Below are 72,089 nucleotides of genomic sequence, written 5' to 3'. Positions count from 1 at the left end.
CTCCTTGGACTTTATTTTTGCAAAATGACTAATTCCACCTCACACTTTCCAAATCTTATGCCCTTGAGGCCTCTCATCTCCTTTCTTCAAAATCTCTTTTCAAACTTAAAATCAACCAACAAAAACAAAAACCATTTTTGAGAATGAACTACGAACGGTTTTGATCCCTTAAAAGGGTACGTAGGCAATGAGTCAAAACTCATCCAAGCCGAAATAAAAATTAAATTCTACTTCTTCTCACCCCCCATTCTTAACTAATCACACTTTCTTTTTTTACAAATAAGCAATAAAACTAAAGCGTAGAAATCAACTTAGGAGAGCGGCTCTTATGGAGTACCATAATCGCTCCGGGTGCCTAACACCTTCCCGTAGCGAAAACGACCCCCGAATCTAGAACTTTTCAAGGGTTTTTCTCCTTTTACCCTTCCCAAGAAAAAAGAGAGATATCAACGGTCAAAAAGTTCAAGTCCGACTAATGGCTTGGCACCCAAAAACCATGATAACACTTATGATTAAGATTAACTCTCCTTAAAAAAAAAGATTAAGATTAACTCTTTTATTTTTAGAAAAAATCTACTCATTTATTTGACATTTAATGTTACCTATCTATATTACATTTTGATTGGTTTATATCATGAGAGGGTAATTACCCTCTAAACAAGAGAGTGTAACGTAGGCCTCACCTTAATTTAGAGGAATTCACTGCAAATATCGTGGCAAGATTTAAGAAATCAATGCATGATTGTGGACCATGTTTAGAATTGTACTATGTATGAGTGCAAATCATGGCACGATTTACCTGGATCAGAACCACTATTTAAGCACTCTTAGACCCATTTGTTGAGAGGGCTTGAGAATTTTATGGAAACCAAAGGAGAAAACTTTCAGGGTACTTTGAAACTAAAGGTTGAGGGTTCTTGAGTGAGATTCAAAGGTTCATAATGTGAATCTTGAAGAACCAAAAGAAGAGCTCTTGGAAAAGAGTTGGTGTCTTTTGGGGAGAGATTCATGGGGTTGGGAAACACATGAGAGAAGATTCTTTGTGAGCAAATTGGGTAAATCTTTGGATACCAAAAGAGACGATCTTTTGGAAATCAAAGGTAAATGGTTGGTTCATTTTGGGGTTAGAATCTAGAGTCAGAAAACAATTGAGAAACACCTTTGATTTGATGATTTGTTTTTTAAAGAAGTTGTTGATGTTTTTTCGATTCAAATTCCATTTGATTTTGTTTTTCTGGTTTGGAATTGGGTTAAAGAAGAATTGTGTTGTTGTTGTTAATGATGTGTTGCTGTTGTGTTGTTGATGTGTTATTGTTGTGTTGTTAATGATTGATCCAGAAATTGAAAATTGATGAGAAGAGAATGAATTCGAACAACCAAGAAAGAAGAGATTGTTGTGTTGTTGATGTTGTGTTGCTTGAAAAAGGATGGTAGAAGGAGATTGAAAAAAGAGTGAGGAAGAAGATGAAGATGAAAAAGAAATAAAATAAAAAATTCAATTAAGTTTTTAATTAAAAAATAAAAAAGCCAAGTCAGCGTGCCAAATATGCAATTTTATACAGTCAGCGCGACATGTCAGCTTATGTGCACAGTCAGTTTGGTTTAGAGGTGTAAACCAAAAAATCTTCCTTTTACAAAGGGAAATCTACAACTTTTTTTTTGATAGGGGGTATAGCAAAAGACCCCTAAATGGCGGGGGATAATTATCAACAAACATCAACATTATCATCATCATAATTAACATATATGCATTACTAAACATCAACTATGTTTACATATATGCATTCACCAACAATATCAACATCAATTGACATATATGCATTCACCCAATATCACCATCACTTAACATATATGCACTAATCATTATCAACTATATCATATAGTTCAACAACTCCATACAATTTCTCACAATCCAAGTAAAGGAGAAAATACATCACATTAGGATAAACATCATATTCAAAGCCTTGAAATCATTTACATATCTTTATATAATCATATCAAACTATCCACAAAAGATTTGCCAAGTATTTGGTCTTACAGATTATTTTCGACAAAGTTCGTCTCACATTATCACTTTTCCAAAATATTTCCACTTTCAAAACAAAACAAGTTAAAACTCATTAAGACCTCTTACAACTAATTTTAAAAGTCATAAAATCATGAACGTAGGACACTTGCAGAACGTCAAGTCTCAATTCAAAGTTTTACTCAAGTTGATTTGAGAAAAGTCCTAAGTTCGTCTACGCCACCATATTACCAAAATAAAGTTCCAAATACACCATGGCTTTGCACCAACCATGCATACTTCTTCCAAGTCCATGAATCAAAACAGAAAAATAATACATCATTTTAAACTCAAACATCTCGAGTTAAATCGCCAAAACATAGCTTATTTCATGTAATCACTTAAAACGACATTTTAGCTCAAAAACTCGTTTTCTCCGATTCACTTCCACCCAAAACATTTCTCAAACATTCACATTCCCAAATCCATAAATACATACTCAATTATTCACTATAAATACTTCATTTAACCCAATATTAATTTTGAGAACGTTTCACAGTTCATAGAGAAAGTTGTGCTGAAATTTCATAAAAATTCACTATGACCTACGTGTAGTAATTTGACTATTGAATTTAAATAGTGTCCACACTATTGAGCTTAATGTTGGAACAAAATGTGTTTCACAATAAACCTTAATGAGTTTTGATGATAACAAGGTATTAAAAATTTTCAATTGGTTATTGCTAATATTTGTTCAAGTGTACAGGACCATAGGCATAGTTAGGCAATTTCAATAGGTCTTGGAAGAACAATAGAGAGCAAAGGAATCTAAAACATCTGAAGAAAACTGAGTCTGGAGCTATGAAGTGCTTCTGAAGTAACAAGTGCCTCTGAAGTAATGACGTCATCAGAAGCAGAAGTGCATCATAAGCAAGATTTCATCAGAAGCTATTGTTGGAACAAAATGTGTTTCACAATAAACCTTAATGAGTTTTGATGATAACAAGGTATTAAAAATTGTCAATTGGTTATTGCTAATATTTGTTCAAGTGTACAGGACCATAGGCATAGTTAAGCAATTTCAATAGGTCTTGGAAGAACAATAGAGAGCAAAGGAATCTAAAGCATCTGAAGAAAACTGCGTCTGAAGCTATGAAGTGCTTCTAAAGTAACAAGTGCCTCTGAAGTAATGACGTCATCAGAAGCAGAAGTCCATCAGAAGCAAGATTTCATCAGAAGCTACAGTTGATCAGTAAATTTAAACTGAAGTTTCAAAGGAGCTGTTTTTCGTTTTTATCTCGTCTAAGAGAACGAAGAATTGAAAGGGAGGTATCAACGGTCATTTGAAAAGCACTGGGTGTTTGTCCTTCTTTGAAGAGTTGACAAAGTACAAGTGTACAACCACTACCTCCACTACTCTGTTTTTGTCTGCGCTACAAGACAAGACAACAGCTCTGCCTGCAGAAATGTTCCTTCAAAATGGGAATGAATTTGAAGCTCATCCTTCATAGGACTACACCCAAATCAGGCAAAAGATTACTGGTGGATGATCAAAGGAACTCAACGACTCTTTAGACGTGCTAAAAATCTTAACGTCTCTCTACTCACCTCTATATAAAGGAGTGAAGACTTGAAGATTAAAGAGATATCAACACAAGTTAAGAAGCGCCAAAACTCTGCCAAATTTGATTCTCTAAAAGCACTTTGAATTTCTGCACTGATTTGATACATCTTAGAAATTCTCAAGTCTAGAGTCTTTATTGCATTGTATTGTGAACACCACTGATTGTATATCAAGTGTTCAAAGTCAAACATTTTCTGTGTAGTTCTGTTTGATTAGAAGCCTCTCGCCTGCGTGCTTGAGCATTAGAAGACTCTTGCTTTAGTGCTTGAGCATTGGAAGTCTCTCGCCTGCGTGCTTGAGCATTGAGAAGTCTCATACTAAGAGAGTATTGAGCATTTGTAATCTGTGTGATTATTTTTAGTGGAAATCTCCTTGGAAGTGCAAGGGGGACTGGACTACTTCCGGTTTGTGGAAGGAACCAGGATAATTGCTTGTGTCTCTCTTTCTTTTCTCTGCTCTGTTCTATTCCGCTGCATATCTGATTCTGAACATTACATCAGAAGCACTCCCATCTAGCTTCTAAAGTAATACCAGAAGAAGAATTTTTTTTTAAAGAAAAAGAAAACACAATTCAACCCCCCCTTCTTGTGTTTTTCTCACCTTCAGTTGGTATCAGAGCTTGCTCTGTTATCAAAGCACTTAACCGTGTGACAGATCAAGATCCGAGAAAAACATGTCTGCTGAGGAACCTGAATCTTCTACAACTACAAGGTATAATAATGTTAGCCATGACTATGGTACATCTGACAAGAAATCAGATTCTGGAAGAGCTCCAAAGTTCAATGGAGATCCAGAAGAGTTTTCTTGGTGGAAAACCAACATGTACAGCTACATCATGGGATTAGATGAAGAGCTGTGGGATATTCTTGAAGATGGAGTTGATGATTTGGTTTTGGATGAAGAAGGAGCTGCTATTGACAGAAAGATTCACACTCCTGCTCAGAAGAAGCTATACAAAAAGCATCACAAGATCAGAGGGGTCATTGTTGCTTCTATACCACGCACTGAATATATGAAGATGAGTGATAAATCCACTGCTAAGGCAATGTTTGCATCACTCTGTGCTAACTACGAAGGTAGCAAGAAGGTTAAAGAAGCAAAGGCACTAATGCTAGTTCATCAGTATGAGCTGTTCAAGATGAAGGATGATGAGAGTATAGAGGAGATGTACTCGAGATTTCAAACTTTGGTATCTGGACTGCAAATACTAAAGAAGAGTTATGTTGCTTCTGATTATGTAAGCAAGATTCTGAGAAGTTTGCCTTCTAGATGGAGACCCAAAGTAACTGCCATTGAGGAAGCTAAGGATCTAAACACTTTGAGTGTTGAAGATCTTGTCAGTTTCCTCAAGGTACATGAAATGAGTCTGAATGAGCATGAATCCTCTAAGAAGAATAGATCTATTGCTCTACCATCTAAAGGAAAGTCTTCCAAAGCTTACAAGGCCAGTGAATCTGAAGAAGAGTCACCAGATGGAGATTCTGATGAAGATCAATCTGTGAAGATGGCTATGCTGTCTAACAAGCTTGAATATCTGGCAAGGAAGCAGAAGAAGTTTTTGAGCAAGAGGGGTGGTTATAAGAACTCCAGGAGAGAAGATCAAAAGAGATGCTTCAACTGTAAGAAGCCTGGACATTTCATTGCTGATTGCCCTGATCTTCAGAAGGAGAAGTCAAAGAGCAGACCTAAGAAACCAAGTTTCAGCTCTAGCAAATTCAGAAAGCAAATCAAGAAGAGTTTGATGGCGACCTGGGAAGATCTGGATAGTGAATCTGGTTCTGATAAAGAAGAAGCAGATGATGATGCAAAAGCAGCCATGGGGTTAGTGGCAACAGTATCATCAGAAGCAGTATCAAAAGCTGAATCAGATTCAGAAGATGAAAATGAGGTATATTCCAAAATTCCCAGACAAGAACTTGTTGATTCTCTTAAAGAACTCTTATCACTATTTGAACACAGAACCAATGAGTTGTCTGATTTAAAAGAAAAATATGTTGATTTAATGAAACAACAAGAAACAACTCTATTGGAACTGAAAGCTTCTGAAGAAGAACTCAGAGGGTTTAACTTCATATCAACCACATATGAAGACAGACTCGAGATTCTTTGTCAGAAGCTACAAGAAAAGTGTGATAAAGGTTCTGGCAATAAACATGAAATTGTCTTGGATGATTTTATAATGGCTGGCATAGACAGAAGCAACGTAGTTTCTATGATCTACAGCATATACAAAAACAATGGCAAAGGGATTGGATACTCTGAGGAGAAATCCAAAGAGTACAGTCTCAAAAGCTATTGCGATTGTATTAAGGATGGATTGAAATCCACCTTTGTGCCTGAGGGTACTGATGCTGTAACTGCTGTTCAGTCAGAACCTGAAGCTTCTGGTTCTAAGGCTAAGATTACATCAAAGCCAGAAAACCTCAAGACTAAGGATATGACAAAATCTGATCCTAAGACTACAAGGATCAAAATTCTGAAAAGATCAGAACCTGTTCCTCAGAGTCTGATTAAACCAGAACCTAGAATCCTAAAGTCAAAGGGTCAGAAGAACAAAACAGTTACTGCTTCTGAGAAAACAATACCCAAAGGTGTTAAACCTAAAATATTGAATGATCAGAAGCTACTCAGCACTCAGCCCAAGGTACAAGGGAGGAAAAGTAAAACCTACAGAACTAACCCAAAAGGACCCATGAAGATATGGGTACCTAAGTCTGAATTGATCAAAACTACAGGTATGCCTAAGGGCAAGAGAGAAACAAAGGTCATGGTACCTAGATAGCGGGTGTTCAAGGCATATGACAGGAGAGAAAGCTTTGTTCCTCACCCTTACCATGAAAGATGGAGGAGAAGTGAAGTTTGGTGGCAACCAAACTGGAAAAATCATTGGTACAAGTACTATCGGTAATTCCTCCATTTCAATAAATAATGTTTGGCTAGTAGATGGTCTGACGCATAACCTATTGAGCATCAGTCAATTTTGTGACAATGGGTATGATGTTATGTTCAGTAAGACCAACTGCACTCTAGTCAACAAGGATGACAAGTCCATTACCTTTAAGGGAAAGAGAGTTGAGAATGTCTATAAGATTAATTTCTCTGATCTGGCTGATCAGAAGGTAGTTTGCCTTCTGTCAATGAATGATAAAAAATGGACATGGCATAGAAGGTTGGGACATGCTAATTGGAGATTAATTTCTAAAATCAGCAAGTTACAACTTGTCAAAGGCTTGCCTAACATTGATTATCATTCAGATGCTCTCTGTGGTGCATGTCAGAAAGGAAAAATTGTTAAAACTTCTTTCAAATCCAAAGACATTGTATCAACCTCCAGACCCTTAGAATTACTCAATATTGATCTGTTTGGACCAGTTAACACTGCATCCTTATATGGGAGTAAATATGGATTGGTCATTGTTGATGATTATAGCAGATGAACTTGGGTAAAATTCCTAAGAAGTAAAGACTATGCTTGTGAGGTGTTTAGCAGCTTCTGCACTCAAATACAATCTGAAAAGGAAATGAAAATTTTGAAAGTTAGAAGTGATCATGGTGGAGAATTTGAAAACGAGCCATTTGAATCTTTTTGTGAAAAACATGGAATTATCCATTAATTCTCTTCTCCTAGAACTCCACAACAAAATGGGGTTGTAGAAAGAAAGAACAGAACTTTACAAGAAATGGCTAGAACCATGATCCATGAAAATAATTTAGCTAAACATTTCTGGGCAGAAGCAGTTAATACCTCATGTTATGTCCAAAATAGGATCTACATCAGACCTATGTTGGAGAAAACTGCATATGAACTCTTCAAAGGAAGAAGACCCAATATCTCTTACTTTCATCAATTTGGATGTACTTGTTACATTCTAAATACTAAAGACTATCTAAAGAAATTTGATGCCAAGGCTCAAAGAGGAATCTTTTTAGGTTACTCTGAAAGGTCAAAGGCATACAGAGTGTATAATTCAGATACACATTGTGTTGAAGAATCTATGCATGTTAAATTTGAGGATAGAGAGCCTGGAAGTAAAACTCCAGAGCAAGTTGAAAGTAATGCAGGTGCAAATGATTCTGAAGATGCATCAGAATCTGATCAACCTTTTGATACTGAAAAGAATTCAGAAGATGAATCAAGTCCAGAAGCTGAACCTAACCTAGAAGCTAAGTCAAGTTCAGAAGCTGAACCTAATCCTGAAGCACAGAATGAAAATGCTTATGAGGATATTCAAGATAACACTCAGCATGTGGTTCAACCTAAATTCAAGCACAAATCTTCACATCCTGAGGAGCTAATCATTGGAAGCAAAGACAGTCCTAGAAGAACAAGATCTCATTTCAGACAAGAAGAATCTTTGATAGGACTGCTGTCAATAATTGAACCAAAGACAGTTGATGAAGCTGTCTCAGATGATGGATGGATATTAGCTATGCAAGAAGAGCTAAATCAGTTCCAAAGGAATGATGTGTGGGATCTGGTACCCAAACCCAATCAGAAGAACATTATTGGAACAAAATGGGTATTCAGAAACAAGCTGAATGAACAAGGAAAGGTAACCAGAAACAAAGCTAGACTTGTTGCACAAGGTTACAGTCAACAAGAAGGCATTGATTACACTGAAACATTTGCTCCAGTTGCCAGATTGGAAGCAATCAGGTTACTTCTATCCTATGCAGTTAATCATGGCATAATATTATATCAGATGGATGTTAAGAGTGCTTTTCTTAATGGTGTCATAGAAGAAGAAGTGTATGTCAAACAACCTCCTGGGTTTGAGGATCTTAAACATCCTGACCATGTTTACAAACTTAAGAAATCAATCTATGGCTTGAAACAAGCTCCCAGAGCTTGGTATGATAGACTAAGTAATTTCTTAATCAAAAATGATTTTAAGAGAGGTCAAGTTGACACAACACTCTTCAGAAGGACTCTTAAGAAAGATATTCTGATTGTGCAGATATATGTTGATGATATAATATTTGGTTCTACTAATGCATCTCTTTGCAAGGAATTTTCTAAGTTAATGCAGGATGAATTTGAAATGAGCATGATGGGAGAATTAAAGTTCTTTCTTGGAATTCAAATTAATCAAAGGAAAGAAGGAGTATATGTTCATCAAACAAAATATACAAAGGAGCTTCTGAAGAAGTTCAAGCTAGAAGATTGTAAAGTGATGAACACTCCATTGCATCCAACCTGCACCTTGAGCAAAGAAGATACTGGAGTTAAAGTAGACCAGAAGCTATACAGAGGTATGATTGGTTCTCTGTTATACCTCACTGCATCTAGACCAGATATTTTATTCAGTGTATGCTTGTGTGCAAGATTTCAATCAGATCCTAGAGAATCTCATTTAACTGCTGTTAAGAGAATCTTTAGGTATCTGAAGGGAACAACTAATCTTGGACTCCTGTATAGGAAATCCCTAGATTATCAGTTGGTTGGATTCTGTGATGCTGACTATGCTGGTGACAGGATTGAAAGAAAATCAACCAGTGGAAATTATCAATTCCTGTGAGAGAATCTGATATCCTGGGTAAGCAAAAGACAAGCAACAATTGCTATGTCTACAACAGAAGCAGAATACATTTCAGCTGCAAGTTGTTGTACACACCTACTTTGGATGAAACATCAGTTGGAAGACTATCAGATTAATGCTAACAGTATTCCCATCTTTTGTGATAATACTGCTGTTATTTGTTTGTCTAAGAATCCAATTCTACATTCAAGAGCCAAGCATATTGAAATCAAACAACATTTTATCAGAGATTATGTTCAAAAAGGAGTTTTAGATATACAATTCATTGATATTGAGCATCAATGGGCTGATATATTTACAAAGCCTTTAACTATTGAAAGATTTGATTTTATCAAGTAAAATTTGAACATGCACTTTGTGTCTGGTTAAGATTTGCTTGCCTCTGAATAAGAAGTTTGGTTCTGAAGTTTATTCAGAAGCTATGGTCCATCAGAAGCTCTTTACTGAGATTCTGAGGAAAATGTGCTTCTGAAGATGACGTCAGCACTAAAACTTCAGAAGCTGTGTTCTTTACTTCTGAATAGCAGGGTTAGTGGGATCGTTGGCAGTTACGACTTAGTAACACTTGTCCCATTAACCAAGGTTATTAGTCTGAAAAGTCTCTGACGTGGTGTATGTGTATTGGAGTATAACAAAAAGGGCAATGATGATTTATATGCTTTTAAACATACTAACACGCGCCCCCTATTTGTCATTAATGCTATGTTTGTTTGTCCCTTATGAATTGCAATCGTTTTTACTAAAAACACTTAGACAAACACACACTACTCACTTCACAACCAACACTTTTGTTTTTCAACCTTCTCTGCGAAGTAAGCGCATTTCTTCTAAAAACCCAAGAAACCCTTTTTCACTTCAATCATCTCAAATGGCTTCATCAAGTTCTGTTCCTGGATCATCATCTAACAAGCAACAGCAGGAAACTCCAGCCTATGAAATAAAAGGAAGAACCATGTCCCTGGAGGAATGAGATTTGAAAATACAGACTGAAAATCCAATGGATTTCATTTCACTAGCTGCTCACAATTGTGACATCGGGAAGTTCTACGATGTTCAAGGTTTAGGGAGCTATTTCAATTTCCTGAATGGTCCAACATATCAAACACTGGTGCGTCACTTCTGGGTCAGGGCCAGTATTTATGATAGAGAAGCTGCAAAGATTGAAGAAGATGAGAAAGTTCTTCTTAATCCAGAACTGAAAGGAAAGTCTAGAGAAGAAATGGGTTTAGAACCTTTCTTTAAGACAGAGATAAGATCAAGTGTAATGGGAATTCCAGTTCACATTTCTGAGGATGTAATAGCCTTTGTTCTCAGAAGGCCAGCTACAGGGGAATACAAAGCTGGTATTACGAAAGTCAAGACCAGTCCTTGGAATGAAGTTGTAAATAAGACCCTCTACAACAGCGAAGCTAAGGGAGTTTATGCTGATATGACAACTCAAACCAAGATGATGCTGAAGATTCAAAATGATAATCTATTACCAAAAGGTGGTGGTAGTGATCAACCTTCATTGGAGCACAAAATCCTTCTCCACTTCTTCATAACAGGTGTAGTTGCAAATGTGCCTAGATACATCTTCAGATATTTGGTACAACAGCTCAGAGAAAGCCAGTTGAGAAATAGGTGTTGGGTACCCTATGGGAGGCTTCTCTCTGAAATCTTTCATCAAGGAGGTCTTCTCAATCTTCTCAAGGATGTAAATTTCTTCACTGATGAACAGTTGGGCATTGTAATTGGAAAAATCATCAATGGAGAAACTCTGAAGTCCATGCATCTGATTAAGAAAGAGGAATATAAGAAGCTAAGCACAGATATGATAGTATCTGATTCTAAATCAGCCTTGATGAATGATTTTCCTCCAATTTGCAAACAAGATCTTTTGGATGTTCAGATGTACTACATCATGGAGCACTTTGAAAGAACTAATGTCAAAATTAGCTTGAAGGAAGTACCAGAACAGATGTATGGAGGAGCTCTTCCTGTTGCCAAGAGCAGGAAGACAAAGAGTAAAGAATTAACCAAGGAAGAGTACTTGGAAGAAGAAGCTTCAAGAAAATCTTCTAGGAAATTCAAGAATGCTGATAAGGATGGTGTTGCAGCACCCAAACCCAAAAGAACTAAAACTGCTAAGGCTGAAGGCTCAACCCTTTCTGAATGTGCTTCTGACAAAGTTATTCAGAAGAAGAGAGATAAAGAGCCAGAGGTTCAAGATGCTGCTAGAGAAGCTGCTCTTCGTGAAGAAGTTGCAGAAAGGGAAGCTGCCATTCGTGAAGCAGCTACAAAAAGAAAAGGAGCTAAGGGAGAAAGAAGTGTTTAGGAGCGTATCAAGGAAGCTGCTGAACAGTTAAGAAGGGAAGAAGAGGAGCCTAGTTTGAAGAAGGCTAAGAAGCCTGTGTCTTTGGTTTCACCTTGTTTTAGACTCACACCTGAGCAAGAACAAAGGGCTAAGGAAGTTGCTGCAAATGAATTAGCCAAAAGAAAGGAATTGGCTGAACTCTACAAGAAGAAAAGAGATGAACAGCTCAAAGCAGCAGGGTTTGATCTGGATGCTGAGAAAGCTGCTGAGATTGCTTCTCTAGCTGCTGAACTAGAAGAACAAACAGTTAAGGAGGGAACTGCTTTGTTAAAAGAAGCTCTGAAAGGTAAAAATGTTTCAGAAGTGAAACCATCAGAAGCTATTAGATCAGAAGCTCATCCTTCAGGTAATTCTTCAGATCCAAAAGCTCACATCAATGTTCAGACTTCTATCCTTCCGTCATCACCCTCTTCATCATCATCATCATCCACTGACTCAGATAACATTCCTCTGAGTCAGCACATCAAACAAATTCTACCAAACTTCAAACCATCAAAAACAACCCCTTTTGATACCTTAGACTATGAACAATTGCAAATCAATTTCTCTAAACAAAGGATAAAACTCTGTGAAAGACTGTCTGCTAATCATTTCCTCCAACCACCTGTTATTCCACCTCTAAACATTCAACACCCAGAAACCAACCCTGAACCACAAAAAGCCTCTGAAGTAGTTTCAGAAGAAGCCACTTCAGAAGACCCCCAACAACATCAACCATCAACCCTTCAATCCTTAGAAAAACACTTAGGTGGTGAGATGCAACCAACCCCACAAAGACCTCTAAAACAGTCCCTGAAAAGACTGTCTTAGAAAATCATCAACCAGATTTCCAATCTGAAACCTCAACCATCAATGAGCAAAGTGTTCCTGAACAAACTGTTCCTGAACAAGTTGCTTCTGACCAAACTCAAACTGTTTCTGAACCAGTTACTTCTGACCAAACCCAAACTAACCCTGAACAACAATCTGAGAATCTTAACCAATCACCAACTCAGAATGAAACAATTCTTGAACAACACACTACTTCTGACCAACCATCACCATCTCCTTCAACATCCATTCCAGATAACATTCTAGAGTCTGAATTCATTGATGAAGAGCTTCAACGGATCAGTGATGAAATACAAGGACTTATTCTTCTCAGAAAAGTGCCTTCACTTTCAATTCACTATGAAGATCAATGGATGGATCTGAAAGCTGGATTGCTGAAAGATTTTGCTGAATTGCTGGATCAGATAAGTGAAAAGTGCATAAGAACTCAAGCTGAAGTGCTTAAGAAGCATCTGGAAGAGCTTCACTCAGCTGAGAAAGGGAAAAGTTCTCCACTTCTTTTATCTAATACTCCTTTCTTTCCAGAAAGTGACTATGTCTCAAGAGGTGACAGGCTTTTTCAAGGGATGAAAAAGAAGTTTCAAGTTAAAGATGAAGAAGTTCAGAAGGCTAAGCAGAAGTCTGACACTATGGAAGAAGTTGTGAATAAGCAAGCAGAAGAACTGAAGAAACAGTCTGAGCAAATCAAATACTTAATGGAACAAGTCTCTAAACTAGCCAAACCTTAGTTGCACACCAAATATCTTGCTTGTTTAGATTTTGTTTTTCAATTTAGTATTCTGAAACAATTTTGTCTCTAATTGTTTATCTTATCTTGCTGATTTTGTATCATTCATTTGCTTTTGAATCAATCTTCTTTTAATCTTATAAATGCTCTATTACTCATATTCATGTTGCTCTGATACTTACCTTTGCTTTAATACTCTTTCTTTTGTTTTATTTACTTTTTTGTTGATGACAAAAGGGGGAATAGTTGTATAGTATTTTTAGGCTCTGAGCCCCATTAATTTAACTTGATTAAGTTAACTTTTTGTTCTGAACCATTTTCTAAACTTGATATTTTTTTAATACTTCTGAATCTTATTAATTACCTTCTGCGCATTTTATTGAAATTTAATTAACGAGTATAGAACTTAGGGGGAGCTTACAAACCTCACCTTAAAGATCTATTAGACTCAGGGGGAGCTTACAAACATCATACCTAGTAGTCAACTTGTTAATTAGATCAACAACAATTGAACATTTTAAATATTATTGTTTGTCATCATCAAAAAGGGGGAGATTGTTGGAACCAAATGTTTTTCACAATAAACCTTAATGAGTTTTGATGATAACAAGGTATTAAAAATTGTCAATTGGTTATTGCTAATATTTGTTCAAGTGTACAAGACCATAGGCATAGTTAAGCAATTTCAATAGGTCTTGGAAGAACAATAGAGAGCAAAGGAATCTAAAGCATCTGAAGAAAACTGCGTCTGAAGCTATGAAGTGCTTCTGAAGTTACAAGTGCCTCTGAAGTAATGACGTCATCAGAAGCAGAAGTCCATCAGAAGCAGAAGTCCATCAAAAGCAAGATTTCATCAGAAGCTATTGTTGGAACAAAATGTGTTTCACAATAAACCTTAATGAGTTTTGATGATAACAAGGTATTAAAAATTGTCAATTGGTTATTGCTAATATTTGTTCAAGTGTACAGGACCATAGGCATAGTTAAGCAATTTCAATAGGTCTTGGAAGAACAATAGAGAGCAAAGGAATCTAAAGCATCTGAAGAAAACTGCGTCTGAAGCTATGAAGTGCTTCTGAAGTAACAAGTGCCTCTGAAGTAATGACGTCATCAGAAGCAGAAGTCCATCAGAAGCAGAAGTCCATCAGAAGCAAGATTTCATCAGAAGCTACAGTTGATCAGTAAATTTAAACTGAAGTTTCAAAGGAGCTGTTTTTCGTTTTTATCTCGTCTAAGAGAACGAAGAATTGAAAGGGAGGTATCAACGGTCATTTGAAAAGCACTGGGTGTTTGTCCTTCTTTGAAGAGTTGACAAAGTACAAGTGTACAACCACTACCTCCACTACTCTGTTTTTGTCTACGCTACAAGACAAGACAACAGCTCTGCCTGCAGAAATGTTCCTTCAAAATGGGAATGAATTTGAAGCTCATCCTTCATAGGACTACACCCAAATCAGGCAAAAGATTACTGGTGGATGATCAAAGGAACTCAACGACTCTTTAGACGTGCTAAAAATCTCAACGTCTCTCTACTCACCTCTATATAAAGGAGTGAAGACTTGAAGATTAAAGAGATATCAACACAAGTTAAAAAGCGCCAAAACTCTGCCAAATTTGATTCTCTAAAAGCACTTTGAATTTCTGCACTGATTTGATACATCTTAGAAATTCTCAAGTCTAGAGTCTTTATTGCATTGTATTGTGAACACCACTGATTGTATATCAAGTGTTCAAAGTCAAACATTTTCTGTGTAGTTCTGTTTGATTAGAAGCCTCTCGCCTGCGTGCTTGAGCATTAGAAGACTCTTGCTTTAGTGCTTGAGCATTGGAAGTCTCTCGCCTGCGTGCTTGAGCATTGAGAAGTCTCATACTAAGAGAGTATTGAGCATTTGTAATCTGTGTGATTATTTTTAGTGGAAATCTCCTTGGAAGTGCAAGGGGGACTGGACTACTTCCGGTTTGTGGAAGGAACCAGGATAATTGCTTGTGTCTCTCTTTCTTTTCTCTGCTCTGTTCTATTCCGCTGCATATCTGATTCTGAACATTACATCAGAAGCACTCCCATCTAGCTTCTGAAGTAATACCAGAAGAAGAATTTTTTTTTAGAGAAAAAGAAAACACAATTCAACCCCCCCCCCCCCCCCCCTTTCTTGTGTTTTTCTCACCTTCACTTAACCCTTAAAGTCTAATGGGCTCAAAACTCTTGTAAACTAACTTCCAAAGTTTTCTCACTTGCAACACTAAAAATAACTCTCACCATGAAATTATTAATTCAACTTTACTCGTAAAATGACTAAAATACTCTTTTAACACGAAAACTCATTAAAATACACACATAGGTAATTTAATCACATACGAGCATAATTAATCACACATAAAAAAAATTAAAATTAAATATAGTGGAAATCGGGCTGTTACAACTTACAACATGAAACTCTTCCGAAAATGCAATATGTTATTATAGGATCAAATAAGTTTTAAAGATTTTACAATCAATGATAACTTTCAATTAAAGAGGATAAAAAATATAAGCTTAAAATACAAAAAGATAATTGTGGCCATAAGACGTTTCTTAACTCTGGAAACAAAACTTCCAGCTTCAAAGGTGGTTCCAACAGAGGTAGCAACATGCTGAAGTTATACACAAACGACGCCCTATGGTTGAAGGATATAGTCAACGATGGTGTGTTAGTCATTATCAGTCGCTGTTTTATAAGTTTTGTCTTCACTCGATCGATTTCCATGTGTTCGAGAAACACTAATCCTGGTTGATCTGTGTCCATTACACTTTGTTTTCGCTTCTCTATTCTTTAATTTAAAACTTCAATTTTTTAAATCACACGCTAAATTTTATTGATCTCTATATGCTGGGATAATAAAAAATATAAGTAATAAAAACAACGAAAATTGCAAAGTAATTAAAGATTGATACAAACAATGCTTGTTATTGAAGTTTCCACTTATATACTCGCATTGCTAAAGACAAACGACCATAGTATCTTTGTCTCTATATTCTACACAGACTTGTTGAAGCAAATCTTGTATAAGGAATAAAACAATCATTTCATTTTAGCCTGCATGGTTTCCTCAGCTAGTCAACTACATACCAATGTACCATTTTTCTGATTTTAATCTTCAGACATTAAGTATATGGATGATTACATATCATGCTTTTAACTCATTTTTAATCGATTTGAGAGTAATTAGTCACACTTAAATTTCACTTAATAATGTTTAACTATTGAAATTAAGGTAAACATAGATAGAATAAGATAATGATCTCTGTTATGTGAAGAGATTAAAAAACGGTACAAGAAAGGTAATACATCCTCCGGTTAAACTTTTGTTTAACGCAAATATTTCTCATAACTAGGACGGAGAACATTTTCTAACTCCCGTTTTTACTGTATTAAAACTATTATAAACAGAATAACATTGGTTGAACCAGAAAGGTAATGTTGTTTTTGTTAGCAGGCGAAGTAACAGAAGCAAGCAAGATCGACGCCATTAGGCTGACAAGACCCAATATATGCATGTTCCTTATCGATGCAGTGATTTTCACACTTAAAGGTGTCTCGATGTGGACATGGCTTATTCCATGTTGCGCTGAGCCTTGGACAAATACTGGCTTGTACCTCTGCACACGAATGAACCAAAAGAAAAAACTGTGAGAAGAGAACACTTCATTCTACGTTAAACTAAACTTTTATATTAAGTATATTAATTATCAATTATCAAATATCATAATATTTTAAATAATTTCAATTAAATATATAATGACTTTTAAAAAAATATATCAACAGTGGAATAACGGAAACAAAGTATATCCGAAATAATTAACACAACATGACATACCAAAGTTCTAATATTGTTTGAGAGAGACAATAAATATTGTGCCTTCCTTCAAAAAAATAAATAAATAATATTGTGCCTCAAATAGGATTAATACCTCTAGGGGAAACCTAATGTTTGTTTTTCAATAAAGTACTATTGCAAAATTATATTCGTTGATATATATATATATATATATTAAATTTGATGTACACGTTAGCATATGATGTAAATGTAAATAGTATTTTATTACTATAGCATATCATATGCTATAGTATAATAAGCAACGTATTCAAATTTTTTAAAATTATATACGTCAAATTCTTGGTACAGTTAGTTTGCTTATTAATTACTTTTTTTTTTTTGAGCAATGCTTATTAATTACTATAGCATATCATATGATGATCAAATCTTGATTTGTTAAAATTCAATGCTATAGTAATTAAAAATTAAACTAACTGTGCCAAAAAAAAATTACAAAGTAAATTTATCTCTACCGCATATTTATTTATATAGCTTAATCATATAGTCTTACCCAATGTGGAGAAAAGGAGGAGTGCAAAGCTAAGAAAAAGAAAGATGGTGTAGAATTTACAAGGAGAAGAAGTCATGTTTGCTTAATGTAAATGTAAACGATGTTTTGTTCCTTATGTTAAAGTGTGTGAGGGTGTGTGTGTATTTATATATAAGGATTCTTCCACAAATTGAACTAGAGGAATTAATCTTCATTAATAATTGGCCTGCATTTTAACTTACTCGATCTAACTATTTGCAGCTCTCCTACTCAAACGATTAAATCAAAGATTCAATTTTATGGAGTTGGTGGCCCCTTTGTTAATTACAAACTTGGCCAGATTCCATTTTGTTCATCTCAGGCTTCCGGTGAATCCTAATCCAAGGACGACGTCTACTTTTGATCTGATGGTGGAGGTTATCGGAACAACGCTGAAATTATTGGAGGAATTGATTCAAAAGCCCCAGTGGAAGAGTGACACATTAATTCATATATCGCAATATTTTTAAGGTCGTTCCTCAAAATGTCAATATGTGTTTGGAAGAAGATTGAAATGCTTCAACGGAATTCTATATGGGGAGGGGTGTCGGGGAAGAAAAAAATTGTTCTGTAAAATGGGGATGTTTGTAGGCCAAAAATATACGGTGGGCTAGGAGTGAAGGGTTTAAAACTCAGTGGAGGTTATTAGTGGGGGGATTTGTTATGGAAAAGGGTGTTGATGGCAAGGTATGAAAAAGAGATAGTTACTAATTAACACGGATTTATCAAATTTTAATAGACCGAATGTGGTTTCTTTATGGTGGAAGGATGTATGCGGTTTAAGTGTGGTGCCCGGTAGGAGGTTGGATTGGTTCCGTGGCGTGGTTAGTAAAAAATATGGTTGTGGTACAGGGACCTGATTTTGGAATGATTTGTGGTACGGAGAGCCCATTCAAAACCTCACCTTTCTGTGTCTTTTTGCTTTATCACAACAAGAAAGTTGTCTCATTTTGGAGACAAGGGAGTGGTCGCCGACTTTTGGTGGGCATGGTTCGGTTCAGGATCAAAACTGAACTGAACCACTGGTCGGATAGTGGTTGGCGCTGGAGTGGTTGTCTATAATTTTTTAACCGATTTAACACACCCTAAGTTGACTATTTCAATCTCATCTCTTTTTTTTTTGTTTTGGCCTAGTAGCCTAATGGTTAAACCTCGCACAATTAATTGTGGAGAAGTGGGGTGTCCGGGGTTCGAACCCTGACCCCTACATAAGAATAAGAGTATAACAAACATGGCCTTTTTAATTAATGACTTAATTTTATTTATTGGGTAAAGTTTCTTAAGCGATAATTTAGAAAATGAAGTTCAACTTTAATTAAAATGATATTAACAAGAGTAAATGTAAATAACTAACTAATTATCTTAATAACCACTAAAAAAAATTAATTATATTGATAAGTGATAAGTGCTTAGTTTATTTTACTTCGATTTTGTTCCGAATTGAGTACCTAGAACCTACACAACGAGGTAGAAGCAGCAATGATTATTGAAAAATAAAGAGTGATACAAGCAATGCAAATTATTGTTAAAGACAAACACATCATAGTATCTTTGTCTCTATATTCTACACACACATACGAGTAGTCACTAACAAGGAATAGAATAATCGTTTCCATTTAGCAAGCATGTCTTCCTCTACAAGTAAATTACGTACCAATGTACCATCTTTCTGTTGTTCAATCTTTAAAGCATTAAGTTTATATATGGATAATTATATATCATTCTTTTAACTCATTTATAATCTATTTGAAATAAATTATTCACACTTAAATTTTATTTCATAATATTTTATTATTGAAATTAAGGTATGCATAGATAGAATAAGATGTTGATCTCTGGTATGTGAAGAGATACAAATCAAGTACAAGAAATGAAACACATCTTTTGATCATATTTATTAGTGATATTTGAGTCGAAAAAATTGATGCATATGGATCAATTTTTGAACCATTTACGTTAATTTTTGTTGATTCAAATGTATCTTATAAATATCTCTTATTACATTAAAATTATTACAAACAGAATAACATTGGTTGAACAGAAAGGTAGTGTTGATTTTGTCAGCAGCCGAAGTAACAGAAGCAATAAAGTTCGAAGCTATCATCATTAGGCTGACAAGACCCAATCAATGCGTGTTCCTTATTGATGCAATGGTTTTCACATTTTACATTGTCTCGAGCTGGACATGGCCTATGCCATGTTATGCTGCGCCTCTTACAAATTAGGGCTTGTACCTCTGCACACGAATGAACCAAAGAAAACGTGAGAGATAACACTTCATTCTAAGTTAAGCTAAACTTTTGTATTTTCAAGAGAAAATTTTTACTAAGAGATTTCTTAACCAATGCTTTTAGATAAAGATTAGCCAAAATCCATTATTATCATAATGTTTCAAATAATTTTAATTAAATGTAACATCAATTTTAAAAAAAATATATCAACGGAGGTATAACAGAAATAGCTTGATTCTCACAACATGGCATGCACAAGTTTTAATATTGTCTGAGAGAGACAACAAATGTTGTGCTTCAAATAAGATTAATACCTCTTGGGGAAACCTAATTATTTTTGTTTTTCAATCAAATACTATTGCATAATTATACATGATGATAGTTTTTTGCTAAAATTTGATGTACATTATATTGACATCGTATCATATGATTCAAATGTTCATTATTTGACATTCAATGCCATAGTAATTAATATGCAAAATAAACCCACTTGGGTTGGCCTAGTGGTATTGGCTTGCCATTTGAGAGTGTGCTCCTCCACGAGATCTCAGGTTCGATTCTCTGTTAAAAAAAATATATATGCAAACTAACTGTACAAAGAGTTTTCTTTTTTTTAAGGAATACCAAGATTTTTTAACAAAGTAAATTGATATCTCTACCACATATTTATTTATATAGCTTAATCATAAAATCGTACCCAATGTGGAGAAAAGGAGGAGTGCAAAGCTCAGAAATAGAAAGATGGCGTAGAATTTACGAGCAGAGGAAGTCATGCTTAATATAAATGTAAATGTAAATGATGTGTTGTTCCTTATGTTCAAGTGTGTGTATATATGTATATAAAGATTCTTCCACAAATTGAACAGCAGGAATTAATCTTCATTAATAATTGGCTTGCATTTTAACTTACTCGATCTAACTATTTGCAGCTCCTCCTCAAACGATTAAATCAAAGATTCCATTTTATGGTGTTGGCGGCCAATTTCTTGAATTGCAAACTTGGCAAGATTTGATTTGTTTATCTCAGGGTTTCGGTGGATTGATGATATGTTACCTTACGTTATTTTCAGCATATTTTTAGTCATTGTAGTTATGATTTGACATAAATAATAGGAGTTTTAGAACATTTGTCTATGGTTTAAGGGACATTTTGTAATGTTTTCACAATGAGTCATGTAATTCTAGTTCTTCTCTAAACAAAATAATTCTTAAGTGTTTTTGATGTATTTAATTGAAAATCATGTAATTCTGCAAAAGCAGACACCTCATGAAGAATTGGAAAGACTTGGGATGAAGATTCAAGAGGTCGCTGTAAACATTACAAGTTGAGGAAATTCTTTCTCAATTCCAAGACATATTTGAAGGAAGAAAACACTCAAAAAGACGAAGAAAAGATAAGAAACGCATTGAAAGCACATGCTACGCTCCCAAGGAGTGTAAAAAAGTGCTAAAGCACTGCTTTTAAGCATCACGCGCGAGGAAAGCAAGGCCACGCGCGGAGCGCGTGATCCTCTAAGGAAAAAAAAAATGTATTTTGCTGTTTTTCAATGCTGGTTTGAGGAAGAAAAAAACCACATTTTTTGGCTCAAACCCACTTGGAAATCAACCTATAAATAGAACCTTTTTCATCCACATGCTTTTATTCCATTTGCATGTGACACCTTTGGCTTCCTAGAACCATAGGTTGTTGACCTTCTACACAGAATTCAAAGAGTAATGCATAGCAACGTCATGTTTCATAGATCCATGAATATTGTGTTTACGATGATTAATATTGCCATTAAAAAAACCTAGCGGCGCAACTTGTTGCTCGTTTGTCTTTTATTTATGTGTAATTAATCCTTGATATATAAAAATTATATATTACTAGCGAAAAGACTGGAAATCCTGTGCCCATCTTTCCGTTCTTTTTATTGCGTTAACGTTTAAAAATTATGAACGGAGTTTTTTTTTATGAAATTTTGATTTTGATTAAAACTAAAAATATAAATATTTGTTGCTTTCAAGTTATAACAAACCAAATAATATAATAAAAAAATAATCTAAATTCTTTTTTTAATAATGCAACAACAATCTTTATTTATTAAAAAAGTTGTTTAAGGGTATAATCGAGATAATATAAAAGTAAATATAAATATATTCATATAGTTTGTTACATTTTTTAAATGATAAAGAAGAAAAAAACAGACAAATATATATATATATATATATATATATATATATATATATATATATCATATTTATTACATTTTTTTAATATTCAAAACCTCACCTTTCCACGTCTTTTTTCTTTATCACAACAAGAAAGTTGCCTCATTTTGGAGATAGGGGAGTGGTCGCCTACTTAGTGGTGGGCATGGTTCGGTTCAGGATAAAAATTGAACTGAACCACCGATCGGTAGTGATTGGCGTTAAAGTGGTTGTCCTTAATTTTTTAGCGGATTTAACATACCCTAAGTTGACCTTCTTAATTAATGACTCAATTTTATGTATTGGGTAAAGCTTCTTAAGCGATAATTTAGAAAATAAAGTTCAACTTTAAAATGATATTAACAAGAGTAAATGGAAATAACTAACTAATTATCTTAAGAGCTTTTCTATATATGGCGAAAGAAATTTCACAAAATACTAGCGAATGCACTCTCACCGTTGAATGTTTTTATATGGCACAATACATGAGTGGTTGGTACAATAAATGAGTGGGTGAATAAAAATTGGAAAATGCTTTATGGTACGACAGATTTTTTCGCACCAATTGCACGAATTCCTCAAATCTGAATTTTCTCTCATTTTAAAATATATTTCCAGCCATATCTCTCTTTCTTTCTTAACTTATCACTTCAACGTTTTTGTTTTGTATGATATGACATACCATGTACACCCTGATGGTGTGGCTTTGTTGAATTACACTACAATATTTCAAAAGGATGTTTTGTGGCAGAAGCACCGCTCCAAACTATTGGTGGAGAATAGTGTGGTAATCCATTACAAAGTCAATGCAATTCATATTGTGAAATAGTAATTAAGTTTATATATTATTTTACTTGTGGTAATAAATAATATTTTATCTTACTTGTGTCAAAAACTTGCCAAAGAGCCTGAGGCGTGATATATACATGATCGTGCAAATGGTGCGACAAAAATGTCGTACTGTATAGCACAACTCATAAAAATTTGAAAAGACTACAATACATATTGCTATGTAATCGTGAAGAAAGTTTTCGTTATAAATAGCTTTTTCCTTATCTTAATAACCTCTGAAAAAATTAATTATTTTACTTCAATTTTGTTCCGAATGGAGTACCTAGTACCTACACAACAAGGTAGAAGCCACACACAAAACCAAAACAATGAATATTGAAAAGTAAAGAGTGATACAAGCAATCTCCGTGAGCTTAGCTCAATTGATAGGGATATTATATATTATATGCAGAGTTTTACCCACTAGGCTACTTGACAAAAAAAAAAAAAAAGTGATACGAGCCATGCAAGTTATTGTTAAAGACAAACGCATCATAGTATCTTTGTCTCTATATTCTACACACACATACGAGTAATCACCGACAAGGAATAAAATAATCGTTTCCATTTAGCAAGCATGTCTTCCTCTGCTGGTAAATTACATACCAATGCACCATTTTCTGTTGTTCAATCTTTAAAGCATTAAGTATATGGATAATTATATATCATTCTTTTAACTCATTTTTAATCTATTTGAGATAAATTATTCACACTTAAATTTTATTTCATAATATTTTATTATTGAAATTAAGGTATGCATAGATAGAATAAGATATTGATCTCTGGTATGTGAAGAGATGCAAATCAAGTACAAGAAATGAAACACATCTTTCGATAATATTTATAAGTGATATTTGAGTCGAAAAAATTGATGCATATGGATCAAATTTTGAACCATTTACGTTAATTTTTGTTGATTTAAATATCACTTATAAATAAAATGGAGAACATTTTCTAACTCCAGTTATTCTTTACTTTATTAAAACTATTATAAACGGAATAACATTGGTTGAACAGAAAGGTAGTGTAGATTTGGTCACACTATTAGAAAAAGCAAAATTAGCGAGGGAAATTAGTGACGGAAAAAATGAAATTTCTCACAAATTCTTTGGTCGCAAAATTTAGTGACGGAATTAGAGAGGGATTTTACGTTTTCCCTCACTAAATTTCCCTCACTAATTTTTGTTTTTTTAGTAGTGTCAGCAGCCGAAGAAACAGAGGCAAACAAGTTTGAAGCTATGATCAGGCTGACAAGAACCAAAAAATGCTTGTTCCTTATTGATGCAGTGATTTTCACACTTTACAGTGTCTCGAGATGGACATGGCCTATGCCATGTTCTGCTGAGCCTCTCACAAATACCGGCCGCCTGTACCTCTGCACATGAATGAACCAAAAAAAAAAAAAACAATGAGAAGATAACACTTTCATTCTATGTTTTAAGCAAAACTTTTGAATTTCCAAGAGAAAGTTTTTACTGATGAATTTTTTAAAAAATGCTTTTAGGATAATGGTTAGCAAAATCCAGTATTAAATATCATAATATTTTAAATAATTTCAATTAAATGTATAATCAATTTAAAAAAGAATAATATCAACAGAGGTATAACGAAAATAACTAGATTCTCACAACATGACATGCATGTACAAGTTATAATATTGTCTGAGAGAGAGATGTTGTTCCTCAAATAAGATTAATACCTCTAGGGGAAACCTAATTTTTGTTTTTCAATAAAATACTATTGCATGATTATACATGATCATAGTTTTTTTAATTGTTTTTTTTTGTCTTAGAAGAAGTGGTAATTCACTAAAATTAAACTCACACACAACTGTGAGATCCTGGGTTCGAACCCGGGTCACAACGTCCGACCTTACAATTTCGGCATTTGCCAGTTGAACTAGAACTTCTAGACAGTTTTCTAAAATTTGATGTACATGATATTAACATCATATCATTTGATCATCAAATGTTCAACAGTTGAAATTCAATGCCATAGTAACTAATATGCAAACTAACTGTACCAAGAGTTTTTTTTTTTAAGGAATACCAAGGTTTTTTTAACAAAGTAAATTGATATCTCTACCACATATTTATTTATATAGCTTAATCATAAAATCGTACCCAATGTTGAGAAAAGGAGGAGTGCAAAGCTCAGAAAAAGAAAGATGGTGTAGAATTTACGAGCAGAGGAAGTCATGCTTGCTTAATGTAAACGTAAATGTACATAAGTGTGTGTATATATGTATACAAGGATTCTTCCACAAATTGAACAGCAGGAATTAATCTTTATTAAAAATTTGCTTGCATCTTAACTTACTCGATCTAACTATTTGCAGCTCCTCCTCAAACGATTAAATCAAAGATTCCATTTTATGGAGTTGGCGGCCACTTTCTTGAATTGCAAACTTGGCAAGATTTCATTTGTTTATCTCCAGGTTTCGGTGGATACTTGATGACAGGTTATCTTACGTTATTTTCAACATATTTTTTAGTCATTTTAGTTATGATTTGACATAAATAAGACGAGTTACAGAACATTTACCTATGTTTTAAGGGACATTTTGTAATGTTTTCACGTCGAGTCATGTATAGTTATTCCCTAAACCAAACAATTCTTAGGTGTTTTTGATGTATTTCATTGAAAATCATGTAATACGGCAAAACAAGATACCTCATGAAGAATTGAAAAGACTTGGGATGAAGATTCATGAGGTCTATGGAGACATTACAAGTTGAGAATTTTTTTCTCAAATCCCAAGACAAGGTTGAAGAAAGAAACCACTCAAAAATACGAAAACGCATTGAAAGAAAGTGCTACACGTACCGGGTGTGCAAAAAAGTGCTAAACCGCGTTCTGTTTAAGCATCACACGCGAAGAAAGCAGGGCCGCGCGTGATCTGCTAAGGAAAAAAATTGTATTTTGTTGTTTTTCTCTGCGGGTTTGAGGAAAAAACCATGTTTTTCAGCTCAAACCCACTTGAAAATCAACCTATAAATACAACCTTTCTCACTCACATGATTTTATTCCATTTCCATGTGACACTTTTGGCATCCTAGAACCAGAGGTTGTTGACCTTCTACATAGAGTTCAAAGGGTAATGCATAGCAATGTCATGTCTCCTAGGTTCATAAATGTTATGTTTACGAGGATTGATATTGCAATTTAAAAAATTCCAACAGCGCAACTTGTTGCTCGTTTGTCTTCTATTTATGTGTAATTAAACCTTGATATATAAAAATTATACATTATTACACATTAAAAAAATGAAATATTAAAAAATATATACATCAACGGAGGTAAAGCATAAATAACTGGATTTGTTTTTTAAATGTGCATGTTAGTTGTTATGTTCATTTTCTCTTTGTTAGTATTTGAATCCTAGATCTTTAACTCATCAACTAATATAATCTTTAAGCTCAAATATGTTGAGTTACCCAACCTACTCCACACAACATGACATACTAAAGTTCCTGTCTGAGAGAGACATTAAGCGTCGTGCCTTCAATATGATTAATACCTCTAAGCGAAACCTAATTTTTGTTTTTCAATAAAATACTATTGCATAATTATATATGTTTATATTTTTTTTCCTTCAAAAAAAGTATATGTTTATAGACAGAAGAAATTAATCTTCATTAACAATTGGCTTGCTTTTAACTTACTCGATCTTGCTATATTTTGCTGTTCCTCCTCTTGTAACTTGTGAAACGATTATATCAAAGATTCCATTTTATGATGTTGGCGGCCACTTGAATTGCAAACTTGGCAAGATTCTATTTGCTTATATTGGGCTTCCCAATGGATGATAACCCAATGAGAGAGTTTACTTTGTATCTGGTGGTGGAGGTTCTTGGGAAAACGATTAAATTCTTGGAGGAATAGATTCATAACGCTTAAATTCTTGGAGGAATAGATTCATAAGCTTCGACGAAAGAATGACGTACCCATTAACTCAATGGATCTTTCCCAATTTTCCTTATGTCGTTCCTTAATATGTGTTTGGAAGAAGATTATAAGGCTTGGACAAAATTCTTTGTGGGGACGGGTGGCAGGAAAGGAATAACTTGTTTGGAAATATGGTGGTTTCTTTATGGTGGAGGGATGCACGCGGTCTAGGTGAGGTGCCTAAGTCGTAAAAAAATTGATTTGTGGTGTGGACCCGTTCAAAAACTCGCCTTTCCGCGTCTGTTTGCTTTATCACAACATCAGAGTTGCTTGATTTTGGAGATGGGGAGTGGTCAGATAGTAGCTGGTGTTTGAATGTTAAGTGATGGAGGCTTTTCATGGTGTGAGAAGAAGAAAGATACAAAATGCTTATGAACTTGATTCTCCTTATTCAGATGTCGAAACGAGGATGAGTTAATACATGGAATTTTTTCTGTTAATGCAATCTATAGCTAAATTTGCAATTGTATATTTCCTTCTTCTTCTTTGGAGCCTGATAAGGGATAAATGTTTGCACTTTTCCTTATGTCATGTTGAGGCTTGTACACAAAGTAAGCCTTTTTGTAGTACCTTTGCCTTGTAGTGATGATAACAAAATCATTGCCAAGAATGTGGACCACTTCTTCCTCGTTTCCCGTGTTATTGTCTTCCTATTGGTCCAAATTAACTATGGGTGTACCATAGAATTTGTCTTTTTTTAATTTAATAATTACACATGTGGCATGCCATCTAAGCGTTGACCAAGTCAAATTTGGAAAAAAAGACTACTATTACAAAGGGGCTAAAACATAAGGGACTAAATTTGTCATTTTGTTTAATAGGGGCCAAAATTGCAACATTTTGAAACTTAAGGGGGAAAAATGCACTTTAGCCAAATAAATACATCAACGTAAAATTAGGGAAATCTTATGAAGGACCTTGAAATAAAAAAGGAGGTAAATATGGAGGTTCAAATCGCTAAAAAAAATGTAGGGGTCAAAATCGCCAAATTAAGAAACTTCAGACACCAAAAGTTCAATTAAACCCTCGTTTATTCATCTTAAATCGTTTTGAGATTAATCACTTACACTGAATTTTAATTCAATAATATATCATTATTGACTGAAATTAAGGTAAACATAAAGTAAGATATTGATCTCTGTCATGTGCAGAGATGCAAAACATTTCAGTACCCGAGCAGGAAATAGAACATTTCCTTGCTCCCATTATTTCTAATTATGATAATTATAACTTTATAAGTTGAATCACATTGCTTGAGCAGAAACTTTGTGCTGATTTCATTAGCAGTTGAAGTAACAGAAGCAAGCAAATCCAATGCCATCACGGTGACATGCCCCAAATGTTGCCGGTGGTTCCTTACTGATGCACTGATTTTTACAGTTTGCCGTGTTTAAACATGGCCCTGACCATGTTTTGCTTTTCCTTTGACAAGTATTTCCTTGTACCTCTGCACACGAATTAACCAAAAAAAAGTGTAAAGAGAACACTTCATCATACCGTTTAATTAAGCTTCTGTATCAAGTATATCAATTAGACATGCATGTAATCAATTTTAAAACAATACAATTACATCGTTATATATGATGATAATTTCTTTCCTCTGAAAAAAATGATGATAATTTTTTTCTAATCATTATATATGATGATAATCTTTTTCTAAATCGATGTAGATGATATTACTATATATAATACCATGATAATCAACGGTTCATTTGTTGAAATTCAATGCTTATATAGTAATAGGCAAAAAAAGTATATCTAGGTAGCAATATTTTTTAAAATAAGTTAATTGATCTCTAAAATAACCCCCCACCCCATCACACACACATTAATAATCATATAGTCGTACCCAATGTGGATAACAGGATAAGTGCAAGGATGAAAAACAGAAAGAAAGTGTAGTATTTAAGAGCAGAGGAAGCCATGCTTGCTTAATGTAAATGGAAATGGTGTTTCATTCCTTGTTGCTTGTGTGGGTGTGCTTTATATGGTAAGACACGATGTTCCCTTTATTGTCTTCAACAATTTGAACTTAATAATTGGTATGCATTTTAACTTACTTGATCTTGTAACTTATAAACGATTAAATCAAAGAGCAGCTGCTAGCTTTGCAAACATCAACTTAATATTCCTTGTTTTGGTCTTGTCTACTCTATCATTTTTATGACACATATTAAAAGAATAGATGATATAAATAATGTGTATATTTTATGGACAACTATTATCAAATTACTCTTTTTTTGTCGTATAACTATGCTTGAAAAAAGTAATAAATGCATCTAATAATTTGCTCGAGTTTTTATTAGAAACAAAATTAGCAACAAGTAATTATGATTTTGTTGAGTTTTGCCTTAAAATTTGATGTTTGTGTATATGCAAAAGATCAATGCTATATATCAAGAAAAATTCAAGAATTACATGACAGAATAATCACCCTTAGATTTTATCGTGGCACGATTTGCTTGGATCTGGAATGCTATTTAAGCACTCTTAGACTCATTTGTTGAGAGCGCTTGAGAAACTCATGGAAACCAAAGGAGAAAACTTTTAGGGTACTTAGAAACTAAAGGTTGAGGGTTTCTGAGTAAATTCAAAGGTTGAAGATGGGATTCTTGAAGAACCAAAAGAATTAGGGCTCTTGGAAAAGGGTTGGTGCCTTTTGGAGAAAGATTCATGGGGTTGGAAAATACATAAGAGAAGATTCTTTGTGAGCAAATTGGGCAAATATTTGGAGACCAAACGAGAAGATCTTTTGGAAATCAAAGGTCAAGGGTTAGTTTGGGGTTAGATTCTAGAGTCAGGAAACAATTGAGAAACACCTTGGATAGTTAAATAATCGGGTCTCTTGGCCACATGAAAAGATTCAGGAAATGGTATAAATTGGATTCTCTTCGAGAGCTTGTTGAAACTAATTTCTTGTAACAAGTGACATATCCAGAAATTTCAAATATAGTAAAATTATTGAGTCTCTTGGCCGCAGGAAGAGATGCAAGAAATGGTATAAATCTGGATGCTCTTATAGAGTTTGTTGAAGCTAGTTTTTTATAACCAGTGACAGATCCAAAAAATTCTAGTGGAGGCAAGGTTATTTACGACAAATATTTAAATAAAACATATATCAACTTACAAACAATAAAACAATGATCATATCATTACTATTGAGCAATAAAGAGATGTTATAAAAATAAGAGATATTTTCATCTACAAATTTATCATATTCATAGATATTATCCAAAATTTGTTATAATTGAAAATTGTTAGTTTAAGATTTTTTTTTTCTTCCTTTTCAACATATAAAAGATATCTCTATGCATGTGACTAAACAATCATTAAAAAAGTTATCTCCCATATAATTTTGTATTTGACTCTTCACAAAATTTATTATATATAGAAAAACATCTTGCACAGTTTGAATTTGTATATAGTGGACGCAATATACTATTTTAAATGGAGGCAAAAATAAAAATATCCAATAACCCACAAACAAAATAAAGAAAACAGTGAGGGCACCTACAGAGAACAGTGATTTTCCTCAAGAATCACATTGCTTGGAGAGAAAATAAGTGCTAATTTTCTAAACAGTTGAAGGAACAAAAGCAAGCTGCGATTGACGAGCCTTTAGGGTGACAAGCTCCAGAAGTAGAGTCTTCCATGTTAATACACTGATGTTTACAGCTTTCATTCTCTAAACAAGGTCCTGACCATGTTACACTGCGCCTTTGACAAAGATTCCCTTGTACCTCTATACGCAAGAACAATATATGAGATATATATTATAGGGAGAGGTCACCTTCTAAACTTTTTTTTTTACAAGCTTTAAATTTCTTTCATCACTCTATATAAAGAATTGAATTGTAATACAAAATATATTTCTAATTCATATCTTTTTTAGAGGTTCTAAATCATGATTTAAAAAAAAAATTATGTCCTTAAATATTTTAAACAGAAATATAAATAATAGATCCTACTTATTTGAAATATAAACCTAAATCTAAATTGATAATATTCTAAACAAATAGCCGTACCCCATGTGAAGAAAAAGAGAACTGCAAGGCTGAGAAGAAAGATGGTGTAGAATTTACGAGCAGTGAAACCCATGATTGCTTAATGTAAATATTGTGATAATGTTTTGTTCCTATGAGAATTGCTTCAACAAGTGTCCGTGTATATATGTATACTAGTTTAAAAGGAAAGAAGGAAATATTTTAATATTTCCCTAAAAAAAAAGAAAATATTTTAATACATATCACGTTTTATACAGACCAATGTCTTCAACTTTTCTAGAAATATAAAACGATAAAGTGAAAGGATAAAAAATATATGAATGTTTCTCCTCAAAAATTAAAAAAATATATGAATGGGTAAATAACATATGAATGTTGGTCCTTGTCTAAATGTTACGGTCCAATGCAGTAAAGGTAAACAAAAATAAAAATAACAGCCGTCCCTGTTCTACATAGTTAAAAAAATGCACCCATAAATTGATAGCATCCATTAGGGTCGAATACAAATACAACGAAGGTGAAATAAAATAAAATAAAAAAACAGAGAAATAGCATTTCCTTGTTATACAATCAAGGTATAAAAAAACAGAATTTCCCTCTCGCTCTACGTGTTTGTGATTATTTTGGTACCCTAGATTTTTTTCGAGTTCAAGTACCCTAAATTTATGAAAAGTATAGAATGTCTTATTATTTATTGGCATACCATTTTTTTTATGCTTAACTATTTTTATCCAACAAAACTGTAAGGATGTGTTTGATTTACAAATCAGTAAGTACCGAATATAACAATACATAATTATATTTGAAAACTTTTTATACGCCATATTGTTTGATGGTTGATGCATAAGACAAATAATTATCGAACTACACCTTATTTGATATGTCTTTTCACATAAGAAAGTATTATACTTTTCATACCCTTTTATATAAAGACAAGGGAGGAGAAAAATAAAAGAATATGGTAAATAGTAAAAAACCCTCTTGGAATTGTAAATGATTGTGAATACTCCCCTCAAATTATAATTAACATACTATTTTAAAAAGTGCTTATATGATTGTTTAACATTGAAGTGAGATGTTCAAAATGAGCCTATGACATCAACGCATCCTCTATTATGATTCTTTGTAGCACCTGATCCTATGTACCTCTGGTAGGCTCTTGTTCTTCATGACCTCTCGTTTTGAGAAACAGAAAATATACCAAGAGCCCAAGTTTTGAGAAACAGAAAATTTTGACCTACCAACTTAACAATAAACGGTCATATAATCTATTTTAATCGAAGACGGTGAGAAAAAATGATGCATACATTTTATTACTTATAAGGTCAATTTCTTACTTAAAATTTAATTTAAAAAACTAATTTACTAAAAATATTAAACTTATAGAAACACGGGAGATATTTGACCTAAATTAAAAATTAATATAGTTGTTTAGCTATATATATTCATGTGAAAGGAAAGTCAGCACAGAACAATTTTAAAATGTTGCTTACAAGTGAAGTTATTTCGGCACCGTTCTTCTTTGGCTTGATTTATTCATATTCGGACAAAATGCTTGAAGCATATCCTTAAGCATTGTTGAGATTTAGATTCCATACTAAAGAGTGAGTAATAATAAGGTAGGAAATTTATCAACAAAAAAAGTGGACCAATTCGACCTAAACTCATCATAAAACGGGACGGACAAATAAAATAATCGAAAATCTCACTAAAGCGGTTGAAATCTCTCACTCTACTATAATCTACGTGGGTTGATTAGTCAAATTTTATTTTCATCCTTTATTAACCTTCTGTTTCTAATAGAAAGGGATCATAGTATGATTCAGCGTTTAGCCGAAAGGATACGTAAAATTATATTAAAATTGTGCTTTCTTGAATAATTCGTATGTTCAAGTTTATTAATCAACTCGTTAAAATTATGTGCTAAAAAAACCCACTCTTTCATACATACGTTCTTATACATTATATTTTTTAGAGTAAAATTTATATGAATATGCTTGTTAAAAAAAAAATCATATGAATATCACCAAATTATGTGATTCATGTACAAGTTGTAAGTACTGTCAAAATTTATATCTTAACCGACAAAGATGTTAGGTCGAACACCGTGATTGGGGTTCGATCCCGACTACTCCACTTATGCGTATGAGTTTTCAATTACATTAACTATTACATCTATCTAAAAAATGGATAGTGCTAAAAGTTTGTTTTTAAAAGTGTATAGTTTTTTTTTTTTATCAAATAATCAGTGTGACACTATCAGTTATTTCTTTTGGTAAAATATTAAAAAGTTTCAGCACTGTTTTTGTTTAGTAGAGTAAATTTTAATCTCCTCCTGTGAGAGATGTGTAAATTATATTATCCCTTCATGTTAAAATATACACTCTACTCCCCTCTTATTCAAAATATATTAGAGAAAATTATGCTCCTATCTCTTGAGTTGATTAAATTACAATTTATTTTCCTCTTATGTTAAAATCTACACTTCTTTTTAGCCCATTTTAATATAATTAAACTTGTAATGCAAATTTTGTGATCAATTTTTTATCCACGGTATCGTTATCAACATGTTATAAACAATGAAACAAAATAAGATAAAATATAATTATTGAATCTATTAGACAAATTGATAAAATGAACTAATTAAAATTAAAATTTATATTCTAAACTCATAAAATTAAATAATTAAATTTAATTATCACTGACATTTGAAGTTATAAACAAATTAATATTGATTTTTTAAACAATGACTTGATTTTTTTTTGGACATAAAATGCTACTGATGCTTACTGTTGTTATAAATATTTATTTACATAAAAATTGGTTAGATTGCAATACATGCATGTATAATTCTCAAGGGAATGAAGACCAATTTAAGCATGTCATAGAAAATAAGAGTATCATTTCCAATTTATATTTGCTTTTCAAAGGAGATAAATATATATTTTAACATAGGAGGGGAATGATTGTAATTCAAACATCTTTATTAATTAAAACACCAAAACACTATTTTTTTTTTTTTTGGGTAATCCTATCCCGGGCACTGGTTAAGGAAGCATTTATTACATTGATTACACAACTTTGAATGCAAATATTACCATTTTTTAATCATTATTTAAGTATTTAATGCAAATATTACAATATTTAACTTCTTAACCATTGTCTCAGAGGCACCGGTTAACATGACATTTTTATAAGTAAAACAAAAAAATTGGTAGCACAGTGTCACATAGTTAATTTTTTAGATTTAAAATGTTCACCAGTGTTAATGTGTATGACTCAAGGATAAAAAACCCTTTAAATTTTTTGTCTTCTACTTATCAAGTGATCTCATTGTTGATTTTTTGCATGGTAAGACTTTGTCATCGTGCTTTGGGTTCGTTTTTTCTTTCCTTTATCTATTTTTTATAAAAGCTTTGGCTCGTTTTCCTGATAAGATTAAAACAAATTGATAATAAATTGAAATTTTCAAGCTGGCTCGTGGAATTTTCGGACTAGGTCATAAAAAAAAATATTATACTCATTTTGTCATCTACCTAAATTCCTACCTATAAATACATGGACACAAATATCTTTTAGGTACACCCTCATCACTAAAGAAAGTCTCACTTAGCAAACATGACTTCCTCTGCTAGTAAATTTTACACCATCTTTGTTTTTGTCTGCCTTGCCCTTCTCCTTATTTCCATATGTGGTACAAACTAATCAAATAACCTATATTAATAACTGTTAATTTATTAATCCTTATTTATGTTCTTAACTTGTTTTATTTTTTTGTGTAGAGGTGGAAGCAAAAGTGTGTCAAAAACGAAGTAAAACGTGGTCAGGACCTTGTCTTAACACAGGAAACTGTAAAAGACAATGCGTTGATGTGGAGAATGCAACCTTCGGTGCTTGTCACCGTCAAGGCTTTGGTTTTGCTTGCTTCTGCTACAAAAAGTGTTGATCATTTTGTTTATGATCAATCAATTTCCACCGAAATATGATATTTCATAAAAGATAAATAAGAGTTAATTTGAAGGAACTAAGTTAGTGTAAAAAAGTTTTACATGTCAATAAATTTACTACTTTTGTCTATCGCTTTCTTTTTATTAGTATAATTTAAATATAAGTGTACCAAGTGACAAAGTAGTAAATTTTTATTGCATATAGTGTAGAGTTAGTTTACACATGTTCTATGCTCCTTCAACTCATAAATAAAGGGTGGAAATGAAAGTTATTCTAGTGTTTTTTAATTTGTGTGTTACTATGGATTATTATATTACACATACTGTATGTTGTTTACGTTTGCGTTTCAATTTGGTAAAAAAGAAAATTGTCTTTCAATTCAATATTTTATATTAAGGTAAAATTGGTCGTCTAAAGATATGGATGGCAAACCCGGCCCGTTAAGAGCCCCGTATAAGCTTGCTTAAAACCGGACGTTATAAGGCGAGTCAAATTAGGTGATAAAGTATAAAATCTCACCCCACCCTGTTTATTGACGGACAGATGAGTTGATGGGTCAACCCGCCAACCAAAAAACTTTTCTTTTTGAGAGGAAAAAAAACAACTTTTTTTAATGCATTATTTTTTACAACTTATTTATTTTAAAAAAAAAAATAACTATGTTTCTTTTATCGTGAAAACATATATAAGAATAGACAGCAAATGAATATGTGGTAAAAATAAGATAATTAACAAATTATTGAATTTAACATCATACTTAATAGCAAAATAAGAAAAGTCTGCCAACATTAAACAAACCTTGAACATAAAAAAAAAAATCCTAAAATAAATCCAACAACCAAAATAAATTGAAAAGGATAAAATGAGTCTAAAAAAACGAGGTAAGTGGGCGGCCTGCTAGTGGGCTAAATGGGTTGGGCTATTTCGTCACCCCTATCCAAACACAGGAAGTTTTACCCCACACCCATACATTTATACCTCTACCCATACATTTGTTTCAAAATTCCTATTTTATCCTTTTATACAAACTAAAATCCACCCCATCATTTTACACTTTTCTCTGAACAAGATACGATGAGTGATAAAAACGTGCATCCTTCTCCTTCTAAAAATCTTCTTCAGTCTCTGCGTCCTATATATCTATGATTTTAACTTATTTTGTTCCTCTGATTGGATCTTGGATTTGAGAGTGTCTACATTCTATTCACTTATATTTCTCAATTTGATTTGTAGATTTTAATTTTGAAATTAAGATTATGGTTTGTTTTATTCTTCAAATCCTTTGGAATTTGGCTTATTATTCTGTTATGGAATTTCACATAGTTTTTATTTAACTTGTTGTCTAAGTCGATTGCTAGCTTCAATAAAAAAAGTGGAGAAACTATGATTCTGTAACAATAACATAGAAAACATTGGCAAACCCATAAAACTTCAATCAATGATTCGGTAAATAATTAAGAGAACAAACACAACCATATGAAGAAACGATTCCGATAACTATAACATTCCGGTTGCAAGAATCAATGTCCATATAAAAGAAAATCAAATTGAATCGTTTTTGACAAAGAAGGGGTTCCACACAGTTTGTTGAGAGCGTTTCTCAGAAAAAGGTTGGGGTGAAAGAGTGATTGAGTTTTATTTTATATAAAAGGGTAAATTTGGTACTTTGTGTCAAATGTTGGGGTCAAGGTATAAATGTAGGGGTGTGGGGTATAACTTCCCCAAACACATCATTACAAATCACTCACATTCTAATTATATTGGTTTCCAATAGTCTAACAAAATTAAAAATAGGAAAAGAAACAAAGTTAAGAGGTGCATAAACAAAAATTTCTATTAAGAAAACAAATGAAACAAAAACTAGGAAAATCTAACCTATTACGGATACACACTTTTTAATCCCAGGAGAAATGACATAAATAAAATTCAGAAACTTAAAGAGATATAATAAAAAACAAACTTAGCAAACTCAACATCTTTTAACCATATGTTCCTACGCTGCCAATGTTAAGAGTTTCTGGTTGAATGAAATAAGGCATGAACATAAGTTTAAAAATGAAAGCAATTATACATAATCTTATAAGTCGGTATTGTAAGGTTGAATTACGTCCAACACAAAAATTGCAGGATAGTATTAGAGAAAATTCAAGTTCTCTTAAACCATTTTCTATTAAGTCACTGCTATCGGATGTTTTTAGTCACACTAAAGATACCTAATCATGGACATATACGCGTGGCTTCCGCATCAAATAAAATATTGTTTGAACATAAGTTTATAGGTGGACAGTTTTTACCTCTCAGATCTGTTTTATAAAGTTAGTTACCAATTCAAAATTCAAGTCAAGAAACAAGCAAGACTTGAATACGAGTAATAAGTTAGGAGTCATTTATAGAAACTATCGAATTTCCTGCGGATTTTCCAGCGGAAACGTTTCCGCAAGAATTGCTGAGGATTTTGCTGCCGATTCTTTTTCCTTGACCGACATTTCCTGCGGATCTTTATATTGTACTTTCTATTGTAATTTCTGCAGATATGTTTTTTTTTTTTTTTATCTAAATTTAATTTTATCTAAATTCAAAAATTTGTAAATTTTCAGATATCTTTATTTTTTAATAAATAAATTATATACGGAATATATACCCTATAATTTTAAATTAACGTACATATCAAAACTTGTGTAAATGATATCTAAAACTATTAAATTTAATGCAATTAATTAATTTTGGCTTAAATATGCAATCCGTCCTTGTAATATGGACGCGTTTTGATTTTCGTCCTTGTAAAAAAAAAAAAATTTAAAAACATCCCTGTTAAATTTATTTAGTTTTAAAAAGATCCCTGGCCCCACTATTCAGTTAAAGTGGCATGATTTTGGCCACGTGGCAGTTGCTGACTGTGCAACTTTTGCCACGTGGCATGCCACATAATTAATTTTTGTTTTTTTTTTCAAAATTCTAAAAATTCACTTTTTAAATTAAAAAATCCGAAAATAAATATAAAAAACATAAAAAAAACTGAAAATTAAATTTTCGAATAATTTTATTTTTTTTTCAAAATTCTGAAAATAAATTTAAAAATCATAAAAAAAATAAAAAAAACTGAAAATTAAATTTTCGAAAATTCATTTTTTTTTAATTCTGAAAATTAAATTGAAAAGTTATAAATTTTGAGATTATATAATTTTAAATTTTATTTTTCAAATATTTATTTCTAGATTTTAAAAACACTAATTTCCAATTTTTTTTCTTCATATTCAAAAAAAAATTGGAATTTTTTATGATTTTTTAATTTATTTTCAGTTTTTTTAATTTAAAAAAAATAAAAAATTTAATGACGTGGACTGCCACGTGGCAAAAGTTGCACAGTCAGCAACTGCCACGTGGCCAAAGCCATCCTATGTCAGCAAAAAGGGGGGTCAAGGACCTTTTTAAAACAAAAAAAATTTTGCAGGGATGTTTTTAAATTTTTTTTTACAAAGACGAAAATCAAAACGCGTCCAAATTACAGGGACGGATTGCATATTTAAGCCATTAATTTTTTTTATGTATATTCAATGTTCAACCATTCATATAATTTCACATTCAATTGTTTCATATATTAATAGCTGAGAAAACTCTTTCAAGTGTAGTAGTTGTTGATAGTATCAAAGATAACTTCAATAACGAATAGAACATGTTTTATGATCTCCATTAGTTTTAGTTTTATAGAAATATATATAGCTAATCCTCTCTAATTTTAGAATACACATGTTTAAAAAATATATAAATTATATTAGAACACAAATCCTCTAAAAAAATTAGGGGAAAAATGTTTACATAAATACTTGAACACAACATGTGGAGTAGGGCGAATTAATATAGATATATTTTTCAGGGGAATATCAATAACTGTTGTGTGTATAAAAAAAACAAAGAAAGTTGGGCTTCTAATTAGTTAGAAGAATGGGGCTAATTTAAGCTATTTTTCATGCATGGTCTATCTAATTTCATTCTCTTTATTCTTTCTTCACAGTATTGTTTTCTATTTCATTTCAATGTTCAGATACAACAAAGATTTATATGAAGCTCATAGGTAATGACTCCAATTTAAGGCACAAATTGTTTTCTATGCCCTGCAGTTCTAAGTTAACCTTTCATGTTACTTTGCTAGTTCAAATTTCATTTGTGTTATGTTCTGAATGTGCTTGGTTACAAGTCTTTTCTTTTTATTTTTACAATTTAGATTGAGAAGAATGTGAATTTACGGAAGTAAGATTAAAAAACACTTGATCCTCTCCATCGATAGTTACTTGGCCTATTTCTTATTTTACACTGCAGCTCCAAGCAAATTTAGCAGACTGGAAAGGGTGGAAGAATTTTTTGTACGGCTGAAGGAAAAACTCAAGGTTTTAGTTTTCTATAATGGGTGGGGGCATACTTGTATTCCAATATATTGAAGTTGTAATAAGATCTTCTGAAATGTTTATCAACTGGTTTATAATTGTTTTTCTGTGATAATGGTTATTGAATTGAGACATTGTATTGTTTCTACTTTGGAAGATTTGTATTATTGATAGGTGTTCTCTTTCAATAAAAGTTGTAGCTTATAAAGAAAAAAATATTCTACCTATTGCTTTGTCCCAAATTTGACTCTCAAGATAGCCTTTAATACATTCTTTATCAAAAAAATAATTAAAAAGGACCCTTAATATGCCATATGGCATTCATTAAAAGAAAATAAACATTTTATGTTCCTAATCAGGTGAATTCCTGCGGATTTTCCTAGAGAAGCTGTAAGATCCAGCGGATTTTCCAGCAGAAACAGTTTTGCTGCGGAATTATCTTTGGCGTTTGCTGCGGAATTACCTGCTCTATTGTCACAGGAAAAACATAATGGGAAGGGAAACTCATCCAATTCTGACCGAAGATTTCCTGCGGATATTTTTCACTTTTCCAGAGGAAATTTCCGCAGAAACGTTTCTTGCGGTTACTACAATCCTCAGGACACAATTACCCACAAAGGTTATACATGAGAACCTAAATCATTGGTAAAATCCGCGAGAAAAAGGGTTTCTTAAGAAATGTTCACCAAAATCCGCAGGTTATTCCGCAGGAAGTTAATACGTATAGTAGTGAGTCCGGGGAGTCCAATTTTAACCAATAAGACTGCCATTCTTTTTTGAAAAAAATACAGACTGCTGAGAACTATTGAAACATTATCAAAAATGAAACAAGTTTGTACTATTGCTATTAAGTGTGTTTGGTTATACAGTTGAAAACAACTTTTGGTTTAGAGAGTAGTATTTCTAAGAAAACGGATTATTTAGGCCAGGTTTCCTTTAAATTATTTAATAGTAACAAATTGGTCCTCTAAGTTTTTTATACAACTTATGTCTTTTAAGTTAATTAATTTTAACAAGTTAGTACTTTAAGTTATTTAACTGTAACAATTGAGATATTTCATATCTTAAAAATGTAAGTTACTCAGGGCTAAAAATTATAATTAAATAATTAAAAGGACCTAAGTGCTACGAAAAATACTTAAATGACTAACTTGTTACAGTTAAATAACTTGTCATTTATCATAAATATTTATGCTAAAACATATATGAATACATTAGTGATGATAAAACAATAACATCATCATAAGAGAAATCAAACTCTAATTTCTACCCCTTAATTTCTTAAGCCCCTCAACTCAATGAGATCCCAAGAAAAATCAAAACAGAAAGCTTTGATCATCACTTTAATGAGATTTCAACTATCAAAGTTGTACGAAATGTGTTTCCAAATCCAAAAATTTCACCCAAAAACGCCATTAAGTTTCTTAAAAGTTTTTATTTTGGTCTTACAAGATTATAACACAACAAAAAGAAGTTCTTGAATATGGTGCATGATTCGAGATGGGCACTTGCTCCCTCCCAACAGTACGTTGAGCACTTTGTACCCCATGTAAACGCCTTGCGAAATCCACAACAAGAAAACCTTCAAACTATCGCGATTTTCCGCCTTGCTTGCGCCTCTTCGCCTGCGCCTTGCGGAATTGACCAGTCTTGCACCATATTTTGCAAACTTCGACCTTTTGATTTGGGATTTGAAGGCACACACAACAATTGCAAAAATTTATGGCATTCAAACATATTTGAAATATAATTTCTGCATGTGTCTTTATATTTTGAGTGTTCTAAGATTTTTTTTTTCTGAATAATTTGAAATATATCACTTTCCACATATGTGTGTGATGTGGTGCGTAAAAAAATGTATGTGATGATACAATCAATAAAAAATTATACCGAATATGATTGCACATTTAATTGTTCACAAATTCATAGCTTTTAAACTCCATTTCAACCATATATAGCAGCTTTAGAAGTAAATAGATCATTGAATACTCCTCCTCAAGGTCGTAGGTTTGATTCTCTCTGATGTCAGTTTGAATGGCCTAGTTTAGCTTCTTCATTTCAAACTTTTTTGTGTCTTTATCTGTCCAAATAAAAAAAATAGAGATGATCATAAATAGAGAGGATCTTAACTCTGTGATTTCCAACTTCCATCAGAAATTTTAAAATATCAATAATGTCACATGAATTATAAAACTATTCACTAGAATGAACATTAATATGATATAACTTTTAAATGGATTGTCGAGCCCATAAACTCTACAAAAGAAATTTCTGCTAGATAAAATTGAGTCAAACTAATAACTTTCTCATTGTCAATACTCAATAAGTCAATATGAATTGGTGTTATAAATCATATTTAAAATCAGAATAAAGGATTAGAAGAGTTTCGTAAAAAAATGGTATTCAAATGTAAAGCCTACAATTTAAAATTGGAAGAGACGAAGTGAAGGGGGTAGACTAACTTAATTTTACTATATATTATTAGAGACCTCATATTATTATTATTAGTGTAGTGCCATTTGGTGCACTCATAAAACCTTTCTTATTTCTCATTTAAACACCAATACTTTAGTGCTTCAAATGAGAAACTTGTGAGAGTTGTGAGAATAATCTCACCATTAAAGTGCATTGACCTTTACAATTTATAAAAAAATTAAGTTGGGTCAAATGCATTTTAGTATTGAATCCCACCAAAACTCAACTTAAAATGAGGTTCTAAAAACTAATTGGAAATCTCGCTAAATCTCACTCTACGATATATTTGATTAGTCAATTTTTATTTTCGAAAACAAAAACTATAAGATACCTTAATATAATTTTAATTTTTTTAGTAGTGAGTACTAAAAAAATTAAAATTAGTGAAGAAAATTTAAAAAGGGAAACATGAAATTCATCTCTAATTTTGTCACAATATTTTGCAAGGACGAAATTGGTTAGGAATTTCACCTTTTTTGTCACTAATTCCGTTTTTTTTACTCACTACATACATTCTGACACACAATATTTTATATAGATTAAATTTTATATGAGTTCTACCAAATTAGTGAAGGAAATTTAAAGAGGGAAATGTGTAACCCCTCTCTAATTCGATCACAATATTTTGCAAGGATGAAATTGGTTAAGGATTTGACTTTTTTCGACACTAATTCCGTTTTTTTTACTCACTACATACATTCTGACACTCAATATTTTATAGACTAAATTTCATGAGTTTTCATATAAATTTTAATCTATAAAAGAGAATATGTTATTTCTCAAGGTATAAGATGGGTTGTATGATTAAAACTAATCATACAACCTAGCTTGCTACACCATCTTCATGTTTCTCTAGCTTGCCCTTCTCTTATTATAATATGTGGTATAAACTAATCAAAGAAACTATATTTATAATTGTTCAATCCTTATTTATGTTCTTAATTTGCTTCTTTTTCTCTTTTATATGTAGCGATGAAACCAAAAATTTGTGACTGGAGAAGTAAAACATGGTCAGGGATTTGTATTAACACGGGAAACTGTAAAAGACAGTGCATCAATGTGGAGCATGCTACATTTGGTGCTTGTCATCGTCAAGGCTTTGGTTTCGCTTGCTTTTGCTACAAAAATTGTTGAGCACTTTGTTCATGATCACAAATTTCCACCTTAATTTGATATTTCATAAAAGATAAGATAAGAGTTTAAAGGATATACAAAGTAAGTATATACCAATACAGTTACGAATGGTGTTGGAATCCGGGTGATTGTTTTGTCCGATATTGTCTTGCTTGGTTTTGAATTCTTTGGTTGAGGTGATGTCCTTGGTTTCCCGCAGGAAATTTGTGCCTTTATGGTGAGGTTTTGGTTTGATGTGCTGGGATGTTTTTTCTGTAGTCTGTACTATGGTGGCAGATTGTGTTTATGTATTTAATTTGTTGTAATTGTTTGAGTTTTTGTTGTTATAAATTATTGACGTTCCAACTATATTGGTGCTCAATAATCTTATAATCATGATTATCACTCCACAAAAGTATTATTAAAAATAGAAAAAGTATAAGATCAACAACTAATAACATAAAATTAAAAAAGAAAAAGGCAAGTACAAATAATGAAACATGATCGTTTGTTTACGCAGTTCGATCGATTCAGCCTACCTCTCTATGACTATTGAACAATTATAATTTTGTATATTACTTGAGTGAACTAGGGTTAGAGTGTTACGAGTACTTTATATAGTACTACATTTTAGATTATAACAATACCCATACATTGTACCACTGCAGACTATCGCCCATGCACGCCCTAGTCAACCCCACAACAAACAATTGGGCCTAACACATTTTTGGAGTCAAACTCAAGGGCGGCTGTAGATGGAGATTCATAATGTTGCGTTAACGCTCACTTCCCCTCCCCATGCCCCTCGTTTGTGACTATAAATGAACCATACTAAAAAAAAAAAAAAACTAGGATGTGCATAAACCAAACCTTTATTAAGAGATCAAATGAAATGAAAACTGAGAAAGCCTAACCTATTACAGATAAACACCTTTGTAATAATAGAGGAATGACACACCAACAATAAGTTCCTAAAATTTTCCTTCACCGAATATAAGACATAATAAAAGAGATACACTTGTTTATGTGAGCATAATTCAGTTTGTAGGGACATTGCTGTAATATGCAAATTTCGGAGTTCGAACCCTGAATTTTTTTTTTATTCACATAAAGTTTCGAGTACTCTTTAGGTAATGTTAAAAGAAATTATTTGCTTGCGATAATGTCGGCTTCTGTTACTAATGATGATTGAAAAACTTAGATGGTTTTACATGGTAATTCTGAAGTGGCAATAGATGAATTTTGTGCAGTGAAAAAGGCTATTGCGGTGAAGTTTAAAGGTGCTAGTGCCACTACACCATTTATCCTTTTTAACAACAATCGAAAAATGTTGCCTTAGGGACTATTGCGAATTTTTTTCTAGAGAAGATCATAAAACGTTGCCTTAGGGACTTTTAGGGGACAATTTTTGCACGTCCTCTAAAAAAGTGTTGTCAGAGACAACAAATGGTGTAGCATGCTAATATGTTTAATGTTTTATCAAGGGTAGAAGGTCGAGGTCGTTAGGGTGGGGGGATGGGTTGATGTAAGAAAAACCATAGTTGAAGGAGAGAAAGAGGGTGAGAAATTAGCAGATGGTGTTTATGTTGTTGTGGTGTGGTTGTGGTAAGGGAGTAGGTGTCATTATGAAGCTACTAACGTTTATTGTTAGAGGGCTAGGAAGGTGGGAGAAAACAAACGAACTTTTGAGGTTGGTTAAGGAGAGATGTCCAACGATGTTGTGTATTAAGAAGACAAAGTTAGAGTTTGTGGAGATTTTGTGTGTCAATCTCTTTGACAATAGGGGTTTCGAGAGGTATTTTGACATTGTGAGATGTTAATGAAATGGAGGTCTGGGTTACTTTAAATTTTGACAATGTTTTGATTATTCAAGGTCGTTTTCAAATGTGTATGCTCCATGTGATATTCGTGGTAGACAAGTGTTGAGGACAAGGTTGAGTGTCCTGATTAAAAATAATAGGGATGTCGTGTGGTGTGCGAACGATGACTTTAATGTTATTCAGTCAGACGATGAAAGAAGAAGCAGGGTGTCAGATAGTCGGCATGAAGATATTTTCCACTTTAACCAATTTATTGATGAAAATATTTTATTTGATCTTCCTCTGAGTGGGAGAATTTTTACTCGGTATCATAGAGATCGCTTATATATGAGTCGGTTGGAAAGGTTTGTGCTATCTGAAGAATGGTGTTCTATATGGTCGAATTGTATTTACCCCCCCCCCCCCCCCCCCCCCCAGCCTAAACGAAAAATCCACCATATCCTCTCATCGAACTTAATAATCAACAACAACAAAGCCTTATCCCACTAAATGGGTTCGACTACATTAATCAAATTACTCCATAGTGTTCGATCATATACCATGTTTGAATCCAACTCATTAACCTTTAAATCTTTCATAATAGTCTCTCTTGTTGTTTTTGTATGTCTTCCTCTACATCTTATGATATCTATATAGTGTGTTGCTTCTAGGCAATGACCTAGCAGTCACCTTATTTCGTAATTGATTCATATCATAGAGATTCAACAAAGTTTTACGTTGGTTGTCGAGACCTAACACAGCCCTCTCCTTTCACCCGGGGCTTGAGACTGGTCTTGACAGGATTCTCATCCAACTTAATCATTAAAAAATTAAACCTTTCTCATAAACAACGTTAACCCTAAATAGAAGAAAACGTTTCAGATAAACAAAATGCTAAAAATAACAGGATTTGATTCTACGTGTTAGCAGAATGTGAGAAATCCTAAAAAAACGCCGCCTCCCGCAAAAATTGGTCTTTGGCCGTTTGGCTTGTAGCATGCCATATAGTTGACTTCAAAGATGAAGGGTAATTAACAATATAATATGTGTGATAGTGTGTACGGTAGATTAAGATCAACAGAAGATAATACATTTTAATGTGGTTTTCAAGACTTGATCTGATTGATTTTTTTTTTTTTTTGTTAAGGAATCTTGATCTGATTGATTAACACTTGTCAAAGTGGCCTGAAAAAATGCATTTGTTTAGAATATTATGATTATGATTTTGTTTCAAAAGGAATAATTATGAGAGCGTTTGATTTACTAAATAGTGGATATTTTTTTTTATTTTTATCAAAGTAATAAAATATAAAAGACAGGAGAGGTCTGAACCAATACATCAGAGATACATGGAATAAAACCTATGAAAAGAGAAACCGGATCTATCCTAAGAAAGGCAAGGACCTAAGGAAAGAGGTGTCAAAGACAACCGTATTACATAAAACTGGTCAAATTATGACCATTCTTGGCCAAACAACAGCTAAAAGATCGCTTTCTCAATGAAAATAAGAACAAAAGATAGAACAATACAACACACAGTAGAATAAATGACAAATTTTCATGCTATTGAATAATTTTTGGTCTTATACAACTTTTAAAAAAACTATTTTTGTATTTTAGATAACTAGTATGTGAAACAAAAAGTTGTGATGTGGTTTAATGAGGAACAAAAACTTATGTTTTTGTCTTGTCCCTTGCCTTAAGTATTTGACCAAAAAACTATTTTTGGTCAAATATTGTACAACTTGAATTGTTTTATCTTGTCCTTCATTTTTTAACAGATCAAACACACCCTATGACTTATTATTTTATAGGTTAAATATATTCCGCAATTATTTAAGTTATATGTTTTTAATAAGTTAGTTCTTTAGATATTCTATATTACAAATTGATCTTTTAAGTCGTAAAATGTTTATTGATATTACAATTTTTCATTAAACTTCATTAAAATGTGTTGACATGATCGTTTAATATTGAGGCATGACATGTCTAAAAAAGATATGACATCAAACATTACTACTAACACATGTTTTCTTTGTCTTGTTTATGAATTCAAACATAATTTGCAGATAGATATTTTATCATCAATATACCCAAGAGCCCAAGACTGAAAAATCAAATAATCGAAATATTTTGTTTCAAACAAAGATTGAAAAATATTCCCAAGAACCCTAGTTTTAAAAATGTAAATTTAGACCTATCAACATAACGTTAAATGGCCACATAATTGATTTTAATCAAATTTGATGAAAAAAAGAGTAATGGTGCATACATTTTATAACTTATAATCGATTATAAATAAATTAAAATTGATATTTTAAATGGCGACTTGGATTTTTTTGACAGAAAATGGTGAACGAAAGTTAATTGTTGTTATAAAAAATATTTATTTACATAAAAATGGATCAAATTGTAATACATATTTAATTCTCAAAGAAACCGAGTCTAATCCAAGCATCTCATAATAGAGAGAAGTATAATTTTCTAGACATATTTACTATTTACTTTTTAAGAGAGGCGAATGAATATTTTCACATAAAAGAGGAGAAGAGTATACTTTAAACTTCTCTATTTATTAAAACACCAAAATATTATTATAATTTTTTGAAGTCAAATTCATTTTTTTATTTAAAAAGTTTAGGTCTCTTGGGTTCCAAGGCTTCACCAGAGTCAAGATATGACATAAGGATAAAAATCATTCACAAAGATACATACATATATCAACCATCAAAGAGATAGTTATATCGACAACCCAGTTAAGTTAACTTCTTACTCCCTTCGGTCCTATTTACAATAGACAATTTACTTTTTTAAATACATTAAATAATTTATGTATTTGGTTTAGATTCTTGACTAGATACATACATTATTCAATGTATCTAAAAAGCCGACTTTCTCTTATAAATGGGACCGGAGGGAGTATTAAATAAAACGATCTTCATTGTTGACTTTCTGTATAGTAGACTTTGCCATCGTGCTTTGGCTCGTTTTCTCTTTATGTATTAAATAAAGCTTTGGCTCGTTTTGTTGATAAGATTAAAACAAATTGATAGAGTAATAAATTGAAAATCTCAAGACGGCTTGCATAATTTTCGGACTAGATCATATCAAAAGTTCAAACTGATTTTGTCACCTACCTAAATTCCTTCCTATAAATACATCGACACAAACATCTTATATGTACCCACAAAGTAAAGAAAGTTACATTATTTAGCAAACATGACTTCCTCTGCTAGTAAATTCTATACCATCTTCATTTTTGTCTGCCTTGCCTTTCTCTTTATTTCCACATCTGGTACAAATTAATCAAATAACCTATGTTAATAATTTCTCATTTATTAATCCTTATTTATGTTCTTAATTTGCTTCATTGTTATTTTCTTGCTTTCTATGTGTAGAGGTGGAAGCAAAACTTTGTCAAAAGCGAAGTACAACATGGTCAGGACCTTGTCTTAACACAGGAAACTGCAAAAGACAATGCATTAATGTGGAGCATGCTACTTTTGGTGCTTGTCATCGTCAAGGCTTTGGTTTTGCTTGCTTCTGCTACAAAAAATGTGCTCCAAAGAGTATATTGTTAACATTATTCTTTAAAACGATTATTAAAATGCCAAAACTAAAATATAACAATATAAATGTAACAATTAATCATTATGATCGATGCATATCACCTCCAGATATATGTGGTACAAATAATCAAACAATCTATATTAATAATTGTTCATTTTCTAATCCATATTTTTGTGTTTTTAATTTTTCATATTTTTTTTTTTTTTTATATGTAGAGGTGGAACCTAAACTTTGTGAAAGGCGAAGCAAAACATGGTCAGGACCTTGTCTTATCTCAGGAAATTGTAAAAGACAGTGCATCAATGTTGAGCATGCAACTTCTGGTGCTTGTCACCGTCAAGGCATTGGTTTTGCTTGCTTCTGCAAGAAAAAATGTTGAGTACTTTGTTTATGATCAATCAATTTCCACCTTTATTATGATATTTCACAAAATATATAAAATAAGAGTTTGAAGAAACTACAAAGTAAGTCTAAACGAATTTTATACGTCAATAAAATTTACTACTTTGTCTATCATTTCATTTTTATCAGTATAATTTGAATAAAAGTGTACAAAGTGACAAAGTAGTAAATTTTTATTGCATATAGTGTAGAATTAATTTACACTTTACTTTGTAGGCTCCTTCAACTCATGAATAATGGGTGGAAATGAAAAATATTTTAGTTTTATTTTATATGTATGTTACTATGCAATATTATATTGCATATGTTTGTATGTTATTTATATATGTATGCCTTTCAAATTTGGTAAAAATAATAAATAAATAAAAATTGTCTTTGAATTCATAATTTATTTGAAGGTAAAATTGGACGTTCAAACACATCATTAAATATAAATTATTCACATTTTAGGTATTGGTGCGCAATAATCTAACAAAATTAACAATAGAAAAAGAAACAAAAAAGTGTTCGGAGTGCATGAACTAGGAAATGTCTAACCTATTACGAATACACACTTCTGTAATACCAACAATGAAATTCAGAAACTTGTAGAGTGGTGGAGGCAGTTTCATCATCCCTATGATTGTGTTCACGGTACATATAAGAGAATATAAGAAAAGACAAATACAATGTTTTTTAATCATATGTTCATAAGCACACAATGTTAAGAGTTCCACTTTGAATGAAATAAGCCATGAACATAAGTTTAGAAATGAGATCAATTATCATCTTAAGTCGGTTTTGTAAGGTTGAGTTAAGTCAAATCCAAAAATTCTAAGATATATAGTATCAGAGCATATTCAAGTTCTCTTGCATCATCTGCTATTAAGTCACCACTATCGGATTTTTCGAGTCACATTAATGATGGCCAATCATGGACATGAGTGTGAGTGTAGTTGTGTTATAAGTCTTACATTGAATAAAACAACATCTGAACATAAGTTTATAAGTTGGGTAGTCTTTACCTTACCGATCTGTTTTATAAAATTAGTTACCAATTGAAAAATTCAAAGTCAAGGAACAAGTAAGACTTGAATACGAAGAGGAACAAGCTGGGAGTCTTGAGAGTTCAATTTTAACCAAAGACAATGCCATATCTCATTATATTTAATTGATTAAAATTCATACGATTTCATCAAATTATGTTAGTTTCATATAAATTTTACGATATATCATAGAATATTCTACGATATCTCAATATATTTTTAATACACATATTCTAACACATGATATTTTATCGATTAAAATTCATATCATTTCATCAAATTACATAAGTTTCATATAAATTTTAATCTTGAGTAAGTTTGTCTGCTGCCTGTTGAAAGACGGTAAAATTTTGAGTAAGTTTTGGGGCGATGAGGACACTGATGCTACTGATAGTACATTGGAACCTGATACTGACCATGAGGCTCACAAGAGCAACTGTCAAAGCTCACTGGAGCATGATATAGACACAGATGGTACTCTAGCCATTTTGAAGGAAACTCACTCTGCTAACCAGTACGTTCTGCAACATTCTCATATTGAAGCTGATTTTATTAAACCAGGAAGGAAAGGTAGGAAGAAAGCTGCTAAAACCTTAAATGGTAATAGTATTGTAAAAGTTTCAACTAGACATAAGAAGACTAGTGTTCGCCTTAAGTACCAAGCATGAAGTGCAGCTATTGGAATATTGGGGGAATTGGGAACACTAAAACTCAAATTCACCTTAAACAAATGGGCTTTTCAAATTTGTTGTATAGAGATTCATTAGGTTTAACATTCATTAGAATTGATATGGATTGATTTTGTATAAAGGTTCAGGCCTCTCCTGCATTTATTTTAGTTTCTAAACTTGATCAAAAAAAAAATATATAAATTTTAATCAATAAATGAGAATATGATAAAATACAGATTCTAAATAGTATGTTGTTAACAGTGTTATTTAAAGCAATTATTAAAATGCAAAAATTGTAATATTATTGTAACAATTAATCAGTATAATACGTGGCACCTCCCAATTATTTTATTTGCTAATAGACTTTGCCATGATTTGGCTTGGTTTCTAAGCAAACTATATATATATAGCCAGCTTCAAACATTTTGATAATAATAAAATGAAAATCTGAGAATTTTCGGGAAGATCATTTCAAAATTGCTTCTTATAACATATTTTGCTACCTTTTGTAGAGAGAGTGTTGTTAACTTCTAGCAAACATGACTTCCTCTACTAGTAAACTCTACACCGTATTCATGTTCTCTGCATTGCCATTCTCCTTATTTCAACATATGGTACATACTAATTAAACAACTTAAGTTAGGTTTTGTTTAACATGCACACAAAAAATTACTCTTGTATCCACTACTAGGAATTCACGTTTTTTCTGCAGAATTTCTTAAGGATTTCGGTGCTAATTCCACAAGAAATCTGTTTCCATTGAATTTTGTTAAGGATTTAGGTTTTCGGAGGATTTTGCCAAGGATTTAGGTTTCCAACGGATTTTGTGGGAACTAGTTTACATTTTTTTATTTTAAAAACTCAATATCTGACTAATCCGATTTTTCAATCTCACCGTCCACCAGGACCTAATCAAAGCCAAAGCTTTGTACTTAATGAATTAATCCAACAAAATTAGTATCAAAGAAAAAAAAAATTTACACTTATAGTGCATTTTTGCTTTTCTCACTATCAAAAAAACGATTAAATTTAAATACGTTTATAAAGATTGTGTACGCTGTCAATCGATTCTACCCGTCAAAACCAAAAGAAAAAATATGTTAGATTTAAATCATAATTAAAAAAAAAATTACTGTAACTTCTTTCAATGTTGTATTTTAATGCTATATGTTTGAACCGTTGTGATATTGATGAAAAGAAATAAATAATAACAGTATTGGAAAATCCGCAGGAAAATCTATAGGTAATTTCCTGCAAAACAAAGTCCTACATAAATATGCAGGAAACTATCATAATAATTTTTCTAACATTTGTTCGTACAAATTCCTCAGCAAGAACTAATGTTTCCTTAGGATTTTTCTGTAAGAAAAAAAAAAAAAAAGAAACCCGCAGGAAAGTACTTGCTACTAGCATAAACGGCAGCGAAGTCCTTGGGTATTCATGCGGTTGATTTTCCCAAGCTAAATTTGCAGGAAACGGGTATTTGTAGTATTGACCACACATAAATCTACTTTCTATGATTCGATCAATAAATCACAATATATTTAATTTAACTTACTTGTGAAACTTATTATCCAATGTTGGAAACAACATTGTGCATGTTGCATGACTTCTCATCCTTGTGCACCATAGAGTTGACTCATATATAAATATTCATTCATTTATTTATTTACGTTCTTAATTTGCTTAGTTTTTTTTTATGTGTACAGGTGGAAGCAAAGATTCATCAATGTGTAGCATGCTGCTTTCGGTGCTTGTCATCATCAAGGCTTTGGTTTTGCTTGCTTCTGCTACAAAAAGTATGTTCCGAAGAGTATATTGTTAACATTACAACTCTTATATTTGAACTGCCAAAGGTTTAACACAATCATTGATTCAAAACTTTATTTTCTCTATTTCTCTTTCTATCACATAATTAAGAACATATCACATTATTCTCTCGGTCTCAAGATATAGATGGATTTTGAGTGTTTTAATTTGCCAATTGTTTTATTTTTCCTTAACATTATTCTTTAAAACGGTTTTTTTTTTTTTTTTTGAAAACTCGGTATCTAAGCTCGAGTAAAGCTTTGTATGAACTTGCCCGCCGAAATTGGCACCAGAGGGAACCGAACATGAGACCTTGAGAGGAGCAAACTTCAAGATCCTAAGCCAACCATTAGGTCAACCACAAATGGATTCAGTATGCTTATGAATGGTGTTAGAATGTGCGAGATTTTTTTGTGAGATAATGACGTGCTTGTGTTTTAGTTCCGAGCTCTCCAAATGGTATGTTATTTATGTTAAACTTGCCTTTAAATAAATAAAAAATGGTTTCCTTTCAGTTCAATATTTATCTCAAAGCAAAATTTGAAGTGCAAACAAATCTCAAATTATTGACATTCCTATTATATTAGTGCTCAATACTCTACTATAACATGATTACCAACCACCTCAAAGTATTATTAAAAATAGAAAAAGTTATTAGAACAACAATTAGTAAAAAAGGTTAGAGAAAATGCAAATTGCAAACAATGAAACTCGATCGTTTGTTTATGTTATTCGACCAATTGTGTCTACCTCTCTATGACTACAGAGCAGTTTATAGTGTTGCATATTACTTGAGTGAATTAGGGTTACTGCGATACAAGCCACATATATAACCGCTCCCCCTATAGGGTTACCTAGTCATCTACCACAACAGACAGTTGGACTTAATACTCATTTGGGGGCCAAACTCAAGGGCAGTTGGACTAATATTGACTGCAAACACTCTCTTAACTTTTATTCTAAGTGACATACTTCTAGATCAAGTCACCTTAATGGAAATTACCATGTCTACATTTTTATTTTAAAAAAAAAAAAGCACTTAAAAATACAAAAGTTATGCAAAACTGAAAATTGCGCGGGTCTTATTCTAGTTTTAAAAAATTTATGATTAAAATCAAATATTTTTATTGATCTAATGATCAAGGTAGACAAACTCGAGATCCTAGGTAAGATCGGGGAGGAGTCACAAGATCGTGAATCGGGAGATCGTAACACGGATCGTAAGATCCTACCAAATTTACAAATTGAAATATACTCCCTCCGTAATTTTTTATAAGCAAAATTGACCAAATCACATATTTTAAGAAATGATGTCTTTGTCATTTAATTTAAGCCAAAATACCTTATTTGCCCTTATGAATTCTAATTTTCTGTAACCGTTGATGTTCTCACCACATTAATTAAGGTGCTTGGTTATTTTTCATGTTCTTTCATTGAAGAGAGGAAACACGTTGCTCAATAATACACCAAAATTCAAGCCAAAATTTATTTGCCTCTTCAACTTCCAAAACTGCTTTACTCCTATAAAAAATTGGCGCAAATTTTTCAAGCTTTTCTTTCATTTTATAAAAAAATTGGCGGTAACAAAATGGCACACTAATTCATCTGAAATTTAAATTTAGAAACTGGAGTGTCACTTTGATTTCTATAAATTGAAGGTAAAAAATGCAAGAAAATTGGAGCTTCACATTGTTAATTCAAGATGACTCTTGATGTTGATTTAAACACCCCTTTGAATGATTTGAACACATTTAACCACCTCTCAAATGAGCCTCTCAATATTGATTTGAATATCTCTTTGAATGACTTGAACACATCTAACCACCTCTCAAATGAGCCTCTCAATATTGATTTGAACATCTCTTTGAATGACTTGAACACTTCTAACCACCTCTCAAACGTGCCTCTTAATATTGATCTGAACATTCCTTTGAATGATTTGAGCACCTCTAACCACCTCTCAAATGTACCTTTAGAGATTAGTTTGAACATCCCCTGCAGTGTTTTGAACACTTCTAATTTGAATGCTACTTATTCAAGCAATGATTTATTCGACTATCTATCAGATGAAGAAGAAGATATTGGATTTGAGTCTGAAGATAGCGTCTCCGAAGATGAAGAAGATGTAGCTGAACTTTTTTACAATAACATCGAAGAAGATATAGGTACATGGAGTTTTTTTTTTCATTTTGTGAATGTTTATTTATATTAGTTTTGCACTTGTCTTTATTATATTGTGCCACTTTTTGCACTCAATATTCTCCACATTTTATATGAACTGCATGTATATGACGTAGGAGTACACGTTTTGTTGCAACATGGTTACATGTACTCCACCTTGTTATTCTTTTTTATCAATGGACCATGAAACTTATGGCATGCTACTACTCCTGTCAAAGTGTCAAATGTCAATGGCATGCAATTTTATGTACTGAAACCAATTTCTATTTTTATATTTTTTATAACTATTTTGATTTTATATTTAATGAAACAGGAAACAACATTCATAGTGAGCCACAATCTAAAAGAAAGCGAACTTTTTTAGACAACTATCAGCGGCAAAATATTTGTGAGGTTTTGATCAATTCAAGCTCTGGTAGAAAAATTAATAAGGGGGTTGTTAAACGGTTGTCTTCTTCCTATCAAGTATCCGTAGATGTTATTTATGCGATTTGGAGGCAAAAAATTGAAACAGGTGATGTTTGTCACAAGAAAACAAAATGTGGTCGGAAAAAAAAAGTCATAGATATCGAAAAAATACGTGAAATACCGCTACACAAACGTAGCAGTCTTCGATCTCTAGCAGAAGCATTAGAGTGTACCACTGGACAACTAATGAGGTTAATAAAAAAAGGTGTTTTGCGTCGGCATTCAAGTGCACTAAAACCACACATGACAGATGATAATATGAAAGCTCGTCTTAGATTTTGTTTGTCCATGTTGGAGGAAAGTAGCATTCCATTTGAGCCAAAGTTTAAGTCAATGCACAATGTTATTCACATAGATGAAAAGTGGTTCTATGTGACCAAAAAATCTCAGAATTATTACCTTCTTGCAGATGAGGATGATCCATACCGTCTGTGCAAAAACAAAAATTATCTAATGAAGGTCATGTTTATAGTTGCAGTGGCTAGACCTAGGTTTGATTATGCAGGTCATGAAACATGGTCGGGAAAAATTGGAGTGTGGCCTCTAGTTGAAAAAGTGCCTGCAAGAAGGTCCAGTGTCAATAGACCCGCAGGGACACTCGAAACAAAACCAATCGGTTCTATTACTAGAGAAGTTAGTCGAATGTACTTAAGAGACAAGATTTTACCGGCCGTCAAAGAAAAAGTGCCACCAGAACTTGCATCGGAAACAATTTACATTCAACAAGATAATGCACCGTGTCATGTTTCTGTTGATGACGAAGAATTTCAAGCAGCGGCTTTTGAAGGTGGATTTGACATCCGTTTGATTAATCAGCCACCTAATTCTCCTGATTTAAATGTATTGGATTTGGGATTTTTTGCAGCCATTCAAGCATTACAACAAAAGAAAGTGACAAGGACGGTTGATGAACTTATTCAAGCAGTGCAAACTTCGTTTGATGAATTTTCTAGTGTGGATTCAAACAAAATATTTCTTACACTTCAGTCGTGCATGATTGAAATCATGAAGGTTAAAGGGTCCAATAAATACAAGACTCCTCATATGAAGAAAGATGTCATGCTTAGACAAGCTACACTACCCACTACACTAAATTGCGATCAAGAATTGGTTGCTGAAATTAGTGAACTCTTGCAGGGTATGGAGTGAATGACTTGTGGAGTTCAAGAATTATTCATGTCACGTAACCATTTTTGTGTTTTATGCATTGTACGTGGCGTATTTTATTCTCATATCTCGTAGCTATCTTTTGTGTTTTATGCATTGTGTACGTCAAGTATTTTATTCAATAGAAAGCAATTTTGTTTTTGGTGATAGAAACTTCTTTATATTATTTTATGAAAGGCAAAAAAAAAAAAGGAAATATTAAAGTAACCGATTGGCATAAGCTAGTACATGGATAAAGACAAAAAAGAGTACTTCACGTTGCTTCTCCAAATTGTTAACATAAGCTAGTACATTAGGGGATAAAGACAAAAAATAAAAGCAGCAGCAAAAGTTGTAGTTTTTCACTTGTTCTTATCATTGTCGAACAAAATCATGGAAACCCAGCTATATAAATCTTCAGCATATCATGAACCCATTTCTTTAACTTTTCATTTTTCTGAACCTCATCCTTTTCATGGTTTGCCAACTCCTCTTCAATCTCATTTTCAACATTCTCGTTGGGCATTTTGTTTAGATCTAAATCAAGTTCAGCTTCAGCAGCACCTTCAACTGGATTAAGAACTTCATTAACATCATCAGCTTCAGCAGCACCTTCACTTTCATTAGGAATTTCGTTAAGATCAAAGTTGTGTTTGAAGCTTCTTTCTCCACCTTCAACATGATGGTGAGAATTCACTTCACCCTCAACATTTTGAATCTGTTCAACCTCCCCATCTTTCTCTAGCGAGTCTTCAACAATTCGATTCAGCAGATCCTCAGAATCTGAGTCAATTCCCAAACTAAAAGATGGTGCTTTTATAGCCATTTTCTTGAAAGCCATTTTCTTGAATTATGCAGAAGAATAGAAGGAACACTAAGTTTCTCTCTGAACAGCCTTTTTATAATAAGTGGAAGAAAACATTGGCTTGGGCTTCGTGGAGTTACTATAGAGGGAGAGGAGTATAGAGAACCGTTTCAGTTTTTCAATACATTCATTAAAACCTGGTTTGGAGAATTGCATTCGCGTGGAAAACTGTGATGGAAATTGGAGTATTAAACTAAGGGCATTTTTGGTATATTAGCCTTAAATATGATGAAAAAAGTCAATTTTGCTTATATTTTGTCACAAGTAAGATAGTTGAATTTTGCTTATATTTCGATACGGAGGGAGTATATGGCTAGAAATTCATGTAAAAAATTCCAGCATGATCAACAAAAATAAATGTAACATATTTAGGTGGAAAAACACTTTTTTTTTTTGGGAGAGACAGTGAAATCACTTGACCGATAAACAATAAATTGTATTATTAATTAAAAATGAATAAACAAAAAAAATATTCTTTTACCATTATTATTATGTTTATGGCTTTTTTAAATCACATTATTAGTAATTTAATCGTTGAAAAAATAGAGCATTACTAAAAGTATTCAAATTTAAATTTTAAACTAGAGGGAGAGAGAGTAGAGTGCTATGAATTGGGGGGAGGGCTTTGGTAAGGTTCCACAATTTAAGACTAATGGAAAGTTTTCACAAATTATTGCTTAGTTAGGTGTATCGGGAAGGATTTATTAGTTTAATTGGTTTACTAAGTGACAAAAGAATATTAATTGGTTTTATCTCCAAAAAAGAAAGAATAGTTAATTGGTTTAATGAGGTGACAAAAGAACCGTTTCAGTCACAGAAAAGTCAAATACAAAACAAACAAACAAAAAAACGTACAGATTTTTTCTTTCTTTTAGTTTATGAACAAAAATGCGTTTTTGTTGAAACCGGGTCGGACCCGAAACTTAAAGGAAGGAAAACAAACAGAAGGAATCGCACCGTGCCCACGATCTTCCACGGCGATCCAAGCTGTGACTACCAAAAAACGATTCCGGCCACTTTCTGGCACGGTCATGGGTTGCAAGAACGCAAACTCGTAAGATCTTACGAGTTGGATCGAGAGTTTGTCTACCATACTAATGATTAAAAGTGATTGGTAATGTAATATTTTTTTTACACCAACAACGCATAGTACTAGTAGTAATATCCTAAAAACAATTATCCGTTATGACATGTGTCACCTCCAAATTATTTGATTATTTTACTAGATAACTTTGTCATTAATTAATCCATAGCTCCGAGAAAGAATGTACGGGCGAATGCAAACCCAGTTGACAATAATAAATTAAAATTTGATTTTGTTTCACAATAAACTTTGCCAGTTTTTGGCTCTAGACACACTATATGGGTGGATTAAAACAAATTGATAATAATAAATTGAAAATATCATCAAAAGAACCTCGACGGGTCTATATTGGTTTCTATATATACTAGATAGGCACAAACTTTTTGCATGCTCCTTTCGACAACATTTACATTAGGAATTATCTCAACAAGTAAATTTTACACCATGTTCATGTTCCCATATCTTACCCTTTTCTTTATTATATTTGTTTTATGTGTAGAGGTGGAAGCAAGAATTTGTGCAAGGGGAAGTAGAACATGGTTGGGCCCTTGTACTATTAACTCCGATTGTAGTACAAAGTGCATCAAACAAGAGCATGCAACATTCGGTGCTTGTGGCGGCTTTGGTTTGGATTGTGTCTGCTACATGAATTGTTGAACATTGAGTTTCTATCAACCAATTTGTTGAAATATAGACAGTGATAGTTAGGGTACTAGTATAGTCACTGTATAAGTCACAAGTTGACCCATTTGTATCACTTTTTCATTCTTGTATCATTTCAACTATTATCAATACAATAATTTTCTAAACTTCTTCTCTCTATTTTCATGGATGCCATGTTTCTCAACATGGTATCAGAGCATGATTGGTATCCACCTTGAACAATTTTTTCCGCTGCATTTTTTTTGAGAAAATTTGTTTTTCTCGGGCTATTTTCCTATTCTTCCTCATTCTGATTTTTCCCCTCTTTCTCACTTCATTTTCGTCATTTTCCTTTTTCTAATTCTCGAGAAAACATCGATTTTTCCTTTGTTCTTCGATTCAATTCGTTTTCTTCCACATTTGTTCTTAATTTTCATTCTTTTCTTTCTGTTTCGATCAATTCCATTTGCGATTCTGTTTTCATCGCGATTTGTTCTCTTCATCTTCTTAATCCCAATTTCTAGGGTTCAAATTCTGTTTCTGATTTTTTTGTTATTCGATTACAATTCTCGTTCGATTTTCGATCATGTTTTATCGTAATTCATGTTTTCCCCAAATCTTAGGGTTTTGTTTTGTTCTTCTTCTTTTTGATTGAATCGATCATTCAATTTCTGGATTCGGTTCAATATCTCTCATTTCTTGTTGGAATTCTTGATTGATGAATCAATGATGTATTTTCTGGTTCGTTTCACTTTTGATTTTTCTTGCTTCGGATCTTTCGATTCATTTTCTTTTCGATTCCAGTTTTTAGTTTTTGATCTTCATTCTATAATCGCAAGTTGATTCTCAGAGTTTGATATGGTTATGGTGCTTTGGGTTTCACTTTGGAGGGAGTCACCTTGTTTGCATTTTGGATCTTGCAATCATTTTCTGGATTTTACTTTTGCTTCCATTGATCGAAATTGGTTGATTTCTAGCCGAATTTCATCATCGCCTTAGATGTTACTTTGAGTTGCGAGTTTGAGGGCATCAACGGTGACTTGGCTCTGCGTATAGATGCTTTGTGTGGAGGTTACAACAATTGAAAATTGTTGATTCAAAAGATTTATTCACTGGTAATTGCAAGCAGGCTTATGGTAATTGAAATATCAGCAGTATTTCTTTATGTGATCTTTTAATTTGGATTTGAGGCATAAATGATATTGGTCTTGTTGTGATGAAGTGAGTTGAATTTGTTTGATTCCATTTCTTTTTTCTTTCTTTTGGAAGCTTGAAATCATGGAGTCTACTCTCACATTTATCTAGTTGTTTTGGTTGTTCATGTTCTACTTGCCTAATTGCACTTTGGATTGCTGATGTAATGCAATGGAGAGCCTCTGTTAGATGCATTATAAGGTTACATATTGGTTATGCTATTTAATATGGTTGAATTTCACTTGTTGGCAATTCAGCCTTGTGTTGCTTATCATTTTGGGTATGCTGGTTCATTTTTGGAGTTGTGAGAATGTTGCACTTAAATATTCTGCTTCTCTATGATAGTGGTGAAGTTTTTCATTGTTATTAGCTAATTGGATTTCTTTTGGAGCTGGTTCATTTTTGGAATTGTTGAGTATTGTTGGGTTATGCATCTGCTGCAAGTTTATAGAAGAGTTCTTGCTTTGTCTGCAAGCAATATTCTCATATGAAGATAAAAGGCATTTTTGTGTTGGATTTTTTTTTTTATGGTTGTGGTTGGTTTTACTACTGTGAGTACCAATATATGGTTAAGAAAGAGTTAGACACTAGTTCTTTGGCCACACTTTGGTTACTGAGATTTTTCAAAGTGTTGGGTGTAAATGGTTATTCAAGAGATGCAATTTTCTGTGTTTGCTGATTTGGTGATGATTAGCCTTATTGGCTTTGTGGTGAGCTTCTGTCTATGATGGTTAAGCATGATGCTTCTGTCATAGATGGTTAAGCATCTATTCTAGCTTCTATCCTATGGTGGTTAAGCACCCTTCATATTTTCATTCTAGCTTCTGCCCTATGGTGGTTAAGCATTATGCCCTTTGTTGGCTTTATTGATGTTAGCTTCTGTTAAGTGGTTAAGCTTTGGATTGTGGCTTCTGCTTAATGGTTAAGAATTTTGCCCTTTGTTGGCCTTATTGATCTTAGCTTCTGTTAAGTGGTTAAGCCTTGAGTTGTATCTTCTGCTTAATATTGGTTAAGCATTTATCTATATGGTTTTCTTTTATCAGCTTTTCTGCCAGTGGTTGGACATTGTTTGGATATGGTTTTGTGGCACATTTGATACTCTTATACTGTGTTGGAGGGGTTATATGGACAAGGTTTTCTACTGATGTTAGCCTTTATCGTTTGTGAGTGCTATATTTGCCTTGCATGCTCCATTGGTACCCTCCTGTTATGGAGTGGATGTTCATACTTGCTGGAGGTTTGTTTTGCTCCTATACATTTGAAGTATTATTGAGTGGCAACATCAATTGCAGAGATTATTTGGTTCAAGCTCCCTATCCTTCAACGTTCCTTGTATGAAGATTGAAGAGCAACCTCTATTTGGAAGCTTTCTCTTATGGTTTGAAGATTTGTAATGATCATTTTTTTTTTCTGTTTGTGTTAGCTTTGTAATTCAAACTCAAGCTAAGAGTTCTCTTTCCTTGAGTTTGAGGAAGGCTGTTGAAATATAGATAGTGATACTCATTTTAGAGTTAGTTAGGGTACTACTATAGTCACTATATAAGTCACAAGTTGACTCATTTGTATCACTTTTTTATTCTTGTATCATTTCAACTATTATCAATACAATAATTTCCTAAGCTTCTTCTCTCTATTTTCATGGATGCCAAAGATATTTATTTTTTTTAATTTAGAATAAAAGATAAAAGGGTTAATGGTGTTTTACCCCATTGTAATATAGGTCATTTTTTGTTTTCACCCCTGTAAAAAAAAAAATTTGATTTACCCTCCTGTAAAATATATTTTGAATTTTTTCGTTTTTTTATGACCTATTAGGGGGGGTATTCCAAAAAAAACATATTTTACACGGGGTAAATCAAAAAAAAAAATTACAGGGGGAAAACAAAAAATGACCTATATTACAGGGGGTAAAGCACCATTAACCCAAGATAAAATTATCAAACAACTTTGAATTAAATTCTTGCAATATTGTTTCAACCTAAAATTGAAAGCCAAGTTAATATTTATGTTATTAATTTGAGTATTGTGAGTTTATACATATATTCATTCTTTTTATTTTTAGTTATGTTGAAATTGTGTTACTTTGGATGTTCACACTACTGTATGTGGGTAGTCAATGACAAATCTTTAAGGAATCACAAGTGTGGTAAAGAAAAATGAAGGTAGATGAAAATCAAAATAAAAACACTTGTATAGTTTATAGCTACTGTAAATTATAACAAAGCAAAGGAAACATAAAAATCATTTTAATTTTCCTTGTGTACTATCTGGACAAGGTCGGCATAAGGAAGGACAAAATCGTCTGTTTCAGTGAAGATGTAAATCTTAAATCTCTTTCTCTCCCATAATCTTTGCTGAAGTTATTGAATATCAGCTTGAGAAGTACATTATTAAAGACTACAAAATAAGCAATTTATGCATGGAAAGCTTCGACATTCGTCATTCTAATATTCTCAAAAATCTTTATCCTTTAGGCTAAGAATTCTTGCCCTCTGTGCAAGGAAATGCTCTTCCTGAGCTCAATTTGCTGCAAGTACTTCCTATATTCCCCATCAAGTGCGTTAATAGGCCTTCATGCATGCTTTGACATTAAGCCAAAAAATATTGGCCATCACATGCATTGCATTATTGTAGTTAGAAGTGAATTATGAATTAGTTTTTATCCGAATTTTTCATGACAAAATAATTCTTGAAGAAAATCATGAAAGACTCTGCCGCTCTGGATTATACAAGTATAACCAAATTCCTAGTATAAGTTGTGCGCTTTTTACATTTCAATGTTCCACATAAATATCTAGGAAAGTGATAAAAGGTTTTGCACAAAAATACTCTGAAAAAGATTTTGCAGTATTTTGAATGGCAAAGCTATTTTGAATTGACATTCTATTTCTGCATAATTGATTGATAAAATTTAGAATTGCTCCATTATTTCCTTTAAACAAAACACTAAGAAGAAAAAATATATATAGATGGGTGACCTAGTGGCCACTCACATGAAGGGTGGAAACTGTGGATCAAACCCAGACACCTGCATATGATGTCCTCACAGGCCAACCACTATGTTGTAACAACGCGGACAGACACTCGCAAGAAAATGTTTTACATATGACCCATGTAAAATAACAATGCTAATTAAAGAAAAATTAATTGGGTTGCACATGAGATTATATAAAGTGGAATGACTGAATTTTTTTTTCCCACTTTAAGGTCAAGTTGTTTTGTACGGATACTGCAGAAGATCATACAAGTTTCTTTGATTTATTTACACGCTACAAACAAATCTGATCAACTTGTTGTTGGAAGATTTTGCTGAAATTAGTCATTTGAATCTCCTCAAGAGCCAAACCAACCTGAATTCCACCTCCACCATCTCTACAATCAGAAAGAGAAATAGAAATCGAAGACGACGAATCAAGATGAACTGCATCAGATTTTTTAGGCTTCCCCCACCCGAAGTCAGTCTCATAAACATCAAATTTAGGTGAGCCAGCAATTCCTACAACAGACTTACCAGGTTTTGATAATTCACTATGATCAGAAGTCCACCATTTAGGACCTAACAAAGCATTATCACTCTTGAAATCTCTTATCTTCCTTTCGATACCATTTGCAGCCGCAACAATCCCATTTGTTCCAACTAACTCAGCCCTCTTTACAACCACAATTTTACTGGCAAGACAATTTCCAAAATAATTTTTGGGTAATGAAATTTCAGGACTATCACGACAATCTGCATGAAATACCAAGTAGCATAGATCATCACCATCCACAAAAACACAACAACCTTTTCTTTGCTTCTCTGATTTTATCAAACAAAACCAAATCAAGGAACATGTTACAACAAAAGTTGACAACATATGTTTCTGTAATGAAGTTTCTTTACAACTATGATCAGCGACCCATTTCTTGAGTTTTAGAACTTGTTCATGGCTCAATACTAAAGTGATTCGAACCTTGCTAACATAATTATTAGAATCTTGCACATGACCGGTGGATTTTGATATAACATCTTTTAGTTCTTGTAAGTAGGTGAGTTTAAGATTCTTTGGGTCTCTAACTCTATCTCTTTCATGTGAAGGAAGAAGATCAAGAGGCAGAGAGTGTTCTAGAGATAATCTGTTGTTGATGGTTTTGGTTTTGGAAACATATGACCAGAGTTTCATGAATTGGTGAAGTGATTTTCCATCACCTGCAATGTGGTTAAACGTGAGGCAGATAGCGAATCCAGAGTTAGGTAGAATGGTGACTTGAATGGCCATTAGAGGGACGACGCGTGTGTCATTGTGTTCAGTATGAGGAGAAGGCAAGTTCGGAAAAAAAGGGTGCAAATTTTTAACATCTTGTGAAGAATCTGAAATAAGGAGGTTGAAGTTTGCTAAGGATTCAGCAATGGTGAAGGAGAGAGAGTCTCCATTGAGGTAGCGTATATAAGGGGGAACATTTTCGGAATGTGAAGGAATTATAAGATTGGAAGAGTATGGAAAGAAGTGTTCGAGGGTGATGGAAAGAGAGTGTTTGAGAATGGGAAGTATTGTTTGGAGAAAGTGATGAGTTGGATGAGGAAAGTGGTAGAAGAAGATGCGTTTAATGGTTCGACAGCAAAACCATGGAATGTCCAAGAATGTGAGGGGAAGAATGGTTGGAGAGGGAACTAAACCAGGTGGAGGTGCAACTTCACTCTTCTCTATCACCCTCATCGCCATCACTATTTCGCGACAAATGTTAGTATTGTTAGTAATTGTTGTTCTGAAATGAGAAGTGGATAAAGACTACTCAACTTGGAATGTGTTGGTGACTGGTTCCACCATATTTATATATATAAAAGATTCAGATCAATGGAGAATGCCAGCTAGGTATATCACATTGGAGTTCTTGGTTTTATTAAATATAACTTCCTGCAACTCGTTGATGGTTTTATAATCATTTTCTCAATAGATTTAATAAATGTTGAGAACCTCATGGAGGTTATAATATACAAGAATAACGGGAAAAAAAAATATAAGAACCACCTCCTGCAAATCGTGGAAGGTTTTACAAGCATTTCCTTTTGTATGATTTAGTTTAATATGTCCTTAAAAATATATAATTAAGAACACAGAGCAATGCATTGGAATTGTCCGCATTGAAGTTGTATTGAAATCTTGCATTGTGAAGTTTATTGGGGTGTTAGATGTACATGCGATTAGATGCCCTCTCTATAAACTAGCTTTCGTCGGTGAGATTCAAGTCTATTTATCATGATATCATAGTTTGGTGCAATCTGAGAATTGGACCGAGGACAAGTGTCAAGTCTTTTTTTTTTTTTTTTTTTTTTTTACAGTAAATATCTCATTCATTCAACAGAAAAAGATTCAGTACAAATGACAGAAGATATTGGTTCTGGGTTGACAATAAGGCCATAAACAACCTTCTTTTTTTTTTTCTTCTCTTTTTTTAGAGCAATCACATTAATATAATGTGTACACATACTAAATAACAAATCTAATTAAACAGTCAACAGTGATCAAATCAATTGCATCAACATGTTGTTTTCCATGCAAGCACTTTACCACCGACTCCGAGTTTGTTTCGATCACAATGTTGCTCGTTTAACCACTGAGTTCACCATCTCAATCCTACCGCTTCTGCCATGAGAACAGACAGACCTGTGTTTTCATTTCTCGTAGCTTCAGTGGTTCAGCCTTAGTTTGCGCGTGAGAAGGAAAATAGACTAAAAGTTATCTTTGTTGCATTCTTGAATGTGTGATCGATCAAATCAAATTACAGATAAGAAAATTCTACTAAAGTCAATGGAATAAAATATGAAATGTGCCAAAAACGGGTATCATATAAAATGTACAAAATCAAGCATTGTTGTATATAGATCCACACGCTCAATATATTTGTGTTTGGTGTGTGGATATAAATAAATGAGTAGTGCAAAATCAGAAATCTGAAAACAGTTGGCAGAATGAATCTTAAACTTCACTCTAATACCATATTTTGAATGAATATCACAAAATTAAAAAGAATGATCTTTCATCGATTAAATGTGAGTGTTAGGCGTACAAATACATTTTGCTGGTCATGTCCTCTATAAATTGTAAGATATACTCATCAAGTCCTATGGGATCCACTAACTTAAAAATTGTGTCAACATTGAACAATTTTTTCCCTAAAAAATTGTGTCGTGCTTACAAAATTAACGATTTTAAAAATAAAAAAAATAATATTAGTAGAAACAAAAATATTGTAAGATATCTAATGAAATATCTACTAACAACATATAAAGATAGTACTCCAACAAATTTCTAAAATTGTCCTTTCTTAAATTTACGATCACCTTAATTTTATGTGCTTAGTAGTAATTTTGTAAAATATAAAATCAATTTATTTTCTCTTTCTTTTCCTTATTATCCAATTCCAATGTTTTTTTTTATAAAGCAAGAAATTTCAATTCCATTGTATATAGTTTAAGCATTAAATTGAAGTAAGTTGAATAATTAAGAGGCTAAATTAATGATTTAATTCATTTTATTATATAAATCTTCTTTGTATTTGTACTTGCCGTGAGCACATCAGTATAGACCCTCCTTTCTATGGCGATGGGGGAGGCTTAAGTTTAAGGTAATTAGAAGGGGTGATTTAGATGTGAGTTCGATATGGGTTTCCCTCGTCCTACGTATTCTTAAGGATCTTATGGAATTAAAGCTACGTAGTTCTGCTTCCTTATGAGTTTTGGGGTATTTTCTCTTACTGTTTGAGTGAAGGGTGTATTTATAGATGTGACAGACAACCTCTTTTCTTATTGTTAAAGGAGCCTCTTTTCTGACTTGATTGTTCCTTAAGCTATATTTTTTCCATTCCACAGTCGCCCAGACAAGAGCTTCGTAAGGACGGAGTGATTAAGTTTAATTCTAGGGAGATTATCTGACTTGGTCGTTCCTTAATGCTATATTAATTTAGTCCAGTGTTAATACAATATAGAAAACTCATTTGTATCCACACCACACAAGTAGTGATACATGTACATCCATAGGTGGCATACACACTCAAACCTCCACACAAACATGTGACATGTAGCCTAAACCCGAGAAACACTTTGTCTCTCTTCCCTTTCATCCATCTCTTTCCTCTCAAATATGTAGGGGTGTATGGGTGGTATGAAAATATGAGTGGTCTACCAATCATTTTCCCACCACACCATCATGCACTTTCCATTTTTTTCTCTTGTCCATTATTTTCCCGGCAACACCAACCTTCTAGAACTCTGACTATCTCAAAGGCAAACGTGATATGCAGAGAAAACAACCAGGTTGTGTAGATCATTGATTTTCGATTGAATAAAAAAGTATAACTGGCTAACACGAGTATAGTAATTTACTTGAAGTTATTATCGTGGAGACGAACACTATCAGTATGACACAGCTTTGCATTAAATTCATAGAATCATAAAAAATCCAACCTCAAATAATTGTGGTACTAGTTGTAAATAAAATAAAATTGGTGAAAGTCAACTTGCTGGTTACTTGTAGGGTTGAGGGGTTTTGATTTTGATTGCTTCCTGCATCATTGTGACCATCTAGAATAAATAATTTAGGTGTCATGCACTTTAGAAAAAAGTTATTAAATAGGTCATATTAATAATTCAATGTCATTATATTTTAACAAAGTTTTTTTATTAGTGTACAATTTATTATATATGGTCTATGAAAACTAAAGAGAGGGAGGGTGCATACATAATCACCCTTCTCTATAAGCACCAAACATTTTCTCTCTATAATCTGGATGCCTATTTATTCCAATGTTAAATAGGTAAAGCATTCAAGATAGTAAATGCTCTTAAGAAAAAAAATTATAATCAAAAGAGCTTTTTTTTTTTTAACTTTAAAAGTTCACCCCAACACTCTTAATAAGACGTTATTATTATTATATTTTATTCTTTGGCAAGTGCTTTTGGATAGTTTGTCAGCATTTTTCTTATTAATTGATATATCTTGTATCAGGGAAAAATTCAGGTAAGGTTTAGTGTGGCCATAGCCACACAAAAATATATTATCCAAAGAAGTGACCAATTTTTTTTATTTTACAAGGTGTCAATTATTGATTATATATGTAACACATCAACTAATAAGATACTCTCTTTAGTCACGTTAAATATTCAATGAATTTAAAAAGTAATTTTTTATTTATAAATGTGACTGGAGGGAGTATATGTTTCAATGGTTCGATGGAAGAGTATGTGAATATTATATCTAGATCCACACATATCTTGTGCCCTTTTTGTATTTGACTTTTTCCCTGTTCAATAAAGTTTTGATTTGCCTCTTAAAAAAAAAGATCGGAGCCTAGAATTAAATTCTAAAATACTCCTTAGTTTTCATGTGGAGATTAAAAGAAACTCAATATTATAGTTTGTCTCAAGAGTACGATATATATAATTTGAAAGACCAAACCATAAGCCACAAACAATCAACTGCAGTTCCATGGCTAAAACAACTCATATAGTAGTAACTTCAATTCCTGTGTTTAGCCACCAAAGTTCTATTATTGAGTTTTGCAAGAGACTAATTCATCTCCATCACCACATTCATGTCACTTGCATCTTCCCCACCATTGATGCACCTATCCCTGCCACCCTCAAATTACTTGAGTCTCTTCCTTCATCCATAAACTGCACTTTCCTCCCTCCAATAAACAAACAAGACTTGCCACACGATGTTGTCTTGGAAATTGAACTCGCGGTGGTTCAATCCATGCCATCTCTTCGTAGCTCGTTGAGGTTACTGTGTTCAACTTCAACATGCACACCGGTATCAGCTTTGGTTGTTGATCCTTTTGCAAGTCATGCATTAGAAATAGCAAAAGACTTAAACCTCTTATCTTTCGTATACTTCCCACTTTCTGCCATGGGAACTTCACTCTTTTTGCATTTACCGACACTTCATGAACAAGTTTCAGGTGAATACAAAGATCACACCGACCCTATTCAGATTCCGGGTTGTATCCCTATTCATGGCCAAGATCTCCCTCCTGAATTTTTTCATGATCGATCTAGTCCTGCTTACGGTTTTTTTCTTCTACATTCCAAGAACTTTTCTCTTGCTCATGGTTTCTTGGTGAATAGTTTCTCAAAAATGGAGGCAAGTACAGCGAGAGCCTTGCAGAAAATGCACAACAATAGCACCCAATTAGTCTATTTGGTTGGACCAATCATACAAAATGGTTCAAAAAGTATTGATGAGTCAAATGGATCAGATTGTTTGAAATGGTTGGAGAATCAAACACCAAACACTGTTTTGTATGTCTCCTTTGGAAGTGCATGCACTTTATCTCAACAGCAGATCAATGAACTAGCATTAGGGTTAGAGGTGAGTGGTCAGAAATTCTTGTGGGTTTTGAGAGAACCTAGTAATTCTATTAATGTAGGAAACCATAGTGCTACCAATGATCATGACGACCCATTAAAGTTTTTACCACAAGGGTTCTTAGAGAGAACCAAAGAACAAGGGTTAGTTGTTCCTTTTTGGGCCCCGCAGACTCAAATCCTAAGCCACATTTCAACCGGTGGATTTTTAACACATTGTGGTTGGAATTCGACACTGGAGAGTCTTGTGTTCGGAGTGCCAATGATAACTTGGCCATTGTTTTCAGAGCAAAGAATGAATGCTATGTTGTTAGAGGGACTCGGAGTTGGTTTGAAGGTAAGATTTAATGAGATTGGCATAGCTGAAAGAGATGAAATTGCTAAGGTGATTAGAGATCTAATGATAGGTGAAGAACGAAGTGAGATTCGACAAAGAATTGAAGATCTTAAAGATGTTGCTGCTGGTGCATTAGCAGAAGATGGGTCCTCTACAATGGCGCTTTCTTTATTTGGCACTCAAATGAAAAACTTATCATTATGCAATGAAATTTAATTCATTGGCTGAGGCTGTGAGTTTATTTCAATGTGTTTATTACATTTTTTTTCTTCCTTAATGTTGATGTTGCACCACAATGATACTTGAAGTTGGTTTGTTTTATTATAATTATTAGGGTTAATATGTCTTTACCTCCTTAATTTGGACGAATTCCGGTTTATCCCTTAAAAAATAAAAGTTTAGATTCCAACCCTAAAAAAAATAAAAATAATAATAATAATACAGTCATCACGCCACATAATCCGATATGCACAGTCAGCATGCCACATCAGCTCGTCACGTCAGCAATTATGCACAGTCACATAGGTCAGGGGCTAAAATCAAAGAATCTTAATTTACAGGGTTGGAATCTAAACTTTTTTTTTTATAGGAGGGGTAAACCGGAACTCGTCTAAATTACAGGGGTAAATACATATTAACCCTAATTATTATAAAATTGTACAATAAGTTAGTTTAAGGATTATGTTTGGTGGACACACCTTTTCCCATATTTTCTACCACCTTATGTGGCATGTAATTTCCTTTTTATTTATTTTATTTATACAACAAAACCAATACAAAACTCTTCTTTTCTCAAAAAAAAAAAAAAAAAAAAAAAAGGAAAAAACACAGCAACGTAACCCCACTCTGACTCCCAGCCACTCACCCTTTTCCTCTCCTCTTTCTCCACCATACCTCCGCCGGCATACGGCCACAACCTGCCGTCTTCGTGCCTCTCTCACCCCATCCACCACCTACCGACGTCTTTCTCTCTATCTCACGGCCACCGGTTCTCTTCCCCCCTTCGTGTTCTCTCCTCCACCTTCCTATTTCACTTTGTGCTCCTCCTTGTATTTTCCGTTTCAACCTCCAATGGCTACCACAATACCGTTCCATGTGGCCAGAGCTCGCCGTTGTCGTTGCCGTTCTCTGAGATGTGGTGGTGGACATATATGAGGATAAGACAGTGGTTGTGAGATCTAGTGGTTGTGGTGTGAGATATGAGGCTGATATGGCGTATGAGGGTGGTGGTTGTGACGGCCGGTGGTGGAAGACGGTGGTCAATAAGAGAAAGGAGGAGGAGGTGGTGTGGAAAGGGAGAGAAGAGAGAGGGAAAATGGTTGGAAGAAAGGAAAGAAAGAAACACGTGAGAGAGGATGAAGGAAGAAAGTAGGAATTGACAAAATTACCCTTACTGAAATTAATAAAAAATGCCACATATAAATGGTATAAGAATGGTTTGTCACGTTAGGTGGTTCACCTATCACCACTCTTAATTTAATATGAAATTGAATATGAGTGAAACTACATTTTCAAGTGAGATATATTCAATTTTTTGTCTCTAATAGGACGATGTTTTACTACTTTCAAATTAAAGATGTTAAAATTATAGTAGTAATTATTCAATAAAGGGGTACAAGATTTGAAAAAGAAGGCTACATGAAGGTAGATGAAAATGAAAATAAAAAAACTCAGGTTGTGTAGTTTCTAGCTACCGTAAAGTATAAGAAAGCAAACGAAACATAACATTTTAATTTTCTTATGGGTCCATAACTATTAATAAGAAAATTAAGTCCTAGCTATGATCCAACTCCGTCGGTGTCCGACGTATATATGGTATGAGAAAGGATATTTGTACAACCATTTTGTAATAATTTTTTGACAACTCTTCTTTTTTCTCTGGTACTCACATTATATTTTTATTCTCTCTATTAATTTTGATCAGAAGAGAGAAAAATAAGATTGTCACAAATGGTTGCAGAAAAATACCACTACTGATATTTATACTTATTTAATATTTTGCAATAGTAACCAATTAAAAAAATTATTCATATTTAAAAAATATCCACCGGTACTCCTCTATACATCTTCGATACTTCTCACCAACTATACACACAATTCCATCTGGATATGACGCATCTTCGTTACATCATACTAACTAACTACAGAATCAAAATTGAATGTTTTTTGTGACACATACAGACATATAGTAAAAATTATAAAGAATATATTCTGATATAGATGGGAAAAGACATAGAGACATACAGTAAAAACAGCATATAGTACAAATTAGAAAGAATATATTCTGATATAGGTGGCGAAAAGACATACAGACATATAGTAAAAATTAGAAAGAAAATATTCTGATATAGATAGGGAAAAAAACATACCGATATATAGTAAAAATTAGAAAGAATATATTCTGATACAGTCTTAAAGTTTTTTTTAGTCTTAAAATTTTCCATCAAGTTTTAGTCTCTTACAGATTTTTCGTCATCGATTTTGATCCATACTTTTATATAAAATCATATGTATCTTTCAAAATTTTGATTCTTTTTGTAGTCATGTTTGATATATTATTGAAACCTCTTTTGAAAATTAATTTTTTTTAACAGAGGAATATTTTTTATGAATGCTTAAAAATTAATATTTTATTAAAAAAAATTGAAATTTTTGTTCGAGAGATCGTTATAATATTCTGAACATATCTATAAAAATCATTCAAAGATGTGCAAGTAATACATGATTTGACTAAAAAAAGATCAAAACTGTGACGAAAAACATTTGAATGACCAAAACTTATTGAAATTTTTTAAATATTTACGGGGCTGGTCATCATGGAATAACAAGTTTTTGTCTTTTGGTGGTCGTCTGATACTATTGAAATTTGTCCTGTCCTCGCTTCCAGTTTACTTTCTTTCCTTTTTCAAGGCTCCCGCAGGTATAATTTCTTCTATCAAATCTATTTTTAATTTTTTTTGT

The 72,089-nt window shown here is 32.9% G+C and overlaps 3 protein-coding genes and 2 long non-coding RNA genes across 7 annotated transcripts; 3 read left to right on the top strand and 2 right to left on the bottom strand.

Moving 5' to 3' along the window:
• Positions 1-27,955: 27,955 nt before the first annotated feature.
• LOC25500304 (uncharacterized) lies at positions 27,956-30,816 on the bottom strand. Of its 2 annotated transcripts, XR_005643452.1 has the most exons (3): positions 30,693-30,816; positions 30,182-30,409; positions 27,956-28,114 (listed from the first exon to the last, which is right to left on the bottom strand). It is a non-coding gene; the product is annotated as an uncharacterized lncRNA (long non-coding RNA). The 2 variants fall into 2 exon arrangements; XR_003007756.2 differs by lacking the exon at positions 27,956-28,114 and having other exon boundaries at positions 30,082-30,409.
• A 3,439-nt stretch (positions 30,817-34,255) lies between these two features.
• Positions 34,256-34,997, top strand: LOC25500303 (uncharacterized). The gene is made up of 2 exons (XR_003007680.2): positions 34,256-34,365; positions 34,454-34,997. It is a non-coding gene; the product is annotated as an uncharacterized lncRNA (long non-coding RNA).
• Positions 34,998-47,523: 12,526 nt separating this feature from the next.
• On the top strand, positions 47,524-48,678 carry LOC25500300 (defensin-like protein 19). 2 transcript variants are annotated; one of them, XM_013588671.3, is made up of 3 exons: positions 47,524-47,683; positions 47,787-47,957; positions 48,174-48,678. In XM_013588671.3, exons 1-3 carry the CDS (start codon positions 47,608-47,610, stop codon positions 48,335-48,337), a joined length of 411 nt encoding a protein of 136 aa, XP_013444125.1. In that variant the 5' UTR covers positions 47,524-47,607; the 3' UTR covers positions 48,338-48,678. The 2 variants fall into 2 exon arrangements, with proteins under 2 accessions (XP_013444125.1, XP_013444126.1); XM_013588672.3 differs by having other exon boundaries at positions 47,787-48,074.
• Positions 48,679-62,714: 14,036 nt separating this feature from the next.
• LOC25500297 (coumaroyl-CoA:anthocyanidin 3-O-glucoside-6''-O-coumaroyltransferase 1) lies at positions 62,715-64,148 on the bottom strand. Its single transcript, XM_013588668.2, has one exon. It carries the CDS (start codon positions 64,146-64,148, stop codon positions 62,715-62,717), a length of 1,434 nt encoding a protein of 477 aa, XP_013444122.1.
• A 3,663-nt stretch (positions 64,149-67,811) lies between these two features.
• Positions 67,812-69,879, top strand: LOC25500296 (hydroquinone glucosyltransferase). Its single transcript, XM_013588667.3, has one exon. It carries the CDS (start codon positions 67,911-67,913, stop codon positions 69,342-69,344), a length of 1,434 nt encoding a protein of 477 aa, XP_013444121.1. The 5' UTR covers positions 67,812-67,910; the 3' UTR covers positions 69,345-69,879.
• Positions 69,880-72,089: the final 2,210 nt, after the last annotated feature.

The sequence above is a fragment of the Medicago truncatula genome, chromosome 8 (genome assembly GCF_003473485.1).
Source record: "Medicago truncatula cultivar Jemalong A17 chromosome 8, MtrunA17r5.0-ANR, whole genome shotgun sequence".
In the NCBI taxonomy this organism is placed as follows: domain Eukaryota; kingdom Viridiplantae; phylum Streptophyta; class Magnoliopsida; order Fabales; family Fabaceae; genus Medicago; species Medicago truncatula.
Note: the sequence above shows the minus strand (reverse complement) of the source record. Positions and strands in the feature narration are given on the sequence as shown.

What these genes read in the sequence shown, in the direction of transcription:
- LOC25500300 (XM_013588672.3), top strand. Translation starts at nt 47,608, where the DNA reads ATGACTTCCTCTGCTAGTAAATTCTATACCATCTTCATTTTTGTCTGC. An exon ending in TCTCTTTATTTCCACATCTG is followed by an intron (nt 47,684 to 47,786) that starts GTACAAATTAAT and finishes TTCTATGTGTAG; the next exon opens with AGGTGGAAGCAAAACTTTGT. An exon ending in ATCACCTCCAGATATATGTG is followed by an intron (nt 48,075 to 48,173) that starts GTACAAATAATC and finishes TTTTATATGTAG; the next exon opens with AGGTGGAACCTAAACTTTGT.
- LOC25500297 (XM_013588668.2), bottom strand. Translation starts at nt 64,148, where the DNA reads ATGGCGATGAGGGTGATAGAGAAGAGTGAAGTTGCACCTCCACCTGGT.
- LOC25500296 (XM_013588667.3), top strand. Translation starts at nt 67,911, where the DNA reads ATGGCTAAAACAACTCATATAGTAGTAACTTCAATTCCTGTGTTTAGC.